Source organism: Plectropomus leopardus, chromosome 20, assembly GCF_026936395.1.
Source record: "Plectropomus leopardus strain MGB_pleo_1.0 chromosome 20, ASM2693639v1, whole genome shotgun sequence".
NCBI classification, from domain to species: Eukaryota; Metazoa; Chordata; class Actinopteri; order Perciformes; family Serranidae; genus Plectropomus; species Plectropomus leopardus.
In genome coordinates, this window is record NC_142195.1 from 2,893,192 (window position 1) to 2,954,139 (window position 60,948).

At 37.9% G+C, this 60,948-nt stretch overlaps 3 protein-coding genes across 4 annotated transcripts in view; 2 read left to right on the forward strand and 1 right to left on the reverse strand.

Annotated features, from left to right (window-relative positions):
* The window catches only part of ier5l (immediate early response 5-like), a 3,382-nt gene extending 2,784 nt beyond the window's left edge, over window positions 1–598 (forward strand). The window contains exon 1 of the mRNA XM_042509548.2: window positions 1–598. This exon is cut by the window's left edge and continues 2,784 nt beyond it. The gene's annotated coding sequence lies outside the window, so the exon portion shown is untranslated.
* Window positions 599–12,026: 11,428 nt separating this feature from the next.
* On the reverse strand, window positions 12,027–42,348 carry ptpa (protein phosphatase 2 phosphatase activator). 2 transcript variants are annotated; one of them, XM_042509070.2, is made up of 10 exons: window positions 42,203–42,348; window positions 41,231–41,340; window positions 39,022–39,108; window positions 37,649–37,774; window positions 36,032–36,149; window positions 33,058–33,157; window positions 32,404–32,528; window positions 29,983–30,083; window positions 21,475–21,582; window positions 12,027–14,834 (listed from the first exon to the last, which is right to left on the reverse strand). In XM_042509070.2, exons 1-10 carry the CDS (start codon window positions 42,225–42,227, stop codon window positions 14,760–14,762), a joined length of 975 nt encoding a protein of 324 aa, XP_042365004.1. In that variant the 5' UTR covers window positions 42,228–42,348; the 3' UTR covers window positions 12,027–14,759. The 2 variants fall into 2 exon arrangements, with proteins under 2 accessions (XP_042365004.1, XP_087927626.1); XM_088071500.1 differs by lacking the exon at window positions 42,203–42,348 and adding an exon at window positions 42,115–42,201.
* Window positions 42,349–42,681: 333 nt separating this feature from the next.
* crata (carnitine O-acetyltransferase a) lies at window positions 42,682–60,320 on the forward strand. The gene is made up of 14 exons (XM_088071499.1): window positions 42,682–42,955; window positions 44,630–44,926; window positions 45,108–45,226; window positions 46,431–46,484; window positions 47,847–48,012; window positions 48,636–48,810; window positions 49,081–49,259; window positions 50,513–50,613; window positions 50,812–50,931; window positions 52,097–52,219; window positions 53,249–53,384; window positions 54,398–54,460; window positions 56,676–56,813; window positions 57,695–60,320. The coding sequence occupies exons 1-14, from the start codon at window positions 42,929–42,931 to the stop codon at window positions 57,908–57,910; spliced, it is 1,914 nt and encodes a 637-aa protein (XP_087927625.1). The 5' UTR covers window positions 42,682–42,928; the 3' UTR covers window positions 57,911–60,320.
* The last annotated feature ends 628 nt before the right edge of the window (window positions 60,321–60,948 follow it).

The following is a 60,948-nucleotide window of genomic DNA, read 5'->3' on the forward strand; positions in this document are numbered from 1 at the left end:
CCTGTTCTGGGCTGACGAACCTTTTGGGGAAAAGCAAAACAAAACATTTTCCTGTTTGTAATGGACCTTGCACATTCTGAGCACCACGTTCAAGACTCCCTCCGAAACACTTTTGAGGTACATGGACTCTGAACCAACTCATATCACTTGATGGAGTGCCAACACTTTCATACTGTAACACTTTTTGGGCTATTACTGTGGTTATCACTTCACCTCCACTCCCAGTGTGTGATGGTAAAACAGTCCGGCTTATATTGGCAGTTTGACCCCCTCTTAATCATTGCTCAAAGCCTTCACAGCGGTTCATAATTCCAACATGTCTTGGTTTTGTGAGTTTTACTTTGTTTTGTAAAAGAATGAATTTTAGTCCTTTTGTTTTAAAAAGGCAAACTCATGATTTAGCCATAACCTGAGAATCCACGCATTAGCTTTATGAGCACTATGTGTACCAAAATAAAGAGAGTATTCAGCCATTCTCTACATATTTTGTTGTTATTCTTGTATTTTTGTGCTTACTAAATTGTATATCACCGGGTAAAACTGTTGCAGAAAATATTTGTTAAAAATTTATAATCTTAATAAAAAATGAAAACCTTAATGCTAACTGTTGTGTTTGACTGTGGGTATGGAGCCATTGTTTATGAAAAAAATACTTATAGTTACAGATCTGTGGTGGCTTACTAGTGCCACACATGATACTATTATGAAAAATACTTTCACATATGAAGGAAATGCTTCAATGCTTCATGGATCAGTCACTGGTAAGAACAACCTTTCCATTGGCTGATTTGTATCCTTTCTATTAGGTAATACAAATGTTAATACGTAATTACAAGGCTGACAGGTTTTTCATAAATTTTCTAAAAACACATACCAATAAATCCACAGTTATATACTGTAAAATTAAACTTTTTGTTTGAACTTAAAATGTTAAGTTTTGTAATGATTCAACTTGTCTTCTCAAATTCAGTCCACTTAAAAAAATTAAAGGCAGCCCAGACACTAACTTTTTTATGTTAAAACAAGTTATTTATTTTTACAGTGTAAGTGAAATATTTAAAAGATTTTTTTTTTTACAATAATGCAACTCTGAAGAAAAGGTTAAAGAAAAATCAATATCACTTAGCTTAGCTTAGCACAAAGACTGGAAACAGCTAGCCTGGATTTGTCCAATAGTAACAAAATCTGCCTATTGGCATCTCTAAAGCTCACAATAATATTATATATCTTGTTTTTTCTCAATATTTCCTAAAACTAAACTCTTATTGAAAACAAGTGGTCATTTCAGGTAGGTTTTGTTATGAACAATTTCCTCTCCTATTTCCCAAAATGTCTAACTATTTCATTAACAAGTTATTATAAAATGGAATGATTTAATCTTTCACAACCTGGCAACCTAAAATGTATTGCTCCTAATGATTTGCAACTAATTTAAACCATTACTAAATTATTTAACATTTATAAAGTCATTAGTAACATCATAAAAACCCTTAGAAAATGGAAACAAGATTAATAATATTAATAAAACCTATAAACCGTCTAATACAACACAATGTGTTTTGTTTGACTTAAGAAACATTACTTTGAATTCTTTTTAAATAAAAAGGAAAAAAAATACATCTCAAGGGCTACTTATTATCTTTTTGGGGGACTTTTAGCTGCATGGCATGGTCTTCCTCATTGGATGGAGTATGCATGTTATGTGTATTTCACTCATAATATTATATTTCTCCGGTCACGTGAAGACAGCTGAGCTATTTCAATGAGCGAATTCCACTGAAAGATAGAGATGAAAGCTCAAGTAAAAGCAAGTAAGTGGACCTTGAGTTATTTATTTATTTATTTATTTATTGTCAAAGTTGTAAAGATAATGTATTTTACTACCAAGCCTCCTTAGCCAAAGTTGCAAATAATCAATCACAATACTCAATGATCTAAACTAGTTTGTTATACTGTCTTTGCTAAATATTTTTTTTTAAGGGTACTTACCATACTTAATTTTTGAATTTTTGCTGCCTCTTCCCACAATGCACCACCTGCACCATATGACTTAGCCTACACTTCCCATCTCAGCCTGGACTTCCCTCCTCTTGCAAAACTTTGTGTCCTGTTATCTCTGCACTGTGCCACTTGGTGGTGTTCTTTAAAATCAATGAATGAAGATATCAGCGGGCTGTGTATGCAGAGCAGAGCCACCTCAGGCTGACCCTCCCTCCAACTCTCCACACACCCACCCCAACGCCACCCTCCCTCCCTCTCCACCACCTCCTCCTCCTCCTCCTCTCTTTCATCCTCCTCCTCTTCCTGGCTGGCTCATTTCTCTGATTCTCAGAATGAGCCATCGCTCTACCCCAACACATCACATCCATCGCCGCTGCTCGTTTGCTCCTGCAGCTCTGTGGGATTTTTCCAGCTCCCGCTCCCCATAATAACTTGCAGTAGGTAGGTTGTAATGGAAGGAATGAGGCAACGTGAACAATGTGGGGTGTAATTATGCAGAAATCGGATGCAGGAGGATTCTATATGTGACTATTTACAGAGAGCATCTGCCTGCTGCATTAGGACCCTACATCTTTAAAAATGAAGATTCACAAAAAACAAGCACATGAGATGATGTCAGAAACAAACCATGTTCAGCCCTCTGCGCTGCTGACAAATGGTGTGGACAATGGTTTTGTTTCATGGTGTATTCACAGCTCCTCCATCTGGATTGAGAAAGACTCACACCCATGAACACAAACTCACACACGCACGCCACCCACACACACACACACACACACACACACACACACACACACACACACACACACACACACACACACACGCACGCATGCACACACGCACACACACATGCACACACATAATCACACACAAAATCTTTGACAACAGTAATTTTTCATTGATTTCCCCTATTTTTAAAGTTTTTTCTGCAATATTTTGATCGGTTTGATTTCTTTCAAATATTATCTATATATGTTAAGTAAAAGAAATATATAGGCCTACAAAAAAGCTCAGATTCAAAATTGGAATGTAATTGTGTATGGGATATGGATATGTGTGACAAAAATATAAGAAAAAAACAGTAAAATAAAATAAAATAAAACATATTTAAGTAAAACAAAACAAATCAAAACAAAACAAAACAAACTAAAGTGAAATAAATTAAAAAATTAAGTATCTACATAATATATGCTGAGTGAAATATATGTGGGCATACAAAAAAGCTCAGACATCCAAAAGTGGAAATTAACTGTGTATGGGATACGGATATGTGACAAAAATAAAATAAAATAAAAATGAAAAAAGGGTTTCTTTTAAAATATCATCTAAATAATAAATATCAACTAAAAATATATGTGGGCATAAAATAAAATAAAATAAAATAAAATCTATCAATCTGAGGCCTTTGGATAAAAATATAAAAAGTGTACTTATTAACAGAATGTACTTACTTATCGTGAAGTCTCTGATCAACTGATCCACAATAAAGGACAATACCAGGTGGTGGGGGAAGAGGGGAGTGTGGTGACTAGTGTTGTTGTGTGGGGCTGCTGGGAGGAAGAGGGGAGGGGGGAGAGACAACAGAGGGAGGAGGGGGAGAAGCAGTCATGAGGGGGGAGGAGGCCTGCTTTGTCAGGAGAGGGGGGTTGATGTGTTGGGGGGTTGCAGAGGGGGGAGGAGGCCAAATGTGACAGCAGAGGGGAGGGGTTGTGGTGGGGTGGGGGGACTGTGGGGAATAGGTGTTGTGGGAGGGGGAGGCAGACTGTGGCAGCACAGACAGGTCAGTCAGGTTGCACAGAGGTCTGTGGGGGGAGGGGAGGTCAGGAGGTTTTTTATTTTTATTTTTTCAGAAGGCTCTAATGCAGAGCAGGTCTGAACTCATGTGGACACATCTGAGAACTCAGAAAGAAATGAGATTAATATGAGAGCACTGATGTCACATCACAGTGGACAGAGAAAACACATCTCTGTATGGGCTCAGGAATGAGGGACATGCTTTCACGGTAAGTTAACCCGTTCAAATTGATGGTTCTGTGTGGCATAAAGGGTCAATCTAACACTGAAGTGTTAATTCAGGTAATTTATAAATTGACGGTAAATACGCATATATTTGGTTATTTTGTTTCTAGTAGCTATCATTTACTTTTAGTAGTTGCACATTTTAGTATATGCATCTATTAGCTGCAGCAAGCAAGCAAACTTTGAACAATAAAACATGCCAGGCCAGTATACTAACATTGATAACTACGTTATTTTATAACATGAGTTGCCGACTTGAAGTCCTAAATGCATAAACATGGCGGGCAAAAGTCAGTGTTTGGTCAATGGTAAGTATGTAGTAAATGTCAATTTTAATTACATGTAAAGTGTAATATGGTATTACGCTCTCCATGTATGTACTGTTACTGTCACCCTGTCGTCATCGTCGTCGTCATCATCATCATCATCATCATCATCAGTACAACAAGTACAACATGTACCGTGTCTGTCACCCTGTTATCGTCATTATCAACATCATCATACTACCATACAACATGTGACATTATTGTCGCCATCTCATCATCGTTGTCATCATAGATGAAATAATGAGTACTGAGCAGGGCCCGCCTGCAGTGCTGTATCCAGGTCTCTTTATACATCCACTGAGGAGCCGATCACAAACATAGCTATTAATATAACATTTCTTTTCTGCCAACATGTCCCTATAAACCCTGCACACTGACCTTTAACACAAAATACACACAAAGCAAAAACTGAAACTGAAACTGAAGTATTATTGGCAAACTGCAGTTTTGACTTGATGATGACGCTTGATGAAAGGCCAGTGTATGACCAAAGTTAGTTAAGTTAGGTGGTTAGGCTATATGTACAACATCTTGTGGTTATCCATACAATAGTTATTGAATGTAGGACTAACTGACTGACACTGCCCTCACCAGAACCTCTCCCCAAGAGTGTCAAAAAAAAAATATTCTAAAGTGTCTTGCTAGAGACAATGTTTGGTCACTCTGGTCACACAAATGATGACTTGTATATTAAATTAAAATCAAAATAATGTTTTACTTAATAAAAAAAACAGGCCATACCCCTTGTCACATACTCAGATTTTATGCAAGATGAAAAATTAAATTACACCAAAACATGCTTACTCTTATTTGCATACTGAGGAAATAGTAGACCATTGAGCTACACAGAGGTCACTCCCCTGTTTACACGAACCAAAAGGCACCAATAGACCACGCCTGCCGTGCATAGCCATTGGTGCATACTGATGAAAGACAAACCACACCAACACTTTAACAATGGAACAGACAAACCACACCCATTATTGAATATTAATCAGTCTGTTGCATATTGAAAAGTGGGTTATGCTCCTATTTGCATATTTGGGACAAACTCTGCTGTATCTTATTTGCATATCATAATAAAAACTAATTAGGTCAAAGTCTTACATGCAAGCTGAAAATAGAAAATAAATCAAAATCATTTTGTATTTCATTTAAAATGTTAGTCAGCTAATAAGTCAGTTGAGGAAATTTAATAAATGTTTTTACTTAATTTATTGTTTATTATTTCACTATCATCAAGCAAGTTGGGCCTTTCATACCTTTCAGTCCCTCTGCAATAAAGTGTTGAACATATTGACTAGTTGGTTTAATCCAGTGGTTCCCAACCTTTTAGGGATTAGGCCTTCTTCTATAAATAAATCTGTGGTGTTGTGATGTAATAATTTCACTAATCTTTGCTTTTTGATAGTGATTGTATAATTTTACCTCTATCAGCATTGAATATATCATTAAATGAAACCATCTAAGAAGTTAAGAAAGAAAAATCCCTGTTTGGTGGGACTGCAACAGCTCAGACTTCTGGAACATTTGACAGGGAGCCTTGAGTCAGAGTTTACCAGCCAACAAGCTTAAATATGTAATAAGACAATGTATTGAACAAGCTTTTTATGTAAAATCTGAAAGTACACGGGCTGTAAGATTACTGTAGTGGAGTAAAAAGTACAATAACCCCCTTTGGAATGTAGCTATAGCATCAAATGGAAAGTAAAGTACAAATTCATCAGATTATACTTCAGTACATTCCTGAAATAAATGTAGTTACTTTCCACCACTGCCCTTCAACATCTAAAGTCTGCAGCTGCATCCCATTTCAGAAACTGCCTCCATGAAGTCCACATTTCAAGCCGAGACGTGTCAGAACGGGTCGACGCAGCTGTCCCATTCCAAACATTCCTCCAAATGAGGCCAACAAATTCACTGGTTTTCCCTCAGAGTTGTACCCCCGATCTCCGAGTGAATTGGGATTTCAGGCAGTCATCATCAACTCATAAAGTTGCCTGTTTCCTTGTTTATTGCCAGCACTTGAGCAGTAAACCCCAGTGATAGACACTTTCTGTGATACCGGGAAAACACTTAGTCACTTCAACAAAATTGACAAACAATAGTTAAAAAAGGACAGTGTAAGCAGTTGACTTTGAGAGTAGGCCATATTGCTTTTCTGAGGATGTTGGGAGCAGACTGCTGGTGGAACAGCTCACATGTGGTGTTGAGCAACATGTTCAGACTGTTGACGGGAACAAACTGAGGAGCTGATGCCTGCTGGCTTCCACTTTTTACACAGTGGCTTTTTTAGCACACCAGTTTCAGTGATATATTTACTACAGACTCAACACAAAGATCTGGTAAACAACACATGATGATTTTTGGACTGGCTGGACGCACCGCAGCCGCTCTCGAGGAGGAAGATTCATGATACGTGGTTGATCCTGTAGAGCAGGGGCACCCGACCTGCTTTGCCAGGAGCCAGTCGCAGCAATTCCATACATGTTTCTAGTATTTTAGGACATTTCTAGGATTTTTGGACATTTCTAGGATTTTCAGACTTTTAAAGAATTTTAGACATATCTAGGACTTATGCACATTTCTAGGCATTTTATGTTTCACAGAATATTACAGATTTCTAGGATTTTAGAACATTTCTCGGATTTTAGAACATTTCTAGGACTTTAGGACATTTCTAGGATTTTGGCACCTTTTAAGGGTTTAGGATGCTTCTAAGATTTTAGGACATGTTTAAGATTTTAGGACTTTTAGGACTTGAACATGTTTCTAGGATTTAAGATGTCTCTTGGATTTTAGGATGTTTCTAGGACTTTTGTAGGATTTTTGGATGTTTCTATGATTTTAGCACATTTTGTAGGACTTAAGCACATATCTAGAATTTTGGGATGCTTTTATGAAGGTATTGCTAGGATTTTAGCACATCTAGGATTTTAAGACATTTCTATTTTTTTTTAATTAAAAAAAACACGTTTCTAGGATTTTAGGATGTTTCTAAGATTTTAGGACATTTCTAGGATTTTAGGGGGTTCCTATGATTTTACACATTTCTAGGGACATAAGCACAATTCTAGGATGTTAGGATGTTTTTAGGAGGATATTCCTGGGATGTTAGCACATCTAGGATTTTAGGACATTTCTAGTTTTTTAAGCACGTTTCTAGAATTTTAGGAGGTTTCTAAGATTTCTGGATGTTTCTAAGATTTTAGGACATTAGGGGCTTTGCTAGATTCTCTGTAAGGGGGTGTGGGGGATTCTCCACTGGTATTTTTTTGATAAACAAGCTCAATTTTGATGCTGTTTTATGCACTCTGGTGCCTTATCTATACTAAAAGTACAAAAACTTTTTCTGAGTGAATCGCTTTATTTGTATTGTGAATTGTTGGGCCACGTGTCACCCTATTAGGGCCCAATTTAACCCATGTAAGTTAAGTATTTCTGCTGTAGAGCGTCTCATTTTGGGGCATTTCCTTCCTCTGAAACAAACCTTCACAGGCTGCATCTTACAACAGAGGCTTCATCTGAAATGGGACACAGCTGCTGCTGAACATTTGTACGAAGTCCCTCAGTCTCCTTTGGACGGCTGTGCTTCATTCCACCATGCTCTGCACTGCAGTGCTGTATGAGGGGAATTCCACCGCAGTCCTTAGGAGGAGTTGTAGTAAGTCTTAAAAAAGGGCTGTTGCATGTTGTTATGGAATTGTAAATGTGACATGAATTGGAGTTCCCCTACTCCTGGAAACCACAATTAAAAATCAGCCCTCACATGATGGGGTAGAGTAAAGTATCCTTACTCATGTAATATTCAACACTTTCTCCCCTCATCTGAGACTCCATCTGCCTGACTGCTGGGTTCATCTCTAGGTCACAAGCAAGACAAAATATATTTCTAAGAAAAAGATGGAAGAAGGGAACGTACGATTTCGCAATATTAAAGAATTTGAAAGAATTTGTGGCATTTACCCGTTTTCTTGTACTCTCCTACGTATAAATGAAATTCATTAGCAAAACACACATTTTTACCTGAGATCATAATGCCTTCATTTGTTGAGTCTAAATATCATAGCGATGGAAAAAAAATTCATAAACTTGATGCAAAATTAGTATTCTGTTTCCCATTTTTCATCATCTCAGCCACCATTTGTATTCAATTTTAGGATTTTTATTTCAGCACAGTGACTCGTACATTTGAGAAGTTCTAGGAAAATTCTTTCATACCCCTTTTCCACCAAAATTAATGCATGGCTGCTCTTTTTTTATCATGGGTAAACCTGCTAAAAAATAGCCCATAGACTAGTTTCCATTTGCCAGTAGAGCAGAGCCGTGTACATGGCTCTGCAGCAGAAGAATATGTGTGTGTGTTTCTGGTGTCAAATGCAATGTCATGGACAGGTCAGAAAACAGGGTAGTAAAAATTAGGGTTGCTAATTGTAAGCACTTTCCTGAATCAATTATCAGTAATTAACGATTGATTAATTGTTATCTGAAAAACATGAAAATTTTAGCTTTTTTCTAACAACACCATGTATGTTTTTCCTCAATCAAAGCTCACAGCAACATCTTGCATATACTTTGACTGAAATGTATAGTCTATCAATTAACTGATTAAACTTCACATGTTCGATTAAATTCTTAAGTGATCGTCGATTATCATCTCTGGTAAAAAGTAGAAAGCATGGATGGAGGCCAGTGAAAATGTCATGTTAGGTACTTTGTTTATATCTCCTACTTATTCAGTCTGTCTTTTAAACTTGGTGCAGACTCATTTGGATCAATGAATTAGCCTGCTTGGGCAAAGACATGGAGTATTTTGTGGTGATTTTTGAGTTAAGGAGCTAAAATTAGTGCGTTCACTCAGGTGTTGTGTTCACATCAACGCCTATCCAAACTGATCAGCGCCATAAATACCCGTGACTACTGCAGTCATTTGATGCCCGTGTGAATGCCAATTGTAAACTTTCCCATTACATTAAAAATCCAGATGTTAGCAGATGTTAATGGGGTTTTTTTTTTGCATTGGGAAAGGGGCTTCCCTCTAGCAGCGACCTCATGTCCAATATAATTCTGTTATAAAACCAGACAGTGTAACACCAGCTACTGTAGGCCATAATGTTCTCACATAACCACCTCAGTGTCCTAAGTTAGTAGCAATGGGCTCCAGTGCAGGCTTTAATGATGGGCCCTTAGGTTCTTTATTTACACACACACATGCACACACACACACACACACTTAGATATACACACATAATTAGGTGTATATATACAGTACCAACCACGTGTTGGATTTTACAGCGGCAACCCAGCTAGCAGGGAATGTTCCCACAACATTGGTTAATGTTAACTACAATCTGCAATAATGTTTTAAAGAAAACATTTTAATCTTATGTTTAATATCCCTGTAAGGCTAAATGCTGACCAAGATGCAACATTTTAACTGCAACATTCTAAGGATATTCTGTTGATGTTGAGAGGTGAGAGATCATAAAATATAAAATTTTACTTTTTATTAAACCTTCCTACAACGTTACATGAGAAAAAAAAAAAAAAAAAATTTCAAAGAAACACCAAGAAGGACTGAGATTACAGACCATTTTTTAAATATAATGTTACCCTAACTTTAGGAAGAATGTTCTGGGAACAAAAAGAAACCTTGCCGTTGAAAACGTCACTTTGCGTCACTTTGCATTGGATGTATTGTACCATTCTCAGAATGTTTTTATTAAGGGTCAACAGATATTGGATTTTTCAGGGCCAATACCATTAATTGTATTTATTGAGACAGATAATTGATATTTGGAACTGATATGCATTTGCAATAAAAATGACAATCTTTGTGTAAATATTTAGAATTTGCAATATAACAAAATGAAAAAATATATAATTTAAATAAAAAATGAATAAATAAAAACAGCTCCCTGAGGTTTTACAAAGTAAAGGTTCCTTCCATGCTGACACTTTCTTTGCACTTTTTTAATAATTAATTTATCTGCGATCATTAAAATACAATGCCGATACATATAATCAGCAAAATGCCAAATATCGGCCCCAATGTCGACTCCTAGTTTTCATAATGAAAAATTGCTGGGTGGAAATTGGTTACCTCGGTATTTGCAGAGTTCAGAGGTCAAAGAGAAAGTGAAGCATGAACAGAGCTGTGACACTCAACGTTCACTGTCTGCTGAACTGACCACAGACTTTTTCTGGCAATTACAGTACAACAACCTCACAACAACTGCACTCCTGAGCTGCAACACTGATCAACAAATAATACAATGTTCCGAAAACTGGCAAGCTACAGCGGTGTGCGCACACTTTACCAGCTTAAGTCCTCACACACAATGAAGCAGGTGCCCGGGCAACCTGACTTCAAAATAATAATTCCCTTTGAAACATGGGAACGGCAGCCCAACAGATACCTCAATACCACTGAAAAGACACGTGTACTCACCTGTTTGAATGCTTCTGTCTCTGACTGGTAAGGCCTGCAATGCAAAAATATGTGAATATAATGGTCCTCTAATGCTAGGAACAGCCAGCATCTGCTAGGCTATTAGTTAGCTTCATGGGCTTGCTATCAACCTAGGAGAGGTGTTAATTTATTAGCAGCCTAGCACAGCCTACATAATACAAATGTTACAGTTATTTAGACCACTGGTCTCTAGCTTGCTGCTAACGTTAGCTTACCTGTTACATGTTTGTGGACACACTGAGAGCAGCAACAAGGGCTTGTCTGTGAGATGGTGACTGTTTTTTTTAAGAAAGAAGCTTTGCAGCCTTCTCCTCCTCCTTATTTCTCTATTCATTTGTGTTTAAATGGCCTGACTGTCCTCAGCTCTTCAGTGTTGACAGATTTTAGCTTACCTAGCCAGAGTCTTGTCTTGTCACGTGATCAAATGGAGACTTAAGATTGGACCACATTGACAACAACATACACATGTTACCCAGCAATCATCACTGCATTTGTATGTGATCAAAGAAAATATTCAGTTGATTGAAGTTTTTTTTTAAAAAATATTTTGTTGATTCTTTTTGTAGTACATGTAGAACCAGCCTATAATTTTGTTATAGTTTACTTAGTACTGCCTTTTAAGTTTTGAACCATGATATAGATAGATTTGCACATTTAAGGGTATAAATAACAAATGGAATACCAAATTTTTTTTTTTTTTGAAACATTTTTCTTATAAAAACATATTGTGATACTGTGGTTTTGTTAAAGCTTTATTAGGAGCATTATCTGATGTGGCTCACTTGTGCATGCCCCCAGTACAATCTCACTGCCTGCACTGTCTATACTTATGCCCCCGTCCGTATTGGGGGACACCAACATGGGAAATTGTCAAACTGTACATGTAGCGTAATGTAACATGGAAACAGAACAACATCCAAGTGCATGGTGGGGCCGCCAGATAAAAGATGAGAAAACGGAGGAATTTATTAAATCAGGTTTGACAGGTCAAGGTAATCACACAAAAATAGCTCTTATCTTATTAAATTAAAAAACACATGCCGTGATCTTTGAAATGTGCCAGTTGAGACACATGCAGAATTCACCAATCAATCAAAACTGGGGTCAAATCTGGGGTAGGAAACTATAATTATTAAAAAAAACCTCTATTTATTATTACTATCATCTATTTTATGTGGGGTGAGAATTCTGAGGAAAAAGCTACACAGCACAACCACAAGAATTTATTCAAGAATGGTTTGTCAATTCACATAAATGTTTACCCTAAGAGATTAAGTAAATTAAAGGTGGAGTCAGTGATTCTTGAGAAAGATTGTTAATTTTGCAATGTAGAGTTCAGCACCTTATTGCATGTGCCAGATTGACCCTCTTGCTCCTACTGCCTTTGCCTTGTCCTATGAATGAGCATGAACACCCCTTTTTCTGATTGGCTGCAATAATAGTGTTTGACAAAAAGTGCATTTAATTAGAATTGCTGACTGCACCTTTAAAGGAGCTATACGTGATATTCAGAGCATATCTATGATTCGAAGTCTGAGCAGGGATTGTCTGCACACGGCTCTCAACATGGAGGTGGCTGAGCTGGTGGCTAGCAGCTAATGATGATAACAACAGTGCTGACAGTAAACAGTGTTAACCAGAGGGGAGCTGGAGGGAACAAGTGACAATGCGTCATCAGCCATAAGGTGGCATTTAGCAAGTTACTGGGATAACAGTAAGCATATTTCCAATACAGATTTGAGCAAAACATAATATTTTTGAAATGTTGATGACATACAATTGCGAGATGACTGCGTTTCCACTGAGTGATGTTATGCGACTTCTCCTCTGGTGATAACATTCCAAGAAGCATAGTTATTGATGTTCAAAAGATGGATTTCATTTCTATTGAACCCACCGCACTTGTCGTCATGATTTCTGACCAAAGGCTACGTAGATGTGTTATGCCCGCAGTAATGGAAAGGCAAGCCCCTTATACGTAAGAGCAGCCACGTATGAGGGATTTCTGGGAGGTGATAGTCCACGATTTTACAGAGGAATTATGGATACAAAACTTCCGGATGATCTGCCCAATTTTTGAAGAGCTATGCGATTTAATACCTTTTGTAGGGCCTGCAGCATCACGAGGGAGCCAGTTCTTACTGACAAGCACATAGCCATAGCATCACGTGACCTAGAAAAGCAAAAAAAAAAAAAAAGCGTTTCGCAAAATATCTATACCTCATGCGTCAAGCATAAAAACATTTTTGCAATGAGTTTTTTTATTGACCTATTTCCATTAGACATGTTTTATATTCACAATTTCAATTTGTGCAATTTGAGGGTTGATGGAAACCTAAGAAGTGGCACTATTTTTTTTCCCCATGCGTGTTTGGAACTAGGTGGAACATTCTTGGGGAAATTAATAACTCCGTTGGGATAAACACACAAGATGGCTGCGTTCTAATGGGGTTGAGTTAATCATGATCATGAGAAGAACACCCCCCTTATGTCGTATTTATGAAGTATAAAGTATGTAGAAGCTTTGAGTTCATGAGTTGTGACGTTTTTTACTTTCAGAAATGATGCAGGCCATGGACTTAAATTTTTCGGAGGATGGTAAGCTAATGTATTGTAATTTTATATATAAAGTTGCTGTAATTTTATATGCCAGAGGAAATTGATATTCCCAATGGCCTCATCTTTTTCCTCTAACACTCCGCCTTTGCATTTCGTGACTGGCTCGCTAGTTTGCTAAATTGTTAGCCTTGGTGGCGTTTAGACGGCAGCAGCAGCGTCCATGTCACTGTTGCCTCCATGACTTGAATGCAAAACATATCATGTATGTGGCTTCTCATGTCGTAACAACAAGCTCATGAGTTCCATTTGAATCCAGCAGAACTCACATGCACTAACATGTATGTGCAGCTTAAAGAAAAGAGCAGCTCAGATTATATCACACACAGAGGGAGTGTGACTTCATTCTCTGCTCAGGTCGCCGTCACTCCACTATATCTTTAAATAGAAAATAGTGCTTTGCTCATGTGTTAATGCTCTGAATGTCATATAGAGGTCCTTTAAATTAAGAGTGGGCTCAGCTGGGACTGTGATGGGTGTAGATTATTGACAGTAACTTAAAAGGGACACATGGAGGGGTAAAATTAAAGAGAGATATGCTAAGATTCTTATCTAAACTTCTTACTTTTCATGTAAACAAAGTGCATGAAATTCAGTATATTCTGTTTTGGATGAACTGTTGTGGAAGCTTTAAAAGTCTAATACTGACTTTTTTTTCCCCATTTGAGCGAGACAGGGAAATGTTGAGACATTTTATTTTGGAAAAAAACACTCAAAACTGTTATTTCTCAGCAAATTCTTAATGTGACGGGGATGTTGGGATGACCTGGTCATTTAAAAATATTGGTACATTTGCAATAAAATAGAAAAAACATTTGGCCTTAAAAGCAAAACCAAAAAATAAAACAACCTAAGACTGAAGAGGAAACTATTGCAAAATATTTTGAAGAAGTCACACAAAGTCTTCTTTGTAGCAGCTCACTCTGTGAATGAGCCTACTGCTCATGAGGATTCACACTCTGAGGTCAATTCAAGCATTAAGCATCAATGAGCACACCGGAAAAAAAAACCCCAAAAAATTCCCTCCATCCCTCAAAAAAGGGCCCAAATTCAAATCTATCTATTATATAAATAAAATGACAAAAATATATAAAGATGCTCCAAAATCACAAAGCTCATCCACAACATGCTCCGCATTAACGTCATGGATGGCCAACAAGCTTTCATGACCACATGTGCGCACATGTGGAGTTGCGTGTGTACAAACTACATGTTGTTGGTTGTTGCTACTGTTGGGTTTGCACGTGAGGATGCTGGAGGAAGGGAAAACTGTAGGTTCCAACTGTCGGGATTTTGGTCTTTCCATGGCGTGCATGGCTTCAGAGTCAAGGCTTCACAGGCTGGATGGACAGCAGGCTACCGAATTTGAAGTGCTGGATCACGGGGAACTTCTCCAAACACTGGAAAAGAAAACCAGAAAAAGCATGTTTCAAACAAAGTACATGTTAAAGCCTCCAACCGCTCTCAAATCCTTCTTCACAGTGACAGAATTGGGCAGGAAACTTTGAGAATGAGAATCATTTCTGCTCTTTTTTATTCCTCATATAATCACATCAGTCACTTTTTAGTAATCAAATGAGTGCAACGCCATGAATGTTTTAAAAGGAAAGACGGTTAAGGCCACGTTTAGACAAGAACGGCTCTACTAAAAACAGAAAAGTCTGTCCTTTGTGTTTTTTTTTTAAAAAAAATCTGCCTTCATATGACAACATTGTGAACACAATCCTCGTGTACATGGATCCGCAAAAACAACCAAAAACACTGCAGTATGTATGCCACGCCAGTAGTTGGCGGTGTAACTTTGTAATGAAGGGGTGGTGTTTTTCAAAAGATTACACTCTGGAACCTGGTTTCAAAAGTTTGCGTTTTCAGGCCCCCAAAATGTGAACGAAAGGTCAAACTGCAACAAAAATTTAACGTTTCATGCGAGACCTAAGTGTGCACCGTGACAGTTCAACGCATGGCTTTAAGTATATTTAGACCAAGGTTTGGATATGATTAATCTCAGAATTCTGACTTTTATCTCAGAATTAACCTGATGTCAGTCCTGTCGTTGTAAAAATGTGTGGATTTTCTGACCATCATCGAAAGTATCACTTACTCTAGTTCTGCACCAGTCCATTTTTTAAAAGATTTTTTTGGGGCATTTCTGCCTTTATTAGAAAGGACAGGAGATTGTTAGCGTGAAACGAGGGAGAGAGAGGGGAAAACATTCAGCAAAGGGCCACAAGCTGGAATCAAACCCACAGCTGCTGCGACAAGGACACAGCCATCATATTTGGAGTGCGAGCTTTATCCACTCAGCCACACAATGCCCCCAGTCTATTTAACCAGTATTTTTAGCCACTTACCATACACTCTCATTACATTTTCAAATATACCCAAAGACGATGACACACAGTAACATTTTGTGAAATTTATATTGAAGTCTAGTATTTGCTTCATGATATAGATCAGCTCCACAATGTAAATAGTTCTTCAATGGCCCATGTTACACCCTTCCACCAAGTTTCATGAAAACTGGTGTTTCTTCCATTACCTCGCTGACAAACAAACCAACCAAACTAAAAAACATGACCTCCTCAGCGGAGGTACTGGGGCTGTATGAGATACCTGTATATAGTCATTGTATTACACATACAGTAGTAGCTGGCAGTCGACGTGCTTTCGGTTTGCAGAAACAGATGGTACAGGGGTTGATATCAAAACTTATTTATGCCACTTTAAAAAAGACCTACTAAAAAAATCAATATCAGTGTAAGTGGACGCTGTATTTAGAGTGTTTTCAGGGCTTTTCCTCGCCGTCACACAGCCTTTTCCTTTGGCACTACATTTCTTATCCGCTGCCTGTCAGCTGTTTGGGTCTATAAGTGCTGTTAGTGGCTGATACACACTAACTGAAACAAAACTTCCCGTTGAAAACACTCAATGCAGCTTCTGTTTAGACTGATATTGTATTTTTAGGTAGGCCTTTTAAAAAGTTGCTAAACAACATTTTTATATCAAGCCCTCTATACAGTGATGCTGAGCTGTGGGGTGCGCCGTCTGTTTCTGCAAACTGGGAGCACATCGCCTGCCAGCTACTGTATGTAACACACTGACTATACATGAGTATCTCAATACAGCCCCACTTCAAAAACTATCACTTTAAAATTTGAGTTGTAACAAACTAACATTTTCCTTTAACACAGATATATGACTCTGATGCCTTTCTTCAGTATCTACTTCATATAAATTGGTTACCCACAATCAGAATTTATTAAGTAGACCATATATAAAACAAAAATATACATCCCTGTCCATTCATCATTCAAGTATGTCCCTAACATGAGCTATATAAGCAGGTGTGGAAGCTGTGGCAGCATCTGAGCATCTAAACAGGGAGTCTCTATTGAGGTTTAGTCACAGGACACATCCTGGTCTTTGACTCAGACACTCAGTGGAGCCCAGAGAGTCAACCTTGACCTGAAGCGTTTGCTGCTAACTCTTCCCACTGGCCTTCCACTCTGAACATGTTTAAAATGGCTGTGGACGAGCCCAGAGGAAGGCCTTTGTGCGTGCCGCCACAGTCCTGGTGTTGGGGAGCGACGGTGGGGGTAGTGGGTGTCTGCATTGGGGGTTGGGAAACTGCGCTGGGGGAGCACAGTGGAGTTGAACTCTTGTGCTCGGCCTATCTGTGCCGTGACGCTATCAGTCATGATCATCTGGACAGAACTGGGGTGGAAACACATGCCTCAGAGAACTTTGGTCTCAACATGAATTTAATCGATGAAAAATCATCAGAGAGTCTATACAACACGTTCACAGGACATCATACTACACTGTCAGGTAATAGATACAACTAGCCTATTAAAATGGATTAACAGATTCAATAAACATTACTGAAAAACATTTTGGCAAACCTGACGATGTGATGACATGTCTCCTAATTTGATCCAGATTTGTGGAGCTGTATGTGCTTTTTATCAGAGTCAGAATCTGATGTATTGCCAAGTGGGTTTTCACATATGAGGAATCTGCCCTTACTAACAGGGATTTGAAGCCGTTATATCTAAAACACCAAACTCCACTGAGCTGCTGCTCTGCCGCTGCCTCCATCAGCTGTTGTCGAAGGTAAAGAGGAGACAATATTAAAATACAATGAACACTGAAATTGATCTTTTTAGGTGCATAAAATATGTTTTGCTGCGACCCCGTCCACAGCAGGACATCACTTAAATTCCATGCTGGTGTTGTGGGACTGTACTTTATTTATCAAAAGGGTGTGGCTTTTTTTATTTAAAATAATTTTAAAATACTACCTTTTAAAGTCATATGTCCCTCACCTGAGCCAAAATTAAAAGCACAAGTCCCTCCACAGTGCTGACATTTTAAAAAAATTCCTGACCTGTGTTAAAGCTCCCCTTCCCCCCGATAGGTGACAGTCCCTTTTTGTAAACACTGAGGGAGGCCGGTGCGTCGACGAAGAGCGTGCGCAGAAGCCCAACTGAGGTGTTTACATGACGGAACAACTCGACTTCTACTCAAATTATCTGGGTGTGTTAGTTCGATTTCAAGAAATTGGATTTAGTCCAATTTCAGTAGGACTAACATGTTGACTTGTATTTTAAAAGTCCAGTTTTAGTCGTACTGACATAATAATTCCACTTTTTCTAACATTATGTAAATGTATTGGGTGTAACTCCATTTTATGATCCTGTGATTTAGTCAGGGTCTAGGTGTCTAGGTTAAGTGATTTGTTTCTTTTTTTGTTTTGCGTTTTTCTTTCTCTTTTTTATTGTCTTTTTTTATTTTGAAACTCCTGAGTGGTGTCTGTACTAGTTATGTTAAAGCACTAATTATCCTCATGCAAAATCTGTATATTTACCAATTATGTCTATGTTTGTGCGCATTTGCTAACAATTTGTGCAAACTGACCCCCCTAAATAAAATAATTCAAGCAACTAATCCAAAGTACAGACCTAAACCAACACTGAATGTATCCACTGACAAACAGTGTGTATCAGAGCCTGATATGTGTTCTTCCTCTCTATCATAGAGCTCCACTCTCGTTAAAACTATTAAAAACACATCTATGCACCATGCTCTTGGACTGAAAAAAGAAAAGATTTAACAATCAGAAAAATATAGAATTAGACCAGCCTCATCTGGTGAATGGTTCTCTTCTTCCAGACAGTCTGGATTTTATTTGTTTCTCTCCAGTATGTTAATAACTTGTCGAGACTTAACTTGTTCTCTAGCTCGTCAGACATGATGTGATGAATTAGCCATCTCGAGCAAGTCTGTGCAAGTTAATTTTTGAATAGTGCGTCAAGATGAACTGAACTCAAAAGCTGCTTGGAAAAGGAGAAGAAAAAAAAAAGATATAACTGGGAGTGAATGTGCTCAGAACACAAGCTTTGAAATGTCCAGGAGAACTTGGTGGCTGATGTTTTTTCATGTATGGACAAGATGCACTGTGTGTTTCTGTCTATTCAAGTCAAGCCAACAGTCCGAGTCCATTGTTTCCCCGAGCATGTGTCATATCATGCTTTCAATGTGTGCTCCAAACAGGCTGCGAGGCCTCGGACTTGCCTCGTCTCTCAGACAGAAAGTGGTGGATTCTGCTCTTTCTGGGTCTAGCACAACTCTCTGCCGAAAACCCTGTGTGGGGCCAGGAAAAGGGAGAGAGGAATGCAAGTCTGCTGATGGTTGCTCCAGGCTTGGAGGAAGGTCGGGACAGAGGGAGGGGAGGATTTAATGAAGGGAACGGCAGAGGAGGGAGGAGGAGGAGGGAGAGGGGGAGGGAGAGGCAGACAGCTTGGCCCCTCAGCTCTTTGGGAAGACTCACAGGCTGCTCTGGAAAACACAGGATGTGGGCATGCAGGCGGGGAGAACGAGCTTAGACATCCCCCCAACCCCACCCCCAACCGCCCCCACACACACACACACACACACACACACACACACACACACACACACACACACACACACACACAATTCCATTCTCTCCATTCCTCGCTTAACCCTTTCCTGCCTCTCTCCTCCACTACTCAAAGAGAAGCAGTCTGTCTGGGCGTTTTGCTCGGAGGGAACCCGGTGACAGCCCGGCTCTCAGAAGTCATCTGATTTTTCAAAATATCATGTAAACAAGAAAACAGTTTCTGGAGTCAGAGTTAAGGATGAAGATATTCAGTTTAAACAGCTACATTTCTGTTTCTAGTTTGTTTTTGTTTTTTAATTATATATTGCTTAACTGGATTTCAAGCGTTTTTTTTATGTGAAAATGTGAGAAGTATTCACTCAGTACATTTACATGATGTTAGAAAACGTCAGAATATTGTGTTAGTATGACTAGAACTGGACTTCTGAAATACATATTAAGTCTGACTGAAATTGTACGAAGTCGAACTCTCAAAGTTGGGCTAACACACCTACACAATGTGGTGGGGGGTCAGTTTAACTCTTTCCTGTACACGCCTCAGTCGGACCTAAACTGGCCTAGGCTTTCTGCACACGCTCCACAGTTCCCATGCTGGGCTTTGACCACGACGTCAAACATCATAATTAGTGGAAAAAAAGCTGGGAAAAACAAAAGAACAAGAACTGAACAAAAAAAAACAAGATGAAGGTACTAACTACAGCACAGAGTATGTCCAAAATGTACAGCACTGAAAAGTTCACCTTTCAAATGCACGTTAACATTTTAGTCAGACTGAAATCGTTTTAAGACCAATTTCTGGATGTCAGGCAAACACACCTAGATAATGAAGTTGGGGGTCGATTTATTCCTCCGTGGCCTAGGCGTTCAGCTCAGTTCAGCTCATTTATGTTCAGAGAAGCCATCAATGCACCTTGAATTTAACTATATAACTTTGACCACTCCATCTGTTCTTATTTCTCTCTTGGATGACATAAACTTTTAATAATGAGTGGATCTGCGAGCATAGAAAAAAAAGAATTGCGGCTGCATCATGTGAATTTCATATATTTGAATCCTTAGAAAACAACTTGGCAGAGCGTTGTTCCTGTGTGCTCCAGGGGCACTAAACCATCACTCTTGCCTAACAAGGAATTGATGCACAGACCTGCCAATTTCAAATATCCCATTAAGAGAGACTCTCACTGTAGCCTGCTATTTTTTATTCTGAAAATGTCGGCGTGCAGCTCCATTCGGTGGATGATAAACTGGGTACAGACTTCACTCTGTATCAGTGGTGAACAGGGAAATACAGCGAGTGCTGCTGGACGGAGCAGCGAGTGACAACAACCCTGCCCACATGTAAGAGTACTGTCTGCAGTGGAAAAGCTAAATGGATCTACACTCCAAGTCCATGTCTGTAGGGGTTACTTTTGGTTCCAAAGATACTTTACCAAAAGGTTTTGGTGGAAACATGGCTTATGTTCAGCCTCACAGAGCTGCTAAAATGGCTGCAGACTCTTAGTCTAGTTTTTAAACTCATGAAATAGCTCATGTAAACATCTTCTTTCACAGTCTTGGTCACATCAGCTGATTTTTCAGACTAACATCAGTTCACTTAAATGATCAGTGGATCTGTTCGTGCAGGGGAAGTAACATTCACATAAAGTTCAATTTTGGCGAACATTTATGTGAAAATTCACACCACTGGGTGACTGCAACAATTTCCCAGTGCCGACCTTTGAGGGAACCAAGAGAGCTGCAGTCCAACCTCTGTGTCACACCATCTACTTTTATATAACCCTTCTCTGCTGGAGCATGAACTGCTCCACCAAAGAGGTACAGCCTGGTCTGCAGTCAATAAGGACAGGATAAACTAACTGTGGGGGGATAGTGTTTTTAGCAAAGGAGATCACTAACTTTGACAAATACCTATATCTTCTATAGATTGTGTATCCATGTAGTTCAGCTTTGAGTTTTAGCGCTTTAGTGTTTGATTAGCCAACATTACAAGCAATAATTGTTGCTTTCAAACCTGCATGCACTCCCCCGACTTTTCCCACCAAACTGTTCATCAGACTGATGAATCACTGAGGAACTGGACTGATCAGTGACGATGAGAAAGAGGGAAGCAGGCATACCTCGGCCTTGTACATTCTGATCAGACCCTGGTTGACTTTGGACCAGGAGGGAACGGCACTGATGTTCCACAGCTGGTTGGAGTGTTCTGCAAACGGACCCGTCTTCATCTACAGAACAGGGAGGGGGACAAAAATGAGGTGAAGGAAGGACAAGTCAAACACCTTGTGTAACTTATCCCAACTGGATCCAAAAAATACAGGACAAAAGGAAAACTCAAACTGGTATTAGTTTTAAAACTTTGCTGATTATGGTGGAAGAGGACATCATGTTCTTTGATTTCAACCTTTGATGTGTATCAATAAAGTATATAAATCAAAGTTTATATTTTTTGTTAATTTATTGCGCCACAAAGTTTAAATGAGTTAAAAGGACAGTTTTCTTCATTTTTGATCCAAAATCAGTTTTCAGAGTATCAGACACTCCCTCTGTAGGCTGAAAAAAAGGGCTTTAAAAAGTTTTGAGTTACTTGAGTAATAAATCTTGAGTCAGTTTTAATGGATTACAACAATGATCCATTGTCATAGCAAACACAAAAATGAGACATTTTGGCAAAACATTTTTGAAAAAATAATTATCAAATTGTTTGGTAGCAGCAAAGCCGCTTATGCTGCAGGAGCGAAGTTTCTGTGGCCACTTCATTCTTATTACACAGTGATAATACCTCACCAGTGGAATGCATAAATAACTGAATTCAAGCTGATTTTTCTCTGTCAATGAACAAATGTCTTTAAAGGTCTGTTTTTTTGTTTGTTTGGTTTTTTTTATTTTAGTTCTTAAAGTAGTGATTCAGCAAGGGAATGTGGGAAATGAAGTGCTGGTGATAATGAAGGCGTGTACTTTTGATCCGTCCTGTAAAGGAACAGAACCTCCGGTGTGTAAGGGAACATCTTGAGCTTATAGCAGTAAGACATATAAGATAACAGCGTTGTTCGACTGATTCCACAGTCCACAGTGGGACTCGAACAAGTTTGAAATTCTGTGCTAATGGTTAAAATTTTGTTGTGGACGTCCAACAACTTAACACTGCTCTAACCGTTTTGAAAAATATTAATAGATGACATCAGCTCTTGTTTGTTGTGGTCATCTGTTATGACAAATCCACAGAGAACTGTCACCAACTCTGCAGCTCCTCCCAGATCTACAGAGCTTTACTGTGTTGTTTAGCTCATTGTTTTGGTTTTATTGCACACAACTTTGTTTTGACTCACTCACTCGCTCTCATCTTTTTTTGGCTGTTTTTAGCACAAAAGCTCTGAAAGCTCTAAAAATGACCGGCCCAGAAGCAAACAGCAGAGGCATACAATTAGAGACCAGAGGGTGTCATAGTAGAGCATTTAGTAAAGGAGCTGGTAGAGCTAAAAACAACGTTAACAGAAGAATAACAATTGGATGATTTGCCATAAAAACTTAAAAGGGTAAAAATAATTTGCGGTCATATTTCCCTGCAACCATGAGGCCAGAAAATCATTAATAAAATAAAATTTAAAATTCTAAATAAATAAATAAAAATAAAATAAAATAAAACAATAATGACTATTAGTGTTGGTTTTAAACTGTAAACAACATTGTGAGTAAAGTCACAGGCTTTAAAACCATAAAAATGAGCTGTAAAAATGACAAACCCATACACGGGATCATTTGGCCGATTATTGATAAAATGTTGATCAGTGCAGCTGCAAACTTGACAGGTGAAAGGTGGCTGTAAAACTGAGCTGAACTCACAAGCAACTCTGACAAACTCTGAATCTGCTTAGAAATTTAAAATATGACAGCATCAATTCAGCATTATCTGCACAATGAACTACATCTTCATGTAGATATTAAAAGACAGATCTAAGAAACTTTTTGTAAGGGCATTATTACCACATATATGCATATTGAACTTGGTTCTATGATGGTATGGTTGTGGTTTCTGCTTTTTTTTTTTTTAAATAGCTTTTTTTAAATGTAGGTTTGTTCTCCTGAAGATGATCTGCATAAAATGCAGTTGAAATAAAAATTCAGAGCAAAAAGTACGAGTGTGACTGAAAAGAAGACTGTTTTCCTCAATCACGCTTATAAAAGAAACATGTAAAAAAAATAAAAAATAAAAAACCCTCCTGATAATTTTGCTTTCTTAGCCCCTTGAAACCTGGGATGACATCACATCCCTTGTGATACATTGCAACACCTTTCACAAGTATTCAAACCTTTGAACTCGGAGCACACTGGTTTGATTTCTTTCAAAAATGTGAGCAAAAAGGCAATGAGCAACTTGGCAAAGAGGCAACCAAGAAATTGCAAGACATTAATAGATTTATAAAATATTTTTTTGAAAAGCTAGGGGAAATTTTATAGAGGCCTTTATTTAAAATGATCATACCTTTATATTTAAAATTATTCTATAGAATATTTGTAATTTTTAAGCAGTTCGGTATATTTCCTTGGGTTTTTAAATTGTATTATTATTGTCATTACTACATTTGTATTTACTTTACTGTTTTTTTAAAATTTCTTTCTTTGTTTTGTTGTTGTTGTTTGTTTATTTTTGTTGTTAGTTTATTTTTGTAATTAATTTTCTTTTTTTTTTTTTTTTTTTTACAATTTTCTTGCTAATTACTGGGTCATTTCTTAAGTTGCTCGTTGCCTTCTTCCAGGTTTCAAAGGGTTAATGCATTGATTACTCTGCTTTCAACGGTGTAATCAATGTAGTGAAATGAACATGCAGAACAAAAGGCCTGTTGTTGTTCCAGCAATCATCTGAATAACATTAATAAATTCTGGAATCAACAAAAAGCGGGTTAGCTTACAGACAGAAAACAAATACTTAGAATATACAGAAGAACAATAGGCAGACAGTGACTGTAACAAGCCACAAAAGCAAATGTATGAATTCATAAATGTATGAATGGAGTGAGGACTATAGACTGTTTTCCCACCATTTTTCCCAAGAGGCAGGGGAACCCAAACCCAGACCCCAGGGCATCAATCTAACAACCCCCTCCTTTTTCCATCCCCCCCATCCAACCCCCCCACACTCTGTTCTAGACACTTTCCAGGGCCTCGCATGAGAACACATGGGGGAAGGGCATGGAAGAGGGAGGAAAGGGGGGTGGAGACAGCCCGTACTCCCTGGAGGAAGGAGTGATTCACAGCAGCATGTGGGGAAGGAAGTGACTCATGTTTAGGACGGCACACACATACACACGCACGCACACTGGAGCCTTGTGTGTGAATCAAAAAAAAAGAACATGAGTTTGAAGTATCCACATGTGTGTGAATAGGAGGGAAATACTGGGGCGTACGTATAGAGCATGCTCCGAGGCCCAACTGAGCAACGGTAAACAAAAGAGGGAAAACAAACCTGCAGTCAGGGCTGAATAAGGCCAGTAATGGATCCAAGAGAGGAATAAAGGCCTCAGAGTGTGTTATCATGTTTATTCGCTTTCACTTACTGAAGAAAAAAACATATTTAACATGTTTTGTCATCCGGTTAAAGCTCAGTTAATTTCAATTTAACAGTAAGAGCTTGGAAGTCGGAGCTGAAAAACCGCGCCACACCCCAGTTGACCGCATTCCAGTTGAAAAACCAAGTTACTGTTAGCAATACTGTTCAAGTTAGGTCAGCCATTAGGCAGGTTTCCATTAACCCTCAATTTGCACAAACCGAAATTTTGAAAATAAAATACGGCTAATGGAAACACCCGTTTATAGCAAAAAAGTTTTTACGCTCACTTGAGGCAGTATTTCAGGCAATTCAAAAGAGCCATATATAGCAAAACTGCAACTGAAACACTTTTTTCGCTAATGTAGGTCACATAATGCTATGGATATGCGCTTGGAAGTAGGAACTGTCAGACACCCCTCATTCCTCCACAGTTCCTCCCTCTCGCCCCAATATGGTCACTTCCAGCTCAAAAAAACCCCCGACATGGTAATGGCCAACTAATAATTCCATTGGGTGACGTCATGTTGACTATGTCAATTATTGATAGTCTATAACTGCAGCAGGGAATTGACAGTTAAGGACAATAGCAGCACTGTCTACCATTAAAAATCCACACTAAAAGCCTCGAAAGCAAAAACTTCCCATGCAGACATGTTCCAGCAGTAAAAATCAACAGAGAATATAGAGTAACTAATGCCTAAACCAACTTTTTTAGCTAAAAAAACCCAAAACAATGTATCGTCATACAGCAGTTTCTATGATATCCTACAAAATGCACACACAAAAGTTTTTATGAAATCCTTAAAATTAGTGCCCTGCATAACCCTATGGAGGTTATGTTTAGACAAGTAAAGTTTCTGTAATTAGGGTTAGAAAAAAGGAAACATGGTGAGGACGTACCTTAAAATGACTTAAAGGTCCCTCAAAGTTTGCAGGGTTCCAAACACTAGTCTCCTGAGGAAAGTCCTGTGTTTTGTAACACATCCACCAATCCAAATCTACCTCCTCATGATGTCTCTAGCTAATTTCATCATTCACGACAACTGTACTTACTTTACGTTTTATTAAGGCCCAAAGTTACTCATATTTAAGGGCGGGGCTGCTTGAGTGACAGGCCGTCTGCGAGACAGATCCACCCCTCATTCTTCCACAGCTCCACCCCCTCATCCAAATCAGGGCTGGACAATATGGTTTGAAAATAATACTGCAATATTTTTAGGCTGTATCGCGATACCCAATATGTATAACAATATTTTTGAAATCTCTAAACAACTGTAAACTACAAAAATACCAGCAGCTACTGCCATAAAATAAAGTTACATGAACTACTTTTATAATAAAGTTTAATACTGTTATGTTAAATAAAGTTTAATGTAAAATAAAATACTGTTATAGTAAAGTTAAATAAAGTACTGTTATAATTAAATAAATAAAAGCAAAACCCATGGTGCTATTATTCTGAAGGACCCAGCTTATCTTGGGCTGGAAGTGTTGATGTGTAGACGCCCTCTCGGTCACGTGGAGGGACGCAAAGTGTAATCAGATGATGTAAACGAATTAAACGATATAGTACCACACAATAGGCTTTTTTTTAAAATCGCCATCCGATATATTTCATCATATCGCACAGCCTTAATCTAAATATGGTCACTTCTGGCTCCAAAAACCAAAGATGGAAACGGTAGAAATGCCAAACTTGAGGCTTTAAAATGGGAATACAAAAACTAACAGTGGATGCAGCTAAGGGGAGGAGACTGCCGCCCTGCTGACCAGCAGGACCACAGCGAAGCGCAGCTAAACAGACCGCACTGGGCCAGAAAACATAAAGAATTTGTGATTTCAGCTCTGAAATGTATGTAATGTAGCATTTACAAAGTGTGCATAGTTGGACTGAAACAACAGATTTTAAATTTGAGTTAGTTAATAAACCACATTTCCCCATAATAACTTACTGTATAAAAAGTAAGAAGGAAAAGATTGTGGAGCACCCATAAAATGAGGCTCAGATCCAAGAGTCTATTGCCCCTGTGCATGCTGGGAGTCCTTGCAAAACTCAAAAATGTTATCATATAAGCACTCAGTCCTTCTTCACATATCTCTATCTAATCAACAGTTCAAATGTCAAAGATATTCAGTTTAGAGTGATATAAACAGAAAAACGTATGGAAGTAAATCTGTTTCATCAGATTTTGAAGTAACCCTTCGAAACCTAATCAAATTGTATTGATTTCTTTCAATGACATAGGGAAAAGGCATTTACCTACTTAACAAAAAATGGCCCAAAAATGAGCAAAAAAAAAAAAGTTACAAGAAAATTACCTGAACACAAGCACAAAATAAGCCAAGAATCAAACAAGAGAAAGAAAAATAAAAAGTGCTGAGAGTAAAACAAAAAATAAAATAAAAACAAAATATGTATATATATATATATGTGTGTGTGTGTGTGTGTGTGTGTGTGTGTGTGTGTATTAATTGTATATATATTATTACACTTTTTCTGTAACATAGTTTTAAATATAAAATAATCATTATCATAAATATAGTTTTCTGGACATTTTCCCTTTTTTGGATTATTTTCCAAAAATCCTTTCCTCTTTTTAAAAAGAAATGTTAAGGTAAAATTACTTGTAATTTGTGTAGCATTTCTTGCCAAGTTGGTCATTGCTTTTTTCCCCTTTGTTTTCAAAAGAAACCAACCAATTTGCTCAGTTTTCAAAGGGTCATATAGCTTAGAAAATGTGTCTGAATGCAGCGAAAGACAACTAATGTCGATTCCAGGTTTCACAGGGTTAAAAAGCCATCAAATTATGCATTGAAATTATGTATATATATATATATTTTTGCGTCTAAAGTCAATTCTTTAAAATTTCAATTACTTATTTTTACCTTTATTTTTCAATATTCACATATTCAGAGTCGAAAATTCACATTTTAAAAAAATCCAAAAATATATCTTTAAGATTCTTAAATTCCATAGGCCACATTCACTTGCCAAAATACCGGGTATAAAATACAACAAATATATTTTCAAGTTGCTCAGATTCGATAAGCTAAATTCAGAGGCCAAAATACGAGAAATAAATTCAGAGTAAACCTCCGGAAACCCAAGGAAAAGCAGTCAATTCTAGATCAAGTCAAATCAACATCCAGCTAATCAAGTTAATGCTTCACTGGTCTCAGAATCTCTGGTATTTCTAGTTGCAAAAGTAACACAAAATATGAGAAAAAAAAAAAATCACAAAAACTGTGAGCAATGGATAAGGAGCGGCGCAGAGGCCCTTCTCCCTTTTTGACACAACAGCAGCATCCTTTCATGACCGTGAGGAGGAGGGAGAGGTCAAACAGCAGGAGGAGGAGGAGGAGGAAAGAGAGCGAAGGAGGTGGTGCCTCTGAGAGGGAAGGAGGAAAAGGATGTAGCTGCTCCAACAACGCCCTCCTCTACTTCCCTCCCCTCCTTTTCCTCCGAAACCAAAAACAAAGCGCATGGTTCCTGCTCTGGCAGCCGTCCAACACAATCCATCTGCCTTCCTCTGTCTTCCTCTTCCTTGACAAAGCTGAGGTGGACCAATTTAACTCCAAAAAAAAGGAGTACTAAATAAGTACAATGTCTTCTTAAAGTACACATAGTATGTACGTATTGAATATATGGTGATATGTAGGGCTAGGCAACAGAAAGATATTATATCATATTGAGATATGAGACTATATATCGTCTTAGATATTGGCCATTGTTACAAGGTGATATGAAATAAATCCCTTATGAATGGTTGCAGCACAATTAAGTGATGTACATTTCTCAACTTATCAGACAGTTCTACTTGTTTTAACACTTTCCTTTACCTACTAAGTCATTACATCCACATTACTAATATGATTATTGATCAAAAATGGTGTTAATTGTGTTCATTTGTCAAAGTAACAAAAGTCATTCCTACAATATTGTCACATTAAGAAGGTTAATTTTTTTTTAAGTAATTTTTTAATTTTCCAGTTCTAGCATTAGTAAAGTGCTTTTGTGGAGACTATATTCAAAGATATTCAACCACACAGTGAAATGGTCAATAGGGGGGCAGTACTCTTTAGATAACTAGATAACTCCCAATGTTGTAATGCAGAATTGGCAGTTTGTTCTCAACCATCCTTTAGGTAAGGGAAAGAAAAAAAACACATATGGTGAAACAGCAGGGGTTGTTTGGGAATTTCTTGACTGAGGTTGTGATATTATTGGCTGACATCAGTTGGTTCAAGCTTACATAAGCACATGTCCTATTTTGTTTTACAGGGATAAAAAAATGTAATTTTGATACAAGAATAATTTTTTTAAAAATGATCTAAGGGGTTAAAAAAAGGGAATTTTCATTTCATCTCAACTTTAACGTATTTTTTTTAAAAACAACTTAGAGTAAACAGCTTCATTGGAACTACTCGCTGCAGAGACAATGGTCCCAGTGTGCTGTAAATTACCCAAATCATCAGGGTACACGCCTTTGGGATGAGATTCCAATGCTGCTTTTTATAAGTAATTTTTAATGCTTTTCAAAATAATTTACATTCACTTCCATTCTGGTGGGGCGTAATTGGAAATTGAGGGGACACAAAAATCTGAAAATAAAACTAGAAGTGTCTACATGGCTAGATGCTGAAACAGGAAGATGAGTTTGATTTTGGTTTTTTTATGTAATTGGGGATTAAAGAAACCTTAAAGTTAAAAACAAGAAGCAAACCTAGAAAACAAATATGGAAAAAGAAGGTGTGTGAATTTTTCTTAAAGCCTTATTCACCTTATAAAGATAGCAGGCTGCAGAATCAAAACAATGTACTGAAATGTGCTAAAATGCTCTGTGATAATCAATAATTCTCTTTGGCTTTGTCACTATGAGCAACACTTTTTTACATCACACATTGTCTTTTGATCCATTGTCAGTACAAAAATATTGACTCACATGGCTTCAAAGTTATCTACAGTAAAGTGTTACTTTAAATTTTTGCCCACATAGTATGGACTCAAGTTTCTGAATGCTTGAGTCAAACCAAAAGAAACCAAATGTGACAATTTTGGGGGTGCGTTTCATTTTCCCACCTCATTGATGAATTTGATGCACTCCAGAAACATGTAGTCTTGGTGATGCTCGTTGACCACCCTCTCATCGATAAAGTGCCGAGGCTCCAATGTTGGGTGATCTGAGGGGAGAATGAGCTGTGAGTGCACATGTTCACCAGCAGATGTTGCCATTTACCTTCACATCGACTGATGTCTGCCCCCCCCAACGTCACCTCCCGGCACTGCGGAGCTGTCATCATGTGGACTCAAATCTGAACCTTTTACCATCACACAGGAGGAACAGAACCACAGCCTTGACTTTTGGATAGCATAGTAGAATGTTTTTTGATTTTTTTTCAGCGTCCTCATCTTAAGCTTGAATTCAAATTAACTCAAATTATTTAGGCTTAATTAAACAAAATTTTTCTTTAAAAAGGGACACAGCATATTAATGACAATCAGTATAAAGTACTAATGTAAAAATGTCAGCGTTAGCAGGACTGCTAATTTAACTCTGTTATCCCTTAGCAGGTAACAGACAATAGAAACATTAAGAAAGAAAGAAAAAGAAAATAAAGCAACAATTCATACAGAGAAAAAAAGTGTAGAAACAGTGGCAATGTAAACTGCATGGCATGTGTGTTGTGTTGGTTGCGCGTATGCATCATGGATCAATGGATAAAAGGCCAAAGAGCTATGTCTTGCAGATACAGTGCATTAGAAGAAATAAGATTAATTGATCTGCTCCTGCTGCCTGGAGTTGATTCATGTATGCCCAACACATGCATACAACAGCATTAGTATCACACATCAATTCAATAACAAATGAAAATCAATCAGTCAATAACATGTAATCACGATTTATGTGATTTTAGCCCAAACACAGAAGTCAAACAAACATTTAACCCCTCTGCTGAGCGTGAATGAAAAATTCCTGATGTGTGAGCTAGTACTACTGTGCAGCCAATATTTATGCAGGATCATTTGGTAACCATGGCAACATATGACTTCTATTATCATCAGAAAGCGAGATAAACCAGAGGTGCATTGGGACTGGTGTCAAACTTTTTCTTTCTACAGTTTCCTAATAAAGTGAGTGCAAGGTAGAAACTATAATATAATGGTATAATATGCTTCTTTTTTTGTTTCTCTTTTTTTCCTAATTTCTTTCTGTTCTTCGCCTTTCATACAATAATAAACAAGGTCCAACTGCAGTCTGAACTACTTATGCTCAAAAGTAAAACTATTTTTTCTGAACAGTTATTGTGATGTAATTGCAATTAATTTCTATAAATTTAACTACAGACGTGTAAAGAGAGAGTGGGAGCAACATCAACTGTATAACCTCAAAAGATTCATGTGAAGGATATGCAGCCCTTTGGGACTGCTTCAAGAGGAGGTTTTCAGGATACTTAACCCTTTGAAACCTGGAGTAACATCACTTTTCTTGTGCTGCTTTCAGACAACTTTCACAAGTACTTAAATCTTTAAAACTTGATCAAATAATACAATTTCTTTCCTAAAATTAGTGGGAGAAAAGGCAATGAGCCAATGATGGGTAAGAATGTTGTTGCATGTTGTATGTTCAACAAATTGCTTGAAATTGGTTAATGTAAAAAATGTCTCTAGGGAATAGCTAGGGAATATTTATCACTGTTAAATATTTAAAATTACTTTACAAATTATCGTCTTTTTTTTTTTAGAACTTTGTCCAAGTCAGTTCTCTGTTTGTTTGGGTTTTTTTTTCTTTCTTGTTAAATTTTCTGGTAATCTTCTTGTACTTGTTAATAATTTCTTGCTAATTTTTGGGTCATTTATTTTGTTGCTCATTACTTCTTCCCGTGTCATGAAAGACATCAAGCCAATTTGCTCAGGTTTCAAAGGGTTAAGGAATTGCAGCACATAATGCAGTTGTATGGGAACAAATTCACAAATTTGTTCAAAAAAAAAAAAGGGGACAGCTCTGTCACCGACATTGTTTATGTAGAAAAAGAAGACTTCACTCCTTAGCTCATCTGCCAGTAAACGTATTCTTTTAAAAATATTTGATATGTTTTGTTGTTTTGTTTTAATCTATTTTTCTGCTGTCTTTCTGTCTTAAATTTCTGTCGTCTTTCAACAACTAACAGATTTACTCATTTATTTGCAACTCTTTTGGTAAGAAAATTAGTTTTTTTAATCAGGATATAAAATCAATAAAAAAACAATCAGTCATTAAGTCTTAGTTACTCAGCTCATATCAACACGCGTTTATACTTCAGACCCCTCCTTTCACACTTCCATAAATGCCTATTGGTTATATTAATTGTACACAGCCACTCATACTTTTATTCCCTTAAAGTGTAACATTAACAATGTATCCATTACATGTCTGAGCTCATGCCCACGTGCACCTCCCTCAGACACGAAGGGGCTTTTTTTTTTGAAAGTTTGACTGAATTGCTGTATGGAGGCTCTTACCTAAAAACTGGGAGCTCCCCCAGATGAAGGGCAGAAACTGGAAGTCATCCAGTCCCCATACTCCTTGGCTCCCAGCTGGCTCCATTCTGTAGGTCCTCTGCAGCTTCCGCATCACTTCAAGATACCTGCAACCGCACGCACGCACGCACGCACGCACGCACGCACGCACGCACGCACGCACGCACGCGCGCGCACACACACACACACACACACACACACACACACACACACACACACACACACACACGCACGCACACACACACACACACAATGATGTAGAAGTTTCAGAACAGAGTGATCAATAGTTAAGCTAATGTCATGCTAGTGTAGGGCTGTGCAATATAAAGATATTTATTTATATATATATATATATATATATATATATATATATATATATATATATATATATAGAGAGAGAGAGAGAGAGAGAGAGAGAGAGAGAGAGAGAGAGAGAGAGATTAGATATTGTTATATGGTGATATGGAATAAATGGTGTTTTTTTTCCTGATTATAAAGGCTGCAACACAATAAACTGATGTACTTTTTTCAACTCACTGACAGCCAGTGCGAAATGACCGTCTCCTGAGCCCCATCCATCCCATTATCTGTGCAGTCTGGATTAACATGGAGCGCACCGCAGCAGTAACAGCTCACCTGTTAAAAACCTTAAAAACGATAGCCAGCTGGTCATCGACCCTGAGAGCTCCGACCTTGCAGAGGCAGCAGAGGAATGCGGCAAAGGCAGCTTCATGACCTGAGAGGATAAATACACACAAGTCAAAGATGAACAGGATCTGTGGGCAACCCAGTTATTTCTCACTGCTGTAGGATGCACACCTTAGAAAGCTCTTAATCAAGCCTATACGTTTAATGGTCCACTACACACTAATATAGCAACCTGGGTATCATCTTTGAGCAGTATATGTTTTTTGACCACCGTGTCACTGAGCTCGTGCAGTCCTGTTTCCTTCAGGTGAGAAATAACGCGAACAAGCTGTCTGTCACACAAAACACCTGTTCTTGCATTCCTCCATTGGTAAAATTCTGTAAACTTTAAGCTCCGGTTGATAACATATGAAGCTCTGCACGACCTCGCCCACGGTTACTTTTTTGATCTCCTTGTTCCTTATTCTACTTCTCAACCACTCCAGTTCTCAAATCCTGGCCTCTTATCTGTCCCCCGACTCCAGCTGCAAAACAAAAGCTCATCATGCATTTGCACTTTTAGCCCCGACTCTCTGAAACAATTTTCTCCAGTTCATCAGACTTGCTGATTCTTTGGACTGTTTTAACCCTTTGAAACCTGAGCAAATTGGCTTGACGCCATTGACGATAATTAGCAACTTAGCAAGAAATTACCCAAAAATTAGCGAAAGAATTACTAAAAAAATTAAAAGAAAATAACCGAGGGGGGAGCAAAAAAGAATGAAAAAAAAAGTAAAAAACAAAAACAAACAAGAAAATGCAAAGCAATTAAATCATAATAATGTTTAATTATATATACTTCTGTAACAATTTTAAATAGATAATTATAATAATCAAAATTATGTTTTTGGGACTTTTCCCCTACTTTTTTTGATAATTATCTAATAATCTTTTCACCTTTATTTATTTTATTTTTTTGCATTTTTGTGGGATATTTCTTGCAAAATTGCTGATTACCTTTTTGTTCCATGTTTTAGGTAATTAGAAGACTTTGCTCACATATTAGAAGTTGAATGCAGTACGAGAAAACTACTGACGGTTTAGGTCTCAGAAGGTTAAAAAAAACCCTCCTTTACAGGCGAGCCTTCCTATCAAGCCACTCCATGTGTTTTTTGTTTGTTTTGGTGTGTTCCCCTCATTATACAGTGTTCCATATTGTATATTTATTGAATTTTGATAATTCACTCATTTATTTTATCTGAGTACATGAGGTTGTGTAGCGCTTTGTAACAGCGTGTTTTAAAAAGCCTTATATAAATAAAGCTTTACTTACTGAACTCACTAACTCTCAACACAGTAATGCAGTTACAGTGTATCGGTGCGCCTCCATGTGGCCAAAGATATATTAATTTCTGTGTTGCACATCCATATTCTGATACTTTTGCTATCAATTTGCAGAAAGTGCCACATTTTTAAAATATAATAAACACCACAGCAGCTACTCAATTGTCTCTCAACATGACAACATAATGATAATAATAATAATAATAATAATAATAATAACTATTATTATTATTATCATTATCATTATCATTATCATTATCATTATTATTATTATTATCATTATTATTATTATTATAACAACAACAACAACTTTATTTATTTAGCATTTTTCTTAACAATGTTACAACAGGCCAAAAATGGTTGCATTTAGATATGAATCAAAAATGGTTAATTAATTTGAGTTTGAGAGAGGGTAGTTATGCATGTTATGTTACGCACATCACGAAGGTGCAATGCTAAAAAAAAGGGGGAGTATGAGGCAAAAGGGTAACGCCTGCACAATTTCTCCATGCCACACAAGTTTATTTCACACAATGTTTTAATCCTGTTTAGATCTTTGTCAGGTCAAAATGTTACCAACCATATCTCAATTGATAAAAATATTATATCGAGATTCTTTACAATAAAATTTATCCTTCATCACTAAAGTTTATATTAAAACCACTGTCAGTCTACATTACCTATGTTCAAAGCTGTATTAAATCAACGTTGTATATAATCCTCAATATATACAAAAAAGACACCAAAAAAGAATATTGGAATCTGGCCTTTTTCCAATAAAGAAAAAGGCCAGATTCAATAAAGGAATAAAAATCTCAATGAGGGAAGATGCATACCTGTTATATTAACCAACAACAATAAACTAATTTACACTTACTCTTGTGTGTCATCGAGAGTAAGAGAGTATCCAAATCTCCTCCTCTTCTTGGAGATCTAACATGCTCCAGTTTGTATGTACTGAAGATTACTCCCTTAACCCCTAATTTAATAAAACTCTGAACATTGCTGATGTAGACTATTTTAGTATGAAGTATTCTGATATAAAGATGAATGTTTATATAAAGAATCTTGATATGATTTTATTAATTGGAATATGTTTTATGGCATTGACTGATTTTCTTTCCATATGTACTTTTCTATGTATTTTCTGTGTAATTTATTTAATTGTCACTTGTTTTACCACCCTAAGTGGTTCAGATGGGTAACCACAGCTGCCACCATAGAGCTCACCAGCGTACTGGTTTGCATTATGTATAAATATAAGTGTGGATTCATCTTTTCAAACATTTTGACCTGACGAAGCTCCAAGCAGGATTGAAATGATATCCTAAATAAACTTAAATTTTGGTTTAATTTTAAATTTTAGCCTAAATTACAAACGTATCCCCATTTCTCTAGGTTATCCTGAAACATGCAACACATGTCCCCAAGGACCCCTGATTTTTTCTGTATTTGTCAATTCCGTACTGTCCCATGCTAACCTGCTGATGTACCCGAGTGCTCTGTATACAATGATAGAACAGGACTGAAATAAAACACACACACACACACACACACACACACACACACACACACACACACACACACACACACACACACACACACACACACACACACACAGAAACGGCAGCTCGATTACCTGTTCCATAGTCTATCCTGGTGGAGTTCCCCACAGACTCTTTCAGGTACACGGCTATCTCTGGAGCTGCAGCACATCTGTCAGCAGAGAGCACAGCTGACACCAGGGCCTCTGCTTCCTACACACACACACACACACACACACAGAGTTACATATGCTTATATATTAAAAATGTGCTTTTAGATTCTTTGCACCATACACATGGAATGACTTGTAGTGTGCCTTAATGCTTGATACTCTGGTTCCAATGCGCCTGTTCAAAAACCAAGTCAAAATTCTCATTGATTTTAACTGTGACTGTTTCAGCTTGTCTCAATTGGCTCTTTATTGTATTTTATCATCATTTTTAATTATTATTATTTTTTTTAAATTCCAATGATCGATATTGTGCATTTCAAAATGTTTGTTCCATGTTTTTTTTTTATGTACTCAGGTCTCTCATGAAAATGAGAGCTCAATCTCAGTGGGACTTACCTGATGAAATAAAGGTTTATATAAAATGTCATCATTTTATCTTATTAAACATTTGTGTGTAATGTGTTGTCATAATTAGTGTATAAATTCTTGAGTTAGGGCCAAACACATGTTTTGTGAGGTCACAATGATATTTGACCACCAAAATCTAATGAGCTCATTGTGAAATCTAAGTGAACATTTGTGCCAAATTTAAAGAAAATTCCCTCAAGGTGTTTTTGAGCGTTAAAAAGAATGAGACAGGAGCGCCTGGTGGCTCAGTGGATAGAGCAGCGCTCCATATACAGAGGTTGAATCCTTGCCGCAGCAGCCGCAGGTTCAATTCTGGCCTCCACCCTTTGTTGCCTGTCGCCCCCACCCTCTCTCTCTCTCCCCCTTTCATGCTTAAACCGTTCTGTCCATTAAAGGCAATTAAAGCCAAGAAAATCTTTAAAAGAAAGGAAAAAAGAATGAGACAAATGAGGTCACAGTGACCTTTGACCTATGACCACCAAAATTAAATCAGTTTATCGCTGAGTTTAAGCAAACGTTTGTGCTAAATTTGAAGAAACAACACGTTAAAATAGTGCCTTCAGCCACATCTATCACCAGCACAGAAGTATTAAAAAATAAATGAATATGAATACATTTTTGTGTTTGGGTGTTTGGGTGAAGAGTTGTAGAAACATGTAGTTACATTCAGCCTTTTCTGCCTGCGGTGTACACACACAGAGGACAGAGTCAGCTCTGATCACAGCAGCTCAGCGCTGCAGCAAACTCTGTGTGTGTTCCATGCACTGGACAAGTTGACCATGAGAGTGTGTGTCTGCTGCCATGAGACTGATGCACTGTAATGAGCAAGTTTGTAAATCTCAGGCTGAAACTGAAATTTGTAATATCCTAAAAAGGATGGTGTGAACTGCCTCACTCAGAAGTGATAAGCAGTAAGTCAGAATGAGTGTATATTTCACAATTAATACAGTTAAGTTTGTCAGTTTTAACATTAAATAACTGTCTCTGTATTGTAATAAATTGGGCAAAGGTAAAAAATGATTTGCAAATGGTTGTGTTCTGGTACCAGACACTGGAATATCAGTTAAATTATACTCTGAGCTCTTGAATGTGTAAGTATTTGTGCATGTGTGCATGAGTTTACACACTAACCTGGTCTAGTTTGGCATACCAGGTTCTGTAGGCCTTATTACCAAAGCGTGACGGCTGCTCAACAGGAGGGGTCTCGTTTATCCATCGGTCCAGAGTGTCCAGAAGATCCAGTAACTTCTCCACCGTCTGTCACACAACAAAATCATCATCATCACCACCACCACCATAATCATCATCATCATCATCATCATCATCGCCATCATCATCATATCATTAACATTATCATCATCACAGTCACCATCATGGTCATCAGCATTATCTTTACCATTATTAGCATTATTATTACTATCATCATACCATTATCACCATCATCACCACCACCACCACCATAATCATCACCGTCACCGTCACCATCATCATCATCATCATCATCATTAGCATCAAATGATGGGTTTTAAGAACATAAAGAGAAATAAAGAGCAAACAATAAACCCTCTGAGTGGTGTAATCAGACAGACAAACACAGCTTGTTTCACTCTGCTGAGATGATGTTGCTTAAAACTGTCTTGTACTTTACATAATGCAGAGTAGCCACAGATTCACCAATAGATTTTTCTCTGAATGTCTTGTTTTATCTTGAAACGGCCAGGCAGCAGAGGCAGAGAAGAGACAGCAGGCATAGATCTTAGGTCAGATCTTAGGCAAAGTGATTAATACAGCCAGAAGAGTGGGCTTACTGTGTCTGTTATGTAAGATTTTATTAGCTTACTGGAAACACTGCAAACACACACTGAATTGTAAATCAGTTAGTAATTAGTTTTACCTTTTATCTTTACTTTTTTATTTTTTGTTTATATCCTTTAATATGTTTATTTCATTTCTTCATTAAAACACTTTGAATTGCCCTGTTGTATGAAGTGTGCTATACAAACAAAGCTGCAATGCCTTGAATGCATGAAGTGCAGCAGCCCATGTCCTGATAAAGACCAGACAGAGAACACATATAACTCTTACTTTGAAGTCACTGCATTGGCTGCCTACCAGTTTCAGAATCGATTTTAATATTCTCTTATTAGTTTTTAAATCACAGAGTGGCCTAGGACCAGCTTATCTCTCAGACATGCTTTTTTAAATATATGGCAAGTCCCTCAGATCCTCTGCAGCTGGCCTTCAGGGGCCATATTCATAAAAATTCTGAGAATGCACTCGAAGAGCTACTATCTTAGCCTAAAAGTGTCTAGCAAGGAGTCCTAGCTTAGGAGAGATTTGGGAAAATTCCAAGAGCAACTCTGAGCAAGGAGGGGACAGATACTTTTATTTTACAGTGTGAGTGGCTGTGTATTTTATTATTTTAACAGATGTGATTGGTTGTCACAGATGTAAAAGGCTTCAGCACATGCTTTTAGAAGTCATTGATACGAAAGATAACATACCTCTGACACTTTATATTCACATGTGAGCTTCTTTCCCTTCACGCCTTCATTGAGTGTCAGAATGAAGCCCATGTAGTCAGCATACGCCTGGAAGAGGGGGACACGTGTTGAAAACTGGACTGTGTTATGATGTGCAGTAAGAGGAAATGGCACAATAACTAAAATCAATTTTATGATATTAATAGGAATGCATTTACAAAATTGATATTGATCACAATCAGGCAAAAGTTCCACTGTGACGGACAACAGCAGGGAAAACTCTTCACATATGCACTTCAAGAACCTAATAACTTCAATCACTTCATACACTTTTTATTACAATTTGCTTAGAATCAATCTGAAAATCATTAATTATAACAAACCCATCCATAATGCCAGTTCCAAAAAAGTTGGAACGTGGTTTTAATAAGAATGCAATAATTAGCTTTTTTTTGTTTAACCTATATTCGGTTAAATACAGTGCAAAGACAATACATGTAATCGTCAAACCGACAGACTTTATTGTTTGTGATGCCTGCAACACATTCCAAACAAGTTGGGACAGGGACAACAAAGGACTGGGAAATAAAAGTTGTGAAATGCTAAAAACACCAGGTAATCTGGAGAAATCTCTGCACATATAAAAACAACATGATTACGGTATAAAGGATGTGACTCCATGGGCTCAGGAACACTTTGGAAAACTGTTGTTAGTAACCAAAGTTCATCACTGCATCTACAAATGCAAGTTCAGACTCTACCATGCAAAATAAAAGCCAGATATCAACAACATCAGGAAACACGGCTGACTTCTCTGGACCCGAGCTTATCTGAGACAGACTGACACAAATGTGCTGTGGTCTGACGAGTCCACATTTCAGATGAATGTGAATGGCAACATATGCTGCCATTCATATGACACCTTTTTCAGGGACGTCCCTGCTTATTCCAGCAAGACAATGAGACACATTCTGCACATGTTCCAACAGCATGGCTTCATAGTAAAAGAGTGCAGCTATTAGACTGACCTGTATGCAGTTTAGACCTGACTCCCATTAAACATGTATGGAACACTTTTTAGCTTAGATTTATACAGAATTAGTGACTGTATGTGGGACACCAATCACATTTAATCAGTATCAAACAAAGTACTTATTTGGAATACAGAGTTTAGCTGCTTGAAAAGCAATTACAAGGAAAAGGCTTGAGTCAGATGCCCTGTCTGTAGAGCGCTGGTATAATATATGAAAACTTTGTGATGCACAGAATCAACTTTTCAATAAGGTTTCAGGGAACTACGTTTAAAGAAATTTGGAAGAAGTGGAAAATGTATATTTTCCCAATACACCCATCTTTTGTTTTAAACGTGTTTATTCAACTTCATATTTTTATTTCTATTCAGTCACCTAAACGCTAAGCACTCCTTGTTCCATATCTGTTATTGTTTCTATAGTGTACAAAAAAAGATGACTGAATGACTATTGCTAAGAAGTGAAACCAAATAAACAAAATGTCAAAAAAGACCAAGAGAAAAAAAAAAGAAGTGTTGTGCATTATGAAGCACAAAATACAGCAAAAGAGACCCCGAACTGTGGACCACTTAGGTCATATATCAAGCAAGAACGGGTAAGAATTTTACTTTAAAAACTTTTCAGAAAGTTCCCAAACACTTACTGGGTGTTGCTAAAGAAAATGTGATGTAACACCACCATAAACTCGCACCTGTCCAAACTTTTTTGGACAGGTGCTGTGATGGCTTTTTTGCAGCCATCAAATTTACTATGAGTGTATACTTACAAAAAAAAAATGCACACAATTAAGTTAATCATTTTGAACATTAGAGCATAAAATAGCTTTTCATTGTACATTATTAAATTGATTATAGGTCAGAACAGATTTGAAAATCATTGCATTCTGTTTTTACTTGAGTCTTACACAGCATGCCAACTTTTGGGAATTTGGGTTGTATGCAACGACAGGAACCAAACAGTTTTCAGCAAAGCCTTCTACATGCTGATGGTAAGCATTTTTGCTGTAAAGAGATTCATTAAATGCCAAAATCACTTTTACTCTGTCAGAAACTGACGAGTATTAAAGGCTCATTTAAGGAACACATGTCGGAATCAAACTCATGTTATTTCTAAACATGTTCTTAATGTGGTTTCGTACTGAGGAAGTCAGACAAGAAAAAAGAACATTTTGAAACTGTGTTCAAATAGCAGCCACCTACTTGAGATCGCTTCCACTTGCCCATGTCCTGCACCATGCTGATTTCTTTCTTGGGCACCATGAAGGTGACGCTGGCCATGACGTCAAGCGCTTCATCCTCAGGAGTGGATCCTAAACAGTTTAAGAAGAGATGGATTATTCCATCTTACATGTGTTTCTGTTACTGGCAGCTAACTTTAGGTTTGCCTACATGATTGTGGGATTCAGTGTTAATTTTGTCTGCCATTTACTGTAGATTTTTCACAAGACCTGTGTCAGGCAGAAAGGGTCAATTGACTTCCACTATGGGAAATGTAGGTCCAAGTACTATTGAAGCTTGAACAAGGACTAAATCAGGTTCATCTTAGCCTCTGCTCCATCTTTTTTTTCTTTTGACAAGTCATTTTTAAATCTGTCTCCTGTGAGTATTGGACCTTTAATCTCAGAGAGCTTATTCAATGGCAACCTGAACACTTGGCCCCATTCGTCATCTTAATGTTTGAGAATGGTTGGTTTGTGCTTGTAAGCGTGAAGTAATTTAACTCTCCAACTTTTAAACACATGCTGTCCTGATTAAGCTCTCAATATACGGGTGAATATCAGTGGTGCTGCACTCAAACCTGTCTGTCTCCTGCAAATTCTATCTACGTGCTAGCTAACACCTTCTAGACAGAAAAGCGAAGCTTGCAGCTGAGGTTTTTAAAGAGTTTAAAACGACGAAACTCCACAGACCACGACATCACGTTAGTATACAAGTACACAACAAGTCCAAATATCACTTTGAGTTATTCATTATGTACATGGATGATTTGGCTGAGGACAGCTGCGCTGAGCCTTCTGGGCTTATCTAACACACGGAAAGTTAATTTGTTAAATGTCCCGTGTGGCAGTGTGGTGTGCCGTTACCGGCTAATGTTACCAGCGCTCGACACAAAAGAGCAAAAGTGCCACAGAAGTTGCTAACGCTGAGCAGGAGCATTGAGCTGTGCTTTACCTGACTGCTGCTCTGTTTCCGCCATGGTGAGGCTGCAGTGTTCTTCGTGGGTTTCAGGCGGAATTAAAACAGTTATGGCTCATTACTGCCCTCTACGGTTAGAAAGGGAAATGGCGCCCCAGGTTCAGATATTTCCCAGATATTTCTTTAAAATATCTGGGAAACAAGCACTGAGCAATTTGGAAGGAGATACAGGTGACAAGGAAAGTCAGCAGAAACCAGCTGAAAACTGGTTGAAAAATAACTAGTTTGATTTTTTTTTCAAGGGAGACAGTAGAGTATTAGAATTTTTTAAATGGGGGAAAATATTCAGGAAATTATGTAATTGTTTTTATTTTATTTTTTATGATGTATATATAGGTATAGTTATAGTTATTATAATAATTATTATTCATTTTTTCCTGGCCATATCCTGCTTTGTTAATTTCTGCAAACACTGCAAGCAGCATATCCTGATCAGCGACTATTATAAGTCACATCCACCCCTCTTTGAGACAGCTGGGTAACCTGCTCTTACAGCTGCACGCTCTGTCCTGCAGCGATTGTGTTGAGCAGCTGCGTTGTGCGGTGCGCTGTAAAGTCACGAGTGCCTCTAGTATGTCTGTCTGAAGCGGCTCTGACAAGACCCCGATGCAAAGAAACCCAAAAACTTAGCTTTAGCTAAAAGCCATTCCTTTCTGCTGGACTTGGAGCCGTGACTGATTCAGTGGGCGTTACTTTGACAGAATGTGGGGCATTTGCAGCAGAACCATGGTAAGTAACGTACCTTCTAGAAACAACCGTCTGCTTGTTTACACTGGCCAAAAGCCCATTTTAACCAGCGTTATTGAAACTGAATAATACAGTAGTCTTTCTAACAACTTACAGAGCCTTTGTCAGTTAATGCTAGTTAGTAAACGTTAATGAGATGGTAGAGGAATGTTTGCTAACGTTAGCAAAGTTTGCTAACTTAGCTCGCAATGAACTCAAGTGACGTTAGCAATAGTTAACAGTTAGCTAAGCTAACTGGGTCAAAGGTGAATTTATGGTTAACGCGAGCTAAGATTGAATATAGCTAAATGACACTAAAGGACAGGCGCGACCGAGACTATAATATTGACTTGTACTTGGTCTGGAGACAGTAGCATAACGTTAATATGAGTGCACCTGCGTTCAGTAACATATGTGAAGACCATTTAAATATAATTTGCGATTTAAGATTACATGCAAAGGCTTTAGGGTAAATGTGGCCCCGTTTTTATGACGCCAACATCAACGGCAGCTGTTTCTTTGTGTGGCGGATCTGTTATTTTTCACAACACAAGCAGATGCTTAAAATTCATTGTTGTGTTTCTCGCCTGATCGTCAGAGTCTTAAGAACAGAATCATTTAGCGTTTGATTGGAAAAACACAGCAGTCTAATCTGACTATAGGTCGCACGAGCACTGGGAAGCATGGGAAATAAGCTCCTGATATTTTTGCTGTTCATTTTACCATTGCCATTTACTTCTTCCTAACACTTATTTGAGTTTGCCCCTGCTGGTATTTTTCATAGCGATGTAAAATTTAAAGTGAGCACATGCTGCCCTCCACCGGTGACATGTCACTGTTAGGGTGGCCACATATTCTGAGAACTGCTACCAAAAATATACTTCAATTGGTTTTGAATAGGGTCACAATTTAAGAAACCACTGGCTATCGATTTGGTGAAACACCCAGAAACATATGACATACCCCAGGCTGTGATCAATAAAAAAAAAAATCCCAAAAAACAACTTTGCATGTAGTATATTGAAAATGATTTGTTTCATTGTGTTTTTTTTTTCATCTAAAGACATAGTGGGATCATGCCAAAAACCTGGCATTTAAAGGATTGAAATTCTGAAAATTGATGAATATTTGATATTTGTTATTAGGACCCGTGTTGGTTAAAAAAATAAACTAAATCAAAGTAGAAAATCATATTAATATAAGATAATACTTTTTAAAGCTTGATTTTGAAAAGTGCATTTTGTCCACAGAGTGATACAAGTGTGTGTTATATTAAAGTGGGCATAAGGATTAACAGAAAAAATGAAACAAAAACAGCAACAAAACACTGAAATGTTAGTTTTGACTTTTTGATGTGGGGCTGTATTTTGTGCTTATCAATAATCGGTGTATTAGACTCAGTAGATTTTAGGAGGCAGGAGTCTGACATGGAAGCTACACAATCTACTGCTGTGGAGGGGTCAGCAGCAAAAACTTATTTTTGCCAACTAAATCAAAGTCCCACTTAAAAAAATCAATATCAGTCTAAGTGTACACTATATTGAGAGTATTTTCACTGCTTTACCTTTCCATCAGTCAGTGTTGCAGAGTTATTTTTCACAGTTGTCTGAGGAAATAATGCTACTCTCAAAATGACACCTGAAACTTGTATTTAATGTCCACTCTTTTGTCCCTCAGGTGAAGGTGGGGATGGTGAAACCCTGTGGCCTTGTGAAACCCTGTCACCTGGTGAAGCCTGTATCAGCCACGCGGGTCACTGGCAGATATCTGACGCACCAGAGAGGCCTGCCAAATCTGCCCGTCCCCCCTCTGCAGCAGACCTGCGAGCGCTACATCAGTGCCCTGGAGCCCATCGTGGAGGTGGATGAGCTGAAGCACACGAAAGAGCTGGTGGAGGAGTTTCAGAAGGCGGGAGGGGTCGGAGAGAGACTTCAGAGAAGCCTGGAGAAGAGAGCAAAGAAGACAGAGAACTGGGTAAAGTATTGTGATTTAATGTAAGATATAAAAACCACCCTGACACATCCTGTTTGCTCTCTTTTTCTACCCAATTTAATTGAAAACCTCATTGACATGTGACTGATTTCCTTTTAATAAACTGAATTTTCTGCTGTGATGTTGATCTGTTTCTTGTGTCTGTATCTGTGTGTCTTTGTAGTTATCAGAGTGGTGGGTGCAGGTTGCTTACCTCGATTACCGGTTGCCTGTGGTGGTTCATTCAAGTCCTGGGTTGGTCCTGCCCCGCATGAACTTCAGTGACAAACAGGGACAAATAAGGTGATCGCACACACAGTGGACACATTTCCCCCTGTTCCACAAATACACCCATTTACAACTGTTTGATAAGAATTCTTTAAGAAGCCACAGATGGCAGTGTTGGTATTTCTGTAGACAAATCCATTACACACAGTATGCCAGATAGGGTTTTGAGCTTATCAGATTTGGATGCACATGGTTCACTGAAACTTAATGAATGGTTTGATCCATTCAGGGCTCAAAATACCAAATGCATATATACAGCAGTGCATGTAAAGTTCAAGATTTGCAGTTAATTCTCAGCTCTACATGCGCCTGTGCATGGAACTTAGTACAGAAAATATGTTGTGTTGGGCTGCCAACTCTTACGTATCTCACCCTGACCATAAAGCATTTGACACTTTTTACACTCTCTCTCGCCACACACCCATTTTTTTCATGCAGTGAAAACACATTTGGTAACGCCACAGCTTGGATTTTGATGTGTGTATATTCGTGCTGTAATGGTACCAGTACTTAGAGCAGCCAAAAAGGAAGGAAAGACTTGTGTTACAGCAATATAATGTTACACATATGTTAAATGAGTCTTATTGAATGATGTGATGTCACCAAAGAAGTCCAAATATGAAAAGAATCACATTAGACTTGCAGAGAAGCTTCTTAATATGTTCTAAAACCATATACAATTTGAAGTAGTTTCACTGTACATTACTGTTTAAAGAAAGTCAATTCATATGAAATTGTAACACAATTGAAATTGTAACACACTGTATCTGTCCTCCTCTTTAAACTCTCACAATGAAGCACTGTTTTTCTTCAGAGGTTTCCTAAACTTAAGTGCCGAAAAAGAATACACCAAACAGTGCTGGGAAAAAAATGGTGCATTTAATTTAAAAATGTTACATGCATCATTGCATGTACACAGGAAAGAGATTTTTGAGCTGTGGCCCACTTCTGCACATTATTGTTTCCATAACAACTCAAGTTGAGTATGATCTGTCTCAATACTTTTTGCTACATATTACCACCACATACTGTATTTCATCCACATCATGCTGCTCCATTGTGCCGTGATCACTTTTGTTTTTTAAATGAGATCAGAAAGTGCAAATCAAAAAGTGCAATGTTCAAACTTTCAGCCCAAAAATGCACTTTTATTATTTCACGATCATAAGGATAGAAGTTAATATTTAAAATGACAATGTATCTTGTTCTGTCTTTTTAGGTTTGCTGCCAAACTGATCACTGGTGTTTTGGACTTTAAGACAATGATTGACAAGTGAGTACTGTGCTGATAATATACTGTTATTTTGTCTGTTAGCTTCTAGTTGTTTTGGAGTTTCAATGTTTTTCATGCCAAGGACTTCTCAGCTGAAAGAGAAATGGAGACGGGTCCCCCTACCACTTAAATCATATAAAATTGAGTGGCAAATTAACTGGGCCTGTAATGACTTGTAGGGTGGCTTTAAGTGCCATGTTTAAACATGTTTTTATGGTGCATATAATACTAGGCTGTAAACATAATAATTATTGGCAGATACATGTTTATTTCTGAGTTGGATGGCATGTCAGAGTCTCTTGCTTTAAAAATTGCAAAACAATCCACTGTGGTCATGAACTGATTACTAAACGGATCTGCAGAACATGGACCCGGGGACCCAAAGTGTCAGCGGGTCCCCTTGACTTCACTTGCAAAATGTCACTGAAATTAACATGCACTGCCAAAGAGGAGACCCAAAATTACTACGAACTGACACAAAAAGACCTCAAAGTGATGCAAAGAGACACAAAAAAACAACAAAACGGACAAACAACCACAAAGAGCCACAGAACTACTACAAAGAGACACAGAATGACCGCAAGGAGACACTAAATGGTTACAAAGTGATAGAAAATGAACAAAAAATAGATACATACATACATCCCAGTAAGGCACAAAAGGCACCTTACAACCACAAGTGGACACAAAATGACCACAAGACAGAAAATGACTACAAAGTCACATTATATAACCCAAAAATAAATAAACTGACCTCAATAGGACACAAAATGACCTTGAAATACTACCAAACAACCACAAAATGACCACAAAGAGACACAAAAAGATGCAAAAGTCTATAAAAAACACCAACAGATAGTGTGTGTCTCACTCCTATGTAAAAACAGTGGGGCCCTTTTGCATATCTATGATTATGCCACACAAGACTGCCTAAACACCTAAAATAATAATGCAGATAATTGGCCAATGTTTCATATGAGTATGTAACTGTAATCTAAGTAGTTAACCTTTCTGTTATTGATAGATGCTGCACAGTGATTTAGCGACAGATAGTTAACATGATTGCACAGGGATTTGTGGGTAACAGGTCAATGTCATCAATGTTGTGTATTATTATTATTATTATTTTTTATGAACAGGCCAGTTTTTTTTTGCTAATAATATGCTGGATTCATGTTAATGTGTATTTCCAGACATATTTTAATTTTCAAAAAAGAAAAACCTAAAATTAGAATAGTGTTACTATCTGAGTCTTCACTGTGTGTCAGAGATGAGCTGAATTTAGCAGCTTAAGTCAGTGTCAGTAGCAGAATATTGTAAATTACATTGTGGCTGAGTTGATGTTTAACATGTTTCTTGCAGTGAGACACTACCAGTTGAATATCTGGGAGGGAAGGCCCTCTGTATGAATCAGTACTACGAAGTGCTGTCGTCCTGCCGTATCCCTGGTCTGAAGAGAGACTCGGTGGTAAACCACGCCAAGAGCTCCAGGCCCCCTAAACACATCACTGTGGTCCATAACTTTCAGGTGATGAGTCCCACTTATTGTGTCTTGTGATCTTCTATGGGACTTGGGGCATGTATCACAAAGCAAGTTAAACTTTTGACAATTGAGTGCTTTGTCTCATGAAGAACATACGTTTACGTGGTGTTCGAAAAAGGTCAAAGTATTGTCAGTCTGACTAAAGCTGGACTTTTAAAATACATGTAAACATGTCAGTGTGACTAAAATCGGACTACATTCATTTCGCAAAATTGGACTCACACACCCAGATAATTTGATTGGAAGATGAGCTATTCTGTCATGAAAACACCTCAGTCAAATTTAAGACGACTTGGTGCTCTGCATATGCTCATAGCCGCTGCTCTGGCCTCCATCGGTGTGTACAGATAGGGACAGTTTGTCACATATGAAGGGGAAAAGGATGCTGCAAAATGGGTTTGGCATTACTAAAAATGTAAGCACTGAGGAGGGATGTGTTCCTAGTTTTGGCTTAGGTAAGGGACACACAACTTAAAAAGCTAGTATTTTATTTTTGTTTTAGATTTTTTTTTTTAAAAAAGTCACACGCCAGCCATAAACTCACATCTGTCATCTAAAAAAGAGACACCCGACTGATCCTAGCTTGTCTTTTCTCCTCTTGGAATCAGTTCTTTGTGTTGGACGTGTACAACAGCGACGGGACTCCACTGACAGCTGATCAGCTGTGTGTTCAGCTGGAGAGGATCTGCAGCTCCTCACTGCAGACCAACACAGAGCCTGTGGGCATCCTCACCACCCAGCATCGAGACTCCTGGGGCAAAGCCTACGTCAACCTTAACCAGGGTGAGCTAAAGACCACCGACACCAAGCTAAGGGATGTTGGAGTCTTCATAGAAAGCAGTGTGAGAGTGATCTTCAGTGTAAACAGCAGAATGCAAAGCTTGATTCAGAAAATAGGTTGTAATTGCATTTGTAGGTTTTAAACCAAATGATGGAGTGATTTCAAAATAAAATTGAGATAAACGATAGTAACGTGAACAATTTTAGATACCTAGATGAGGTAAACTGTCTCAGTCTGATTTCACAAGAACATCATGTTTGATTTGTGTCCAGATAAGACCAACAGAGAATCCGTGTCAGCCATCCAAAGGAGCATCTTCACTCTGTGTTTGGATGGAGCGATGCCCCAGGGGTCCGATGAGATGTACCGCAGCTGTGCTGCAATCCAGATGCTGCATGGAGGAGGCAGCCAGTGGAACAGCGGCAACCGCTGGTTTGACAAGACGCTGCAGGTGACCCACTCAGGCTTTTTATATACACTTATAATAAAAACACTTAGTTAAAGAGGAGTTATTAGTTATAGTTTGAGTAATGTTTCCCACAGCTCTTGGTCACGATGACAGCATAAGACTTAACTTTCTTTCTGAACACTTGCATTTAACAAATATATATTATAATATTTTTTATGCATGTTATGTTTTTATTTTTATGTCAGTGAATGCAACTAATTTATGGATTATTCTAAAGATTGTTTTTTATTATTATTATTATTATAAAAATGTATTTACCATAAATCAATATCAAAAACATTTGTCATTATTTAAATATTTAATTTTCTATTTTCTTAAAAACAGTGATAATAGGGGCATATTTTAAAATTAGTCCAGTTACCATATCAGTGATGCATAATGAAATTATAATAATAATACTACATTTTTGTCATCCATATTTAAATATTTTATTTAAGGTAACGGACATGTTTTAAATTAGTCTAATTACCATTTCACTGCTGCGTAATGATAATAACAATAATAATAATAATAATAATATCAAAAATGATAATAATAATGATGATGATAATAATAATATTAAGTCATCAAGTCAAGAAGGACTTGATTTGCCTAAACAAACAGACTTGAGACAACTTGTAATAACTTTGGAGCTTTGGAAAAAATGTTGGCATTGTACGCTTCTGAAACCACAGATGTGTTACATTTGCATGTTATTACGTAGTGGATACACTGAAACTTTGTGAACTGTGCTGAAGTTAACATGTGGTTAGGTTATGGTAAGAAAAAGCTCATGTTTTGGCTTAAAATACCTGGTTTTAGGAGCACAATTCCTGTTAGAAGAGCAGGGCTGTCTGGATAAAAAAAAAAAAACCCAAAAAACAACTATCCGTGGCACTATCCCCAGTAGAAACACTGCAATGGGTTACCATAAAACACCCATGTTTAGAGTCTAAAACACTGGAAACAGCAATTACTTGAGAGAAACACCCACTTTTGTTGTTTGTTGGTCTCAAACTGTGGTCTGACACACCATCCACTTTCCCCTCCACCTGCTGAGGACGAAGTTTGATACCATACATTTAAAATGTGCAGAATGCAAACGTAATGTATTCATGAGCTGCAGAAATGTTCAATGCCAACGTTTTCTTCTTCTGGTGACTGGGCTGTAACTTGACCTTCTCAACAGATTCCTCAGGTGGATGTTATGCAAATTTGTGGTTTATGTTTTGTAAAAGTGTCTGATCTTTCCCCAGTTTATTGTAGGACAAGACGGGATGTGTGGTGTGAACTACGAGCATGCCCCGGCTGAAGGCCCACCCATAGTGGCCTTGATCGACCATGTTGTAGAGTACACGTAAGTGGGTCACAGTTTATTTTGACTCTGTTTGGATTTCTTCTTGTTTTAACGTCTTTGAACGTTCAGCAACAAGACAGAGAGGACACTGTGACATTCTGCTTCAGGCTGAGCATGGACAGAGAACCATGGCTTCATTAAGGATGACTTTCTTCCATCTCATGTGTTGTCTCTTTTCTGCCGTGTTGGTGGTAACAGGAGGAAGCCAGAGATGGTGCGGACTCCCATGGTGCCTTTGCCCATGCCCAAGAAGCTGCACTTCAGCATCACGCCTGAGATTAAGAAGGACATTGAGGAAGCCAAGCAGGCCATGAACAAGTGAGGGCAGATTTTAAAAACACTCTGTGACCTTTATAATAAGTGTTTCTACTAGGGCTGGGCAATATGTCCTAGAAATACAATTTTTTCACACCAAGCTCAATTTACAGTTTTAATTGATTCAGCCGCTCTGCTCCCCAGCTCTGGAACTCACTCCCACCTGACCTCCGTAACTCAGACTCACTACCACATTCAAATCCAAACTCAAAACTCATCTGTTTAAACTGGCTTACTCCCTCTGATCACAATTGCATTGTCTAATTTCTTATTGTATTTCTATATTTTATTTTGTCATTTTAATATTGTGTCTGCTTTTATGTTGATAATGTAAGGTGACCTTGAGTGCCAAGAAAGGCGCCTATAAATAAAATGCATTAAATTAACAAAGGCGAACTGAAAAATGTAGGACTTCAAGTCAGTTTTGCAGTTGGAACAGTCGAGTACTGAAAATGACCAATTCTGATTCATACAACTGTCAGTCAACGTTAGTTCCGTGTTAACAAATAATGTTGTTGTGTTGAAATGACTGGAGCACCGGTCTATGGTAGTGGAGTCAAACCACATCCCCTCCAGCTCTCTAATGATCTTTTCACATGTACAGTTGTTCAGATGAGGCAGGGCGGCTGGTAGCACATAGCTGGGGCGGATAGTTTTCAGCATGTGGATAAATCTGCAGGCTTATCTACTGTATATGTGGGCACCGTATCTTTAGGGATATGCAGCTCGACTCGACTGCATCAGTAACAGCTTTGCAGCTGGTCTGTCATGCAAGACTCAATTGGAAAAGTATTCCAGTAATGTTGGCTGTTGCCTTTAGTTGCAACAGCCTTTTAACAAACTTTTAAGTGGACTGTGGATTGTTCCAGATCTGACGCCACAAAACCGAACCAGTTCCAAATGACTGACGAGACTGCTATCATGTTGTGTGTATCTCTAGGGCGTAAGTGCGGGTTGAGGGCGTAGGCCACTCAGAACTACAGAAGCCCAAAGGGAGCAGCGGAGGAAGTTAAAGAGAAAATCTAGATTTTCATTTTAAAAATCGATCTAAACCACAAATTGGCATTAATCGTAAAAATCGATTTAGCGCCTTGCCCTAGTTTTTACATTTTCACTGCATGTCATCAGGCACAGAGACAGAGTGGGTCTCACATTTCTCCCTCCACAGACTGGCCCAAGACCTGGACATGAGAGTCATCATTTTCAGCCACTTTGGGAAAAACGTCCCTAAGACCTACAAGATGAGTCCTGATGCTTTCATACAGATCGCACTACAACTGGCCTACTACAGGTGAGATAGTGAAAAGTGGTGTGGAGCTGGAAGTATCTTTTCTTTTACATTAAAAACATTTTTAAGAAAACCTTGATCAGAGTCTATATGTGTCAGAAATTCTTGTATTCATTAAATGAGATGAAATACATTTACCCATTTTTCAGGTTCTTAATCTTTATTTCTTTCTTAATTCTTTCTTGTTAAATAAACACGATCAACTGCGATGATGATGATGATGATGATGATGATGATGATGATGTTGTGCTCTCCACTTATAGAAAACTCTGCTGCATATAAAGTGTTCCCAAAACTAACAGCCAGCCTCCACTTAATTAGAGCCTGTGCACGCTGCAGTGGCTGCAGCCTGGGAAAAACTATGCTGAATTTTGCAACTGCAGACGGGCAAAACAAAAATCATCCTTTATCAACCATAATCATCTGCTGTTTGGCAGTATTTCGGATACAGAGAGAACAGATCATGTCTTTGTATATCTTCGTATATCCGGTTCTGTCCTTTGTGAATCCTGCAATGTTACAGGAGTGCAGGGCTATAGTGGAGTAAATTTTTCAGACTGCCTGTCATTTATTGTATCCTGTGTGATGTTTGGATCAATATATTAAGGCCTGCAAGAAAAATAGATTATAAATGAAATGTTTCCTCACAGGTGACAGTATATATTTATGTTATTTAGGATATCATTCATAAAAATCGTAAATACCTTAAAGTAGAATTCAGTCACCATATGAACTGAGAACCATCTGTGGAGCTTCTAAATTTTTGCACTGTGACTCAAATCCATGTTTACATCCGTTGTCCTAAACAGAATAAAGAGTTGACCTAAAAATGAAACTGTCTTAAAATTTAAACTGGTGTGATTGTGTAGAATAATCTTTTTCTTATTAATAACAGGTCTTTCCCACTGACCTAAAAAAAATGTAATAACCTGGATAATGTAAGCAAACAAAGCTGTTTATGTGTAACAGAAGTTATGTTTCCACCAGCACACAGTTTTCTCACACTGTCTCTCCTTCCTCTTGTGTGGGCAGGATGTACCAGCGCTGCTGTGCCACATATGAAAGTGCCTCCCTGCGTATGTTCAGACTGGGCCGCACAGATACAATCCGGTCAGCCTCAAGTGCTTCGGCCGCTTTTGTCAAGGCCTTTGATGACCCCAGCAAACAGGTCTGTCAAGAAAATTGAAAGAGATATTCTTGTGTATGCAGCAACTTTGATTACAGCCCAGACTCTCTGACATGGTAACGCTGAGCTTTATCAATCAACCTTAGCATTTTACGTACAGTATAACAGTCAGGTTCAAAGAGAACTTCACACACAATATCTGTGAGTTATGCAACAGAACATGAGCACTGAGCCTCTGACAATTGAATAAAGAGATCACTGGAAACCTCTCAAAAAGACGATCAAGCCGAAGATAAATCAGAGTCAGAAATACTGTTTTGATCCCTGAGGGGACATTGCAGTTCGTTCACTCAGATGCTAAGCATAGTATACAAGTACACAAGTATATAAAAATCTAAATATACAAATGTAAATACAGTAATAGTAAACAATTAGCACATTATGTAAATATTTGAATATTTTAAAATAAAGTAAAATAAAAATAAAAAAATAAAGTATGTAGTTCACTGAGTATGTAAGTGTGTAAAAATATAAATGTAACAAATACAGTAATAGACAGAAGTAATATATGAACATTTAAATTATGATATGGATAATGTGCTGGGTGTGTAAAATATAAAACTGTGCACTTATGCTACAATGCAATGTATAAAACCAGTATGTATGTTAAAATATAAAAATATAAATATGTTTGCAAAGCTCCAACAATTCACAACAAAGATAAGCAAGAATAACAATAAGAATGTAGACAAGATTTGTCACATATTAAGTATAGCCTACATTCAGGATTTGGAGGATTATTGCACATTTGAATAATTGCACAGAGAATTGTTGTAATTGAAATATTGCACCAAATATTTCAGTTAAAACAGCGATATTAAGATATATATTCCCTGCACCAAGTGATGATGTGATGATGAGTGCACATTATTCTTTTGGTGCTGTAAGACAGCAAGCTTTTAGTCAAATTGACAAATGAACACTGGCCAAGAATAACCTTTTGTAAGATGTGTTGTATTGTTTCTGCCTTCCTGCTGCCTTTTCTCTGTTCACAGAACACAGAAAAGGTTGATCTCATGGAGAAAGCTGTCAAAGCACACAGGTCATATACTAACATGGTAAGTATTCACAGCCACAGCACTGGTTCAGAGTTAAAAATTAAATGTTTTACTTTTTTTAAAAATTGGTCTAGTATTGAGAGAGAGCTCTGCAGCCAGCAGCAGTGAAATAGGCTGCAATGTAATCCCTGTGGGCTTTTGACCTATTGCTAAGCCCCGCCCCTTTAGCTCACTGTCTTAGACAAACAGTCAGCGTGCCGCTTAAAGTAAAAATGGCAGCTGTCAGTGTCAAGACAAATCCAAAGAAGATATACAGTACTTTTGTGGACAGAGGCGCCTTATTTCTCATAGAAGCATCAAAAGGTTCTTCATTATGGCATGGTGCTAGCATTAGCTAGCTATTGCTTTCTTTGTAATATTACAGCTAAGTTAATGTTAATGGTTTTCAGCTTGGTAGGCTTTAACTACAACCTTTTGCTACAGTTAACACTGATGTTGGATTGTCAAAGAACACAAATACTGAGACTAAGACTGAACAGATGACATGGTGAGCTAACATTAGGAAGCTGAAGTTGGCCATAACTTTTGCAGCTATCAGCTGACTTAAGCTAACGTTACCAAGCGAAGTTTGCTGCAAGCTGATGTTATACGCGATGTTGCCGACATAATGTATGGGGTTATATATACTTGTTACTTTGCATAAAAATTTGCCCAACACTATGTTGCCTTACCTAGAACAAATGTAGCAGCATGTGCATTGTGTAGCTTCATGGAATGTGATTGTGGCGTTCGAGAGTGGGGCTTAGCAAAAGGGTCAGTTGAGCACCGTCAATGTATGTCCACTAAAAATGTTAATTTTCCATTATGTCTGACAACATAATAGAAAAGATCCCCACAGCAAAAAAAAAGACCCTTTTGTTTAGTATAATCATTCACATTTAATCTAAAACCTGCAATTCTAATTAACAAACCCAACACTCCATTTAAATGTACATTAATTTAAGAGTGTATAGAGCCAGCATATTTTCACATCTAACTGGAGGAATTAAGGGGTTATTTAATCAGAACCAGAGCTGGTGAGTGGTGGAACAATGGAAAGACAAACCAAGATGTGTTAAGAGAGATGTTTTTTTTTTTTTTTGCTTGTCTTGACTTTGAATGAAGTGTTATACAATGACAAAATGATGGTTTATTTAAATGGAGTCTGGTGGGTTGATAATTCAGGGCTATAACTAGAGCCTGTCAGTGGCAAAAATAAGCACTTTCTGGCTGCAGGAATTACATTGCAGCTGGTTTCACTGCTCTTGGCTGAGGTGGTCTCACTCAATACTGGTAATATTAAAGAGTACTTTGTGTGTATCTCCAACCTGATATATCTTCTTCCTCTTTGCCATAGTTGTCCAAAAGCTATTAAAACACATAATTTACAAAAAATAATCAATATCAGTTTAAGTGTGCGCTATATTTAGAATATTTTCACAGCTTTATCTTGCTGTTAGACAGCTCTTAAAGATGGGGATTTTAAGCCGTTCTATCAAAAACACCAGACTCCACTGAGAGAAACAGTCATTTTACTCCACTGAGCTGCTGCTCTGCTGCTGCCTCCTTCAGCCGTTGTTGAAGGTTAAGAAGAGGCAAGAATCAAATATAGTGAACCGATATAGATTTTTAATTAGTAAAAGTTTGTTTTGCTTCTCACATTTTTTTTAATGCCTGACCCATTTTGTAGCACCCCTTCCCCCCTCATAAGTGATGAACAGTCCCTATCTTTAACCACTGAGGGAGGATTGAGATGTTTACATTACGGAAAAGCTTAACTTCCAATTGAATTATCTGGTTGTGTTTTGTCATTTAGTAGATTACAGTCAGACTAACATGTTTACATGGATTTTAAAAGTCCAGTTTTAGTTGGACTGACACAATAATTCCACTTTTTCTAACTTCATGTAAACATACTAAGTGCCGTCATTACCGTGAACACAGGATCTGCAGTTTATTTTGACCTAATCACACACACACACACACACACACACACACACACACTGTTCTGCTGTCACAAATACTTGAAATGCGAGAGCACCAACAAATCCCTAACTGATGCAATATTTCCTTTTGTTTGAGTAACGCCTGATTAAAAACTACAGTGACCAACTGTTAGGAAATACTGTACTTCAGGTTTAAAGACAAAAATCCATAATAATGCAAGTATTATGTTTTTAGTAGTTAACATGTGGTGACTAATATTGTAAATAGATCATTTTCTCAATCCCTTCAGGCGATCAGTGGCCAGGCCATAGACAGACACCTGCTGGGCCTTAAGATGCAGGCTGTTGAAGAAAAGCTCTCCATACCTGCTATCTACACCGATGCGGCCTACTCCAAAGCTTTACACTACAAGCTGTCTACAAGTCAGGTATGGGCCAGCCCTGAAACTGCCACTGCCTGTTAGCAAAGATGTTTTTTCCTATAAACTAATATTAAGACCTCAAAGACAATATGATGCATGGGTCATTCCATGGAAATTTTTCAGATTGAACCTTGGAATTCTAAGATTTTTGATCATGCACAAATTAAATTCATACTGTCCTGTACAGCTTGAAGAATATGTCAGACCTGCAATGAAAGAATGAATCATATTTTTCAAGCTCAGGCATAATTTCTTTTCTCATTATATCAAGAGATCAGCCTTTGGCAGGTTGGAAAGCTTTAGGATAATGTGGCTGAATTTCTCACTCTGGTCAATGCTTATACCAAACTCAACATGCAGCCAAATTTTTAAAAATCATGATTTTTGAAACACATTTTAAAAATGTAATGAAACAGAAGTTGTTTTCCCCATGTTTTTTGCCTGATGATGTGAATATGTCATGCTTGAAAAGACTATTTTGAAAGAAAGACATAGCCAAATAGTGGTGAATTTTGATTTTGTTGCAGAGCATATTTTGATGAGTCCAAATATCTACCCTCTAGATTTATGGACTGAGCCCTTGCAGACCTCAGTGTTATGACGAGTTTGCTGTCATCATGTAAAGTTTGCAAGGGCAGAGACTGTCCTGATAGACGGGCCTTGAGTCAGGTTCTCTTGTTGCTGTGAAAACATTTGAGCGAAAACTACAATTATTGATTGATCGCTGCTGTCACATTCGTCATCCAAACTAAACATTATAAAATATCGGATATTATTTCTGGCCTAAATGACTGTTTCATGTTTTCCTTTAAATGTTTGAACTCCAAACTCAGCAGTTTTCATGGAATGGTTGACTAACTAAACACCACATTCTCTCTCTTCACAAGGTACCTTCCAAAACTGACTGCGTCATGTGTTTCGGCCCAGTCGTACCTGACGGATACGGCGTGTGCTACAATCCCATGGAGGATCACATCAACTTTGCGGTGTCTTCTTTCAACTCCTGTAAAGAAACAAACTCGGCACATCTGGCCCAGGCCATGCAGGACACTCTGTTGGACATGAGGACGCTGCTGGAACAAACCCCAAGAGCCAAACTGTGAAGCTCCTTTAGACTCTACTAACCTCTCTGTAGATTAGGTTGATGCGACAGGGCCAGTTTCAGTGACGGCGCTAATGAGTCAGATCTGATGGTAAAACCACTCTCAGTGTGACTGAGTAACATGTGAATGACTGAACCCCACTCCTGCTGCAAGGCTGCTGAGCTCCGGTTGGTAGTCTGAACCAGGGTTCTCACCTGGATATTGATTATCAACATGCATTTTAAATGAGGCATTGAAACGTGCTACAATCTCAAAGCCCATCGGCCATCGGTCCAATGAGGATTAAGTCTCCTAGGCAAAGGACAAAATATTTGGGTTAGGGTTAACTGATATGATATTTTGTGCAGCTACACAATGCGCTCAGACATCCTGCTTGTGGACCTTCATAGAAAAGCATCAGAAATTTAGATTTTCCTGTGGTGTTATTTGAATTTACGCACATTAAATTAAAGATTCAGCATGTAGGATTTAGGGGGATATATTGGAAGAAATTGAGTTTTAATATAATGAGTATGCTTTCTTCAGTGTATAATCACTAATCAATAAGAATCGTGGTTTCATTACCTCAAAATAAGCTGTTTATATCTACATAGGGAGCGGGTCCTTGTCAGTGGAGAATTACCATGTTGCACCACCATCTTTCTGCAGTAGCCAAGAATGGACAAACCAAGCTCTGGCTCTAGGTAGCGACATTCACGTTTTCGTTTGTTTGTGCCGGCCACCGTGGTTAGAAGCCCTTCTGCAACGAACAGCATCAGGACAACACTGATTTTTAACCTGAAACTGCTTTATTGAGCGTTTTTACCAGTTTGAATCAATGGGTCTGTTTGTTTTGGAAAGGAAAAGACCTCTGTGGGCAATTCGGCTCCAGGTAAAAACCTACGAAAAATGAACACTGAAGAATTCTAACTGGGAGCAGTTTCAGCTGGTTGCGGTATAGGAGTGGTTGCAATTTAGGACCCTTGGATTTAAATCATGTTTTTGCCCGCTTAAACCAACATGTTCGTTTAGTTTTGGAGAGCAAGAGACTTTGTGGATAACTCAGCTCCCAATAAAAATCTCCTGAACAATAAAAACTAAAAAAAAAAAGTCTAACTGGGAGAAGTCTCAGTTGGTTGCAATCTGCGATCCTCGCTACTAAAAAAAAAAAAATCCCCTAAATCCCACACACTGTTTGTTTAAAAATGGCGCACAGTTGTTTAAAAAGACATTTTTGTTTCGACACTGGTCAATTCTGATAATATTTTCGAGTCCAGAACTGGTCAACAGAACAATCTGGTGATTGTATGGAAAAGGATTGTCCATGGAGCCACAATCTGGTTTACGCCTCCGTGCCTTAGACCTCTGCATATTTTGAAAGTCGCACAACTATATTAGGTGACACTTTATTTCAACTTCACAGCAGACATGACACGCATGCTATATTTGTTGAGCACATTTGGTACTACAGGGAAATTCAAAATGCTTTACAGAGCAATAAAATATAAAACATAACAAGGATACAGATTTATAAAGAGTGAAGAGATAAGATGTAAAAGGTCCATTTGATTACTAAATAATTTATCATTTTTAAAATAAAAGTCATTAAAAATAGCAAAAGTGCAGACAAGAAGTGCAAAATAAATAGATTCTTTAAACTGATTTAAAACCAAGTTTAGGAATAAGTTTAAGTCATTACCAGGTGGAACAGACAGTGTGGTGTGACAGTGTGTAACTCTGAATGAATGCACTTATTATGACAAAACTTCACATAAAAGTCTAAAATGACATTTCATATCTAATAGGTCAAAGGTCAACTTCACTGTGACATAATTTTCTGCAGAAACATTTTTTGGGGCATTAGTAAATGTCAGAAATTAAGAACAGAAATATTATATATCTAAAATTTCTACCATATGACACCCAGCGGGTGGCAGTATTGAATTCTGCATTGCTGTCCTCCCCTGCTGTTTATTTCTGTCATACAAGAGTAGAGTTAGAAAAGTCTGAATTGAGTCTTAAAAACAGGATCTTATTGATTTTTATCAGTTGAAAGTCGCCATGTTTAAAAAAATGATCTATCATGTTCTCGTTTTTGTGCAATGAAGCCACATACTGTGTCTGAATCAAAACATTTTAAACTGCAAAATGACTGAATATTCCTCAGATAGAGACAGCGAATGTAACTTCTCTGTCTGGGGAAGAGACGCCTCCACCTGATCGACTTTTATTGGTCAGTTAGCATTTCATCCATGTTTGTTGTGTAAGATAGTCAGCTTGCAGTAGCTTGAAATGAAGAGATGTGATTATTCTGAATGCAGTAATGAAGACTGTGGTATTGTGAGGACAGTCGAGCAGGAAAATTACATAATAACACAAAGCATGTTCAAATTGTTCAACACTTCCTCCCAAATTAAATGCATTTGAAGCACTTGCTGTACCTTCTGGCTGCTTTTCTGAAGTTTTACTGATGCACCTCTTTCTTTTAGCATCATCTCAGTGCCCTACTGACATGTTTGATGCCAGCAGAAACCGTGGAATAGAGGGATGATATTAAACCAGATATGTATTAGTGCATATACATAAAGTAGGGTTACTCACAGATCAATGAAAGAATAGACAAAATCTGCATAGCAGAGGCCCAGATAGCCTCTATTTTCTACTCCATTTACACCAACTTTTAAAATGCAATCTGTGTCAGGGAAGGAAATTAATGCCAACTGTAGGTTCACACAGATCAATTGGTCCTTCTCAATTCTTCTGTTGTTGGCTGGTTATACCTCAGATTTTTCACTTTAACCCTTTGAAACCTGTGAAATTGGTTTGATTTCTTAAAATTAATGAGTGGGCAATGAGTAATTTAACAAGAAATTGCACAAAAGAATTGGCAAGAAATTAGTAAAAAGTTGCAAGAAAATTGCCTGGAGATCAAAAAGGATGTAAAGCACACATGCGCACTCACACACACACACACACACACACACACACACACACACACACACACACACAAACATACATACACATACATATATAAAAAAATAAAAAATAAATGAAATTAG

Bases quoted from the DNA above. Each gene is read 5' to 3' on its own strand.
- ptpa (XM_088071500.1), bottom strand. From the start codon at position 42,187: ATGCTCCTGCTCAGCGTTAGCAACTTCTGTGGCACTTTTGCTCTTTTG. The intron at 37,775-39,021 runs GTATGTTATCTT...GTTGTGTGACAG, and splicing joins GTGAATATAAAGTGTCAGAG to ACGGTGGAGAAGTTACTGGA. The intron at 32,529-33,057 runs GTGAGCTGTTAC...GTGCGGTTGCAG, and splicing joins GTTTTTAAGGTTTTTAACAG to GTATCTTGAAGTGATGCGGA.
- crata (XM_088071499.1), top strand. From the start codon at position 42,929: ATGTGGGGCATTTGCAGCAGAACCATG. The intron at 44,927-45,107 runs GTAAAGTATTGT...GTGTCTTTGTAG, and splicing joins CAAAGAAGACAGAGAACTGG to TTATCAGAGTGGTGGGTGCA. The intron at 50,614-50,811 runs GTAAGTGGGTCA...TGGTGGTAACAG, and splicing joins GACCATGTTGTAGAGTACAC to GAGGAAGCCAGAGATGGTGC.